Below are 72,089 nucleotides of genomic sequence, written 5' to 3'. Positions count from 1 at the left end.
TTGGGCCCCTCTATATATCTGCCAAGTTTCATGGAAATCGGAAGGGGACACAGGTGTCAAATGCCCACTTAAATTTGTCCTCATCTTGACATTTGAGGGGGTTTTGCCCCCTAAAACCGTTTTTTTAGCTGAAACAAAAAAACACGTATTTCTTCCTTTGGGCCCCTCTATTCACCTGCCAAGTTTCATGGAAATCGGAGGGGGACACTTAAGGTGCGTTGCAAAATGATAAGAACGGTATGGAATTTGAACATATCGTGTGAACGAAAAGGAAACAGGAAACGAAAATGATGCAAACTGACAGAGAGAGGAAAGCATGTTATGAGAAACGTGGTACTGTTAAGGGAGACGTGTATGTGTAAGAGCAGGCAAGGTCGAAGTCAAAAGAGAGTTGCAAAATGATAAGAACGGAGTGCGGTTACCCCAGTAGATGTCGTTGCCAGTGGCTACAGAGAGCTATATTGCAGCTAGCGTGCAGATCACGAGGTATTCATGCCCTGTTGAGGAGTACCACAGCATTGATGAAGGTGCAGAATGGGCCGTCGAGCAGGATTGTTGGAACGTGAAAAGAGGCAGATATTGGCATATAAGGAAGAGGGAGTGTCTTCGAATGAGATTGCACGCCGACTTTGTGTGTGGTGAACAATTTCTTAAAACTTTGAGACAGGTATGGAATGAAGAAAGCGCCGGGAAGGCCGTGGAAATTGACGCCCCGACAATAACGTGACGTCCTGAGGAAGCTGGCTGCTCGTGAAACATCCCTCAGACAGTTGGCTCGTCATCCTCATATTCATATGCATCAATCTATTGAAAACGCTGGTGAACAGCATGTGTGATCGGGTCTTCAAAATGGTGTACTGCCATGGTTCGTGTATTGGCTATTAAAGCAGGTCTGGGATGCCGTTCTTATCATTTTGCAACAGTAAAAATGGTCACTTTTAAGGTTCGTTGCTTTGTACCTTCTCCTTGCCTGCACATGACTTCTGGTCAACACGTTTTCTCTTTCTGTACATTAGGTGAGCATTGTAATGTGCTGTGTGCCTGTACCTGTAACTTAGTAAACGTGTCACACTTACTTTTTTATTCGTTCTTATCAATTTGCAACGCACCTTAGATAACCTCCCTTGTTAGTCTTACACTTTGTAATTATATAACACTGCATATATTATAATGTTTTATTTTAATTTTTAAAACTGTAACTGTAGAACAATTGTATAATTTTTGTATAACATTTCTATCTTGTTAAATGTGTTAAAGGTTTCATCCTGGAATGGAATGTCTCACACTTATGTGTGTTTCCATTTCCAATACATTCGAATGAATACATATTCGTTTAAATGGCATTTACAAAATCACCTCTGACATTTCATGTTAAACAAGTAAGATTATTTTTGTGCACGAGTGTGTTAGCCGATACGTAGCAAATTATTTTAGGAACAACACTTGAAAAAAAATCTTGAAGGACTAACTAATGAAAAATTTCTTTGTAATCGAAGATCATAATACTTTTTAAGGTGTGGTAATATTATAATGGGATTGAGATACGAAACTCTAGGATCCGGATCCAGACCCGAAACTTTTGAACCCAGATCCAGACCCGAAACTTTCGGACCCGGATCCGGAACTTTTGGATACGGATCCGGATCCGCTTGGCCATCCCTAGTATGGAGCATTCCTTAAGCAGCATCCTCCTCTAATATCCCGCTAGGCAATACGATGTGTTCTCGGAATATTTCACCAATGCAAATCTGTAATGGGAAATTTGGGAATTTCTACAAAGGTTGGCTTACATACACTAAATGGTAGTTTTTTACTTCTCATATCTAAGCCTCGGATTGTAGGTTTTAACCGGCTGTTTTCTTCCTTTACAGGTATGTAAGAAACAATAAGTTATGTAAGCGTTTCTTTAAAAAAGGCAACAACTGATGAAGTTTTATAGTGCCTAAAAAAAATGTGCTTGATAGAACCTATTTTAGGTTCATTCGCCTAAATCAAGCATTTTTTTTAGGTTTTTATATATTTTTAAAGGTTTTACAGGATTTTTGTCACACAGACGCATTTGCTTTGATTGGTCACGAAAAAATTCAATGACGAACGTGTTTGAAACGTACTCTCTGTCGATTTCCCTTCCTCCAAGTCCATGGTGATTTTTCAAAGCTCTAAAACAAAGCAAACTGTCTGGTGCCACTGTCACCTGTACAATCCAAAGTGGTCTGATCTGTGTGGTCTTGCTCACTTTCGCGTCACTTCGGTGCTTTGTGGCATTCACGCCTTGCAAACTAACATTTCAGCATTGTTTGCACCACTGACTATGTTTTTGTTGAAATATTATTTTCAGCATAGCATATAAGATGATCCTCACAGACAAAATTGCGGGGTTTGACTGTGGATAACATGAAAAGAGATTGTTGCCTAACTATACGGCGAAGAGTAGATTGTAATAGCAAATTTCCAATGGCAAGTTCTGCCTTTGCCTTAGGTTAGGCAACACACATAACGTTATGGAAGATAGAGCATATTTCAGGATATAGATGTCCCATTTTCATTGCCGGTGACCATACCTAATATGTATTTTTCAGGAATTTTGAACTATTTTAAGTTTTTTGAACCTACTTCAGAATTTTTCGAGCCTTAGATTTTCGGACCTATTTTTATGATTTCTAGGATTTTTGGAGCCTATTTTAGGAACCTAGAAGCACATTTTTTAGAACCCAAAAAATAGAGGTCTACTCATATCATTCAGTGTAGTCTGCCATAAACGGTCTGAAAATCGAAGATTCGGAGAAAATCTCTGCCCGTTGAGCAGCGAATACTCTCTCACACTGAGAAAGTTTGTGGCCGTAAAATTTCGCGAAATCGAGTCGGATAGAAACTAAATAATGCACTCAACGTTAAGTACATTAAATAATATTTTAATAGTGCAAGCATTGCTTGTACTATATCTTTGCTACTGCTATTGTCCTTCTATGCATCTCTTCTGTGCATCAACTTGTTGGTCGAAAGGATTGTAGCTTGTTGTCTACAGCGCTAGCGGTATTATGAATCTGAACTATAGGTATTTTCTACTCTCACGGCGGGGTTCTCTATATGCTGGCAAAAGGAAGTGGGAAGCGGGGAATACGCAGCAGACCAACCAGACAACAGAATGTAGTCACATATTTATAGTCTATTAAATAAACATTACCTACACGTAAGTGGGTGCCATGTCCATCCAATAACTGATAAGCATATTTATGTATGATATGTGTGTACTACACACTATGCCCTCCCAATAAATCCAAATACGCCGAATTACGACGTCGAGGAGAGGAACTACTACGTGTACCTCGTTCTACAGGCTGCTGAGCTTTTCGATCGGGGACCGTATTGATAAATTGAACAGCGTTTATACAAAGCTGGGCTCCGTTGGGATTAAATACACAGACATTTGCATGTGCTATGTCAAAGGACTTGACATGTTAAGCATTGCATTAAGGCCATCTCAGGTGCTTTCTTTCCTCTTTGTATTTCCAATTGACCGTCTTGCCTTTCTTGTAAAGCCCCACGCCAAATATTTTATAAGGCTACGTCAAGCAAGAGAATCACGAATAGGATAAGAACACGGTTTCAGAGAGAGCAGGAAGGGAAGAATTCATGTTTTGACGTTGGCGTTTGGTAGCTAGAGTTAATCATACATTATTGCCTGCTATTTATAGCAGTTGCTCAGTTATTCTCACCTTACGGATTACCAGAATTGAATTTCTTTGTTGTAAACTCATACTCCAAGATGGCGCCTGTAGGTCAAAGTTTAACGTAGTAGTCTGTTAGCCATTGTTGCCAAATGTATGTTTGGTGGTCATGATCTTGTCTGGTTCTGAAATACCTGTTCCCCTATGTGTCAGTTCACTTGACTGCTTTGTAATCAGTGAAAATTGTAAATATTACTTGTTTAATGACAGTCGCGGCAAGAAAAGTATTAGAAATATGTAACAAGTTAAAGAAACTTACTTAGTGTCAATTATACTAAGAATTATATTGATTTGTTCTAGTTTGAAACTAGAAATATCAAAATACATTTTTTTAAAGAACGGCGTTTACAAATAATTTTATATGTTTCTATTGTATGAAAGATTAGCATTATGGCCAATACATGTACAGTCACGGACACTTCTGGGTTGTAATAATTCCATTGACTTTCAATAGAATCACTACAACCCAGAAGTGTCCATGACTGTACATGCTATAATGTATCCATTATGTCAGACAGGCTGTGATTTAGGTACGAGTAAAGTGCACACTTGAAAGAAAGGCAATAACCCCCCCCCCCCAATTTTGCATAGTCATTCGGAAAAATATGTGCTAACATTTTGAACGTAGATACAAGTATATCAAATTATCTCTTCCATATTAGCTTTTAGGATAATCTCCTCTTCTCCCATGTGAAGGAAATAGAATTTCATAATGACATTCTTATAAATCGCAATTTCACATATTTAGCCAATATGACACGTGATAATACTTTGAGAGAGTATAGTGATAACCAGCGATTAAATTGGAAATTGTTAGCTGGGGGATGTTTTGGTCGAGGCTTGGGGCTGCTGGTGTGATGCTCCTCTGGTTTAACATGGTGACAGAGACAGCTGAGGGATGCTTTGCGAAACTTTTGCTACCTGGGGGTATAATACTACCCCCCACCCCTCACTTATAGCACTGGTGGTAACGCTGTCACATTTTAATCAAGTAGTCGTTCCCCGGTGGAGGCTCATTGAACAATGGTTCGGATCCCACTTTAAACTGTATACTCTGTCCCACTTGTCTCTGGAGTAAGACCGCGCATTACAGTAGAAAAGGGAGGGGGGGAATAGAGTGGGCAGAGTGAAGCAGTACATGCTGCTGCGATGGCTAGTAAACTCAAGCATGCACTATAACATCCCCGAAAGACTTGGAGGCAAGTATGTTCATATGCCTGTTTAGGGGCCCTGTTGCCACTGCGTCTTACGGGAGCAGCAAGTGTTGTCACATTGGGTTTCCAGAAAAGAGCAAAATCCCGCCTAAAACGGGGATACTATTTCTCTGAAGCAACAAGAGCTAGAGTGCAAAACCAAAGTTGGATTTAACTACAACTGAGACCGTTTAGTAATAGACGAAAAGATAAATACTTGATGCAATTCGTGATTTGGACAAACCTTGTTCCAAAAAACTAAGTTGGCAACAGTAGTACGTACATCTGGACTTCCTCCCACCACCGCTGGAGGAGGGGAAGTCTGTCGTCTGCTCAATGCAGAAAAGTCAAACTGACCCGAGAAATGTGTGGTTCTTCTTCCCCTTTCCACCTGTTTGCAAAGAAACAGAGATGGTTGACAAGGATCGACTACTATTCACTGGATTTTCGCGGTAACTCTCTCTCATGAGTGGTAGTTCTTTCTAGGAGTGATTGTGGCTAAATAAATCATTGAGCGGATTAAAAAAGAGAGAGAGAGAGAGAACAAAAATCCAGATCAAAGGCATGTTTTTTTTTTGGGGGGGGGGGGTAACACTTTTGAAAAAGTCACGCCACGCCACTGGCAAGAACAAATTGAACACTTGTAATGTGCCACAAAACTTGTTGAGTTCCTCTACAAAACTGTAAAGTTACTTCATTATACATTCAGTAATGCACGTATAGTATCTTCATGAAACCCCTTTGTAGACACCCTGTACATGTAACTATCAAGAAGCTTAACTAACAAGGACATTTGGTTACCACCGCGCATTCTATTACAGTTCAGAAGGATTAACCGGTGTTCGAGAAGTTACCTCTAAAAGTAAACAAGTTGCAGTTACTTATTTTAAAGGTTAACTCAGTTACAGTTACTTGAACTTGAAACTCTAAGTTACTTTCATAGTTAACTATCTGCAAACAATTTACACATCAATGATTGTAAATTGTTATAAAATAAATATATGAACATTTACATATGTTTTATTTATGTTTGTGGTGTATAATATGTCTTCATATATTTACATTATTACAACAAGTAAATAATTGAACAAAAGGAATCTTATTATGCAATTAGAAAAGACGAATTGCAATAAAGCGTGGATGTTCTAAACTTAACATGCAACTAAGCCTACCTTACTTGATTTAGACGATACCACGAAAGTCCCTTCAATTCATTAGCCACACAAGACACATAGTTGGAAACAGAGTTTCCAAATTTAGCTCTGTCCTAGCATTACAAATTTTCAGGTTAACAGTTTAAGCATCGTAAAATAACTGTTGATAACGTTACTTATACTGCAAAAAGTAACTCTGTTATAGTTGAAGACAAATGACCAGTTACTTCCAAACGCTGGTATTACCTCGACTAACATAACAATTTACATACAAGAAGTAAGCTATACAAATCATTATCTGCATACATAATTATAATGAATAAATTTTCCGCACATACGTAGATCCAGTGGTGTTCTGGTCCAGGAAGGGTCGATGTGACTGCCTGCTAAGGTTGGTACTGATACTAAGATAGCCTTGTGAAAAATCGAGATGAGACCTTGAACGACACAGACCTCTGTAAAATAGAGGTGTCTACAGCAGAGGACATCTACCTGTTTATTTATAAATATATATTGTTTATAGCAATTGCAAAGTCATCCATTAATATGATAAATCCCGCTTTTCGGGGCTCGTAGCGTCAAACAAAAACAAATTGTTCTTTCCACCCTATCACAGAAAAAAACTGGTTTGTTTGAAATTACCAAAAAAAAAAATTGGTTGAGCTGTTTGGTTATGCTTTTTGTTTCCGATAACCATATGTTGCTTGCAATTACTAAAGCATTTTGTTTAAGAATACCAAAAAATTTGGTCAGACGAAATATGGTACTCGTAAACAAAATGATACATATGTAACAGTAGCGTATACTGGGTTAAGAACCTGACTATCACACCATATCATAGTGTTCGAATGGACAAAAATTTGCTGGTAGAGGTGTTTGTTTTTTTAACTCATTTGGGGTCGTGGGCTGAAAAAAAATTAATTAAAAATATATACCTCATAAATGAAACATGGAAATGTACACAGTCAGTAAAGAAAGGATTTCAAGAGTTGGTGTTTTAAGTCCACTTTATGCACAGTAAGGCTAATCAAGACTGGACCTACGGTTTAAAGTGGGATCCGAACCACTGTGCCATCTGCCTCCACCGAGTATCGAACCCGGGACCCCTTGATTACAAGGCAAGGATTTCAAGAATTTCATTCTTATTTGCATAAATAAGAGGGCCATATTGTGAAATATTATGTAGGCCTATATACGAGAAAAAAAATAAAATTTCAACATACCTATTTTCACGATTTTAAGTTCGGGTACTCCTTGTTGGCGTAGTGGTAACGTCGTTGCATTGAAACTAAGGGGTCCCAGGTTCGATACATGGTGGTTTAGATACCACTTTAACTGTAGGTCCGATCCCCATTGGCTTATCTGTTCATAAAGTGGACATACAAGAAAAATCCACAACGATTTGGAGCTTATCGTCATTCGTAAGTCGAATAGACAGTTTGTTAATTATGTCCCTCATTTCAGTTCATTACACAACACAGCACATATCATTCACAAAAATACAATCCACTCACTACTGTATTCACACGCTGCCTCTAAATAAATTCCACGCACCAAGACCACTCGATGCGATCTAGACTAGAACTGGTCCTTCATTTCTCTAATTTTTAGATGTACTCATAAACCATTCCCGCTCAGCCAACAATTTTCTACTCCCCACTGTATCTCTAGTTGTTTTAAGGTCAACGACCTCTCTTTCAACTCCTCTGCAAGCATTCAATGATGTTCTTGTCCCTACATGTGACACATTTTCCCCTTGCTGCGATAATTTGGCTTCAAAATTCCCCATTCCTGGGAAAATTACATGCTGGGAAAAATTGGTTTGCAACATTGACCCAGACTGTTGAGTAAGTTCAGAGGGTTTCTCCCCCACCATATGCAACCCTGTTCTTTCTCCTGTAACAGTTTGGCTCCACAATTCCCTGATCCTGGGGAAATTGCATGTTGGGAAAAATTGGTTTGCAACATTGATCGGGGTCCTGTCAAGCTTGACCACGGTGACCGGGCCAGCCGTCTCGCGAATTCAAAGAAAGCGAGCAATGTTTCCAACTCATCTAAGAAATCAGGTTGTTGTTCTTATTGAAATGAACAACTTTATGCACATTTTGTGATAGGTATTTTTTTGTGTATTTTATTCACTGAGTCAATTGTAGATAGATAATTACTCGAAGCGAGTCAACATGTTGTTGTGTAACCTAATACCCCCCCCCCCCAAAAAGGCTCAGGATAAAAGGTACTTACTTTATGCTGATGTTTCCTAAAACTGTCGCTAGATGGTACTGCCAATATGTGTAGAAGAAACATAAGTTTTTGTACATCAAATAATGGTACGTTTGATTGTAATCATAGTGAAAAATTGTGCTTTAACACCCTTGGAAAGATATGTGAACATTAAAGCTACAAATTAAAGAAGAAAAAGTAGTGCAGTGAATAAAAGTGAATCTACCCTGACAAACCTTTATGATTCCAGACTACCATAACTAGGGGCTAAGTGTGGCAAAGAAAAACATCTTTCTCTCTTGGTTGGTCCCCCTTGACACATTCGCTGTGGATTTGGTTTTAGCACTTTTGGAACGGACGGCTGTAGTAAACCAAATCCTATACAGTGTTTTGGTGTGTTCGAGGAGCCTTCGGCAGAACACCATTATTGCTTAATTTGGAGCAACTGTTTGCAAATCACGTTTGCAGCACTTTGTACTCTGCTTATTTAGAAGCAAACTGTGCTACAATTCTCATTTGCAGCACTTCGTACTTTGCATATTTTGGAGCAAACAGTGGTTGCAATACTTGTTTGCAACACCTGAAATAACTCTGTCTCCTAATTGTTTCCATCTTTGAAAATAAGGATTACTAGGTCGCCTCCCTTCACTCACCATGCATAAGGGGCTCCCCCAACAAGTTGGGGGTGCACACTCTCGAGACAGGATAATCCAAAAACAAGACCGAGGCAACTCAAGAAGCACTTCAGCCGATTCAAAGCATCCAGGGATCGCTCTCGATCTCCTCTTCAACAACAAAAGAAACAAAAATATCAAGAACAAGCACACATATCAAAGTTCAATTCCAGAGATACTGCACAAACCGATGGTTGCACTGAAGTAAATTCCACTGTCTACAACTTCCTACTGCAACGCTACAACCCCAAGTGTAGAACTCCTAAGCTGCTTCTTCAACAGTTGCAAAAATACCTCCCCCGAGCACAAGTAGAACAAATTATATTCACCAGAAATGGCATCATTAAAAAATCAAAAGATCCACAATTTCTCTCCACTCTGAGAGACAAAGTTTCATTCTAAATTTTTGGACCACAGGCTTTCCCAATGGACACCCAAAACCGCCAAACAACCACCTCAGTTGTTATCAGAGGCGTAGATCCAGAACTTGCTGATCAAGAAGTATTAGAACTGCATTTGGAAGGGCATGAAGTCATAAAATGAGTTCGAATACAGAATAATAATGGTCCAACTTACCTGATGCGAGTCATAACAGATTGTTCCAACATGATCGATTGCTTACTTCATGAAGGGGCTTATATATATCGTCAACGACACAGGGTTGAACCTTCATATTCAAAAACACCCCTTCCCTTACGATGCGAACACTACCAGAAATACAACTCCCACACTACGGCAAATTTTCTCGAAACACCTACCTGTGGCTATTGCTCTAGCCAACATGCAACTAAAGATTGCACGAATCTAAATGCACCACCCAAGTGTAACATGTGCAAAGAGGCTTATCCCTCATATACCGTGCGTCCATTTCGATCTGCAGCTGAGAGATCGGGAGAAGCGTGGCGGGCGGCGCTGACGGAGATGCCGACATTTGCGGCCTGTAATGCCCGCTTATTTTTATAGACATATGCAGACATTTATATAAATATTGCAAAACGAGCACTAACCAGTGTTATAACACGCAAAAGTTCTTCTGTAATTCATCCAAGTTCTGCTCTTATATACACAAATAAATACACTATAGAAACGATGTTAAGAGCCACAGATAATAAAGCATTTTAATCATAGTTTTGACCAGTAACGTCCTGTTTAAGTTTATATCCTTGAAAGAGTTTTGTGGCCATGGGAATCGTTTGGAGGTTTCGAATGTGCAACACTGTATCAGGATTTCACTGCAGACGAAACCGATAAAAGTGAATGGTTTTCGTGAGCTTCCTTGCAATCCGAAATATCCGAGCTCGAGTTTTTTGTTCCTTCGCGACTAGATGAAGACAGAGTTGTAAATATAGTGGCGAGCAATGTAAACCAAGAGCGTGTTAATTTCGTACTGTGCGCAAGAGTGTTATTCTTGGTTACTTGCAGTTACTTGTTTGTGTTATTGTAGTGTGTATGTGTGACGTGTCAGTGAGACGATTGGAATGCCAGCCGCAAGATTCACGTTAGAACAAAGATTTTTTATGTATGACACGTACGTGAAAACAAACTCGTGTCGAGACGTGTGTAGGTAATTTGTACAGAAATTCCCATGCGTTTCAACTCCACACAGAGATACGGTTAGACATCTTGTCCTTAAATTACGAGAAACTGTATTGTTAAATTTTAAAACACCTAAGCAAAAACGACGGATTCTAACCGAAGCAAAACTCGATGATATTGGTGCAGCGTTAGAACGTTCTCCAAACAAACCTCTACGCTGTGTTTCACAAGAGGTGGGCGTGTCAAAATCATCGGCACATACAGTCACTAAGCTACTAAAATTAAAACCATACTCTTATAACACAGGTTAGTGCTCGTTTTGCAATATTTATATAAATGTCTGCATATGTCCATAAAAATAAGCGGGCATTTCAGGCCGCAAATGTCGGCATCTCCGTCAGCGCCGCCCGCCACGCTTCTCCCGATCTCTCGGCTGCAGATCGAAATGGACGCACGGTAGTTATCACTGTGCTGTCCGTCCAAACCCTGAAGCATCACGTCCCAACCTGACTGTACCATTAAGAACAGTGGACTCCACAACTCCACCACAAAACTTTTTGAAACAACCAGTGATGGTTGAAGTTCGACTTTGATTCCAAACATTAACTCTACAAAATATCCACCCATTCCTGCGCCAACATATATTACAACAGATAGTACTGACAGTTAAAACTCTTTTTCGTGTCCACCTGTTTGCTACTTATTCTGGTACACACGTACATTTTCAAATTGTACCACTTGAAACAGAAGTCTAGGAACTTAATTGTTACAATTTCTGGACCAAAACACCACAGTGGAATTCCATGTACTGCCTAGAACCCCACATCCCATAAGTAACACTACCCACGACGTCGTTATAACATCAACATCTCTTAGCGCCTATTTGAACATATCTGTGCTGGATTCCATTGGCAGTGATCATGACCCAGTAAAAATCACTTTAAATCTTGGTAACCACAATATAAGCAGTAAAATACAACCCTGAAAAATCTGGTGTTACAACAAAGCAAATTGGGAAGCATATAGTGCAAAACTACAGCTAGCATTTTTTGACCCACTTCCACCACCAAACAATTCAGAGGAACTCGATACGGCAGTGGAACATCTTACGGCACAGATTACCGTGCGGCAACCACTCACATACCTACGACCACTCTCAATAGTTAGAAAAACAAAGCTACCTCCGCGATATCTTCATTTCATCATGGCATCACGACGAGCATACAGGGACTACCTACAGATGAGAAATCCTGAATCCCTTAACTTACAATGTCAATGGCTGCATACAGTTCAAAACTAAGTAAAAGCTTATAAACAATGTTGATGGATTGAAACGTGCAACCAATTGATCGATGAAGGCCATCCCAGCAAGTATTGGAAACATGTCAAGGTGCTCACTGGACAATCCAGTAGTACCCCTTATCCAATAACAATTAAGGATACAGCTCTAAACACCGACACTGAAAAAGCTCATGCCTTCGCAAATGTCTTGCAAGACACTTTCACTCCAACAACACAACTAGCTCCAAATCTCTGCCTCCAGGCCAAAATTGACAGAATCACCAATCCCCATAACAGGCAACTGCAACCCAGTAATACGCACGCTATTGATCCTAATAATGCTCTAACTGTTCCTATTACAACAGACGATATTATCAATACTGTGCGTAGGAAGAGAAACACTGCCCCCGGCTTGGACAATATCACATATGTATTGATTAAACAGGCCCCACTTGCATTGGTGTCCTTTCTGGCCATTATCTACAATTTTATCCTCCGCACAGGACACTACCCGACAGACTGGAAGATTTCGAAAGTTCTAATGTTTCCAAAGCCAAACAAAGATAGTGCTAATCCTGCAAACTATCGACCTATTCAGCTCATATCAACCTTTAGCAAAATATTCGAAACGCATCATTGTTCGATGCATACACATGCACTTACAAGCTCATATTTACTTCTGTTGCACCAAGCAGGCTTTAGACCTCAACACAGTGTCCTAGATAATTTGTTAAAACTAACTACTCGCATCACAAATCATTTCAACACTTCCAAACCATCATGTCTAGTGCTATTCGACTTGGAGAAAGCATTTGACAAAGTATGGCATACTGGAATCAATTACAAGCTCCATAAATCCCACCTACCACTTTGCTATATCAGATTAGTCTACAGCTTCCTACGTTTATGTCGCTGTAAATGGAGCGATGTCATACCCCATTTTCCCTTACCACAGGGTGCTGCTTTATCACCATTACTCTACATATTATACGTTGCCAATATGCCAAAACCTCCACAAGTTTCTATCTAGCAATTCGCCGACGACACCGCATTTCTCGCATGTTGTTCAACCATCCAAGCTATCAACGAAGCTCTCCAACCAGCTATAAACTCCTTCCAAAGATTGTGTGACACATGGCGTCTCACAATTAATGCTCTCAAAACACAAGCATTGGTGTTGCTACAAACAGGCTGTCACTCGAAGCTCCAAAGGAACCCAACATTATTAAACATTAAAATATGGGGAACTCCTATTCTGCCTACCACCACTGCAAAATACCTGGGAGTCATATTTGACTCCAAGCTAACCTGGAAACCTCACTTGCTCAGCAATGTCCAGAAAGCTACAAATCAGCTAAGGTTACTCAAACGGCTAATTGGACTTCCTGGGAACTAACTCCCAGGTCGTCCTACATACCTACAAGGCTTTCCTTCGACCAGCAATTACTTACGGCCACACTGCATGGATATCAGCACCAGATTCATTCTATCACAAACTACAAGTTCTGGAAAGACATGCTCTTCGTTTGGCCTTCAGAGTAGTCCTACCAAGTCCTACACGACTACTGTATGAACGAATAACCTTTCCCGAAATCACAAGTCACATCGAAGCCGTCCGTCACAAATATATAACTGGTCGAATGAACTCGCACCATCCACTACTTCTCAGCACAATGTACGAAGATGCTCTACACGACAGCCTTTCTACATACCACTGCACACCATTACAGCATCTCTTAACTATGTATACCTTCCTGATTGATCCACAGCATCATGACTATCAGCTGTATAATATCCATCATCCCCTGGAACTACGACATGTGATATATCCATCACATGCTGCACATATAATCCATAGTAAATTATTACTTTCCTCACCGAAGAAAATTTTCCACTACCGTCACTGAATAAACAAGATCTGAATGAAATACCCTCAGAATAATTAAATATGTACCACTCCTAATACTGAAAGACACCTAGACCATCACCTGGCACAACAAAAATATTATGAAAACAATTCACCTACCAAAGAGAAGGTTATCCTTCTAAATTAAAAAAAAAAAAAATGGCAAAGAAAAACACACGCTTCATAAACGGTTAGTCCATGTGAATTTTCCATTCTGAATGTGTATTTTGAGATCGGTTAGTTTATACAAAATATCCAGCTTAGCTAAAATAGCAAGATTAAGTAATTTTGAATAAATTATTTAACAAATCGTTTGGTAACCTTAACCCTTAAGTGGTCACATGGAATTGTGTAACATAAGTAGGCACGTGGTGAACGTAGTTCACCATTGCGCCAACTTGTAATTCATGGAATTTATATATATTGTTATACTACTGTGGGATATTTATTTATTAGTGTACATCATCAGAGATGTATAGGTAAAGGAATAAAGCCATCTACTATTTTCTTATGCACGTAGAACATGTTTATTACATTTGCAATAAATTTTCCAACTTTTAATCCTGGAAGGTTCATTACAATGTTATGTCTTAGGGTTCTGGCTTTTGATGGAGGATCTTTCAGCCACTTTGTTCTTCCAACTTTTGTAACGTAATAAGGTAGATCCTTTTCATCTTCATTTGATTGAACAGTGTTACCTGATGAGCCAAAGTCAGATATCTCACTACCTGATTTATTGAGAGTATAAGAATTGGCACTGTCATCTTCGCTGTCATCATGTCCTTCAACTTCAGTAGATGTGTCATGTTCACTCACAGACAATTGGTCGCTGACACTGTCATCACTTTGTATGTTTACATCATCACTATCACTTTCATTACTTTCATCTAACAGAGCACCAATTTCAGCATCGGAAACAGCTTTATTCTTTGCAGCCATTATTGAAGCAAATGAAGTTGCAAAGTCTAAATTACAAATCAGCTTGTACCGCAGACACGTCTTTGGTCTTCTCAAAGCAGCACTATGTCTCCAATGCAGCAAAACTGCACTAGATGTCTGACACATACCAAACACCAGCAAACATTTGAAAAAAAAAAAAAATGTAGTATAAAATGAAATTACACAAGTAGGCGCGTGGTGAACGTAGTTCACAAATACACATTTCAAAAAAATGCAGTGTACATATCAAGATGTTAAATAACTATTTTATCATTTATATTTGATTGCAAACATGTTGTTGAAGATCAGAAAAATTAAGACTGTTGAAAATTTTTTTTGCGTCATTATGCTTAGTCAGACGAGCTGTGGTGAACTACGTTAACGTGCCCACTTAAAAGTTAATTAAAAACATTTGGTAATTTTGACTAATTAATTATTTTGTTTTCCTAAACAAATGGGCTACACTTTGTTAGATTTACCAAAATAATGTTTACGTCAACAAATAGATTGGATTGATTGATTTGATGTTTTAAGTCCACTTTATGCACAGTAAGGCTAATTGGGACTGGACCTACAGTTTAAAGTGGGATCCGAACCACTATGTGCCTCCACTGGGTATCGAATCCGGGACCCCTTGGTTACAAGGCAACGACGCTACCACTGCGCCAATGGGAAGGCCGTCAAACAAATAGAACTTGACCAAATCTTTTGGTACTGGTGAACAATTGTTTGGTTGATGCCTATTTAACAAATTGTTCACCACTAACATTTTTTTGGTTAATGCAAACAAACATTTTTCTCTGTGTACGCTGTGGTAATGTGCGATTACATGTTATAATTGCTGTTTGTAATATATACGCGTATTACGAGAGGAGACCCAGACTTGGTCTTCGAATTAATGAATTAATCAAAATTTTTGGGATATGTCGGAACATGTGGCCGTTTTTAACACTTCAAAGTAGTCGAGGACCTTATCTAAAATCCTTACCTGAAAGTTTTAAAATGGATGCAATAAAAACACCCGAGAAAGGATGAATGTGCAAGGTTGAAATGAACTTGCAGAGGACGTGCATTCTACATTAAAACAGCAAGGAAACATTAAAACATTCCTCAGATCCAATGTAAAAAGTCTATGGTTCTCAAAAAGGCAAAATTATTACTTAAAACACTGTCATAGTCTCTCAACACGGGGGCAGTTGCCCACCACCTTTTGTCTATCAAGAACGCAGGTGGGTTACAATACTCTTTAGTAGTCAGCTCTCATTTTGCCATCTTTTCCTGCCTTTGATGTTTTTTTTTTTTAGAATACTTTGCCAAAGTACAGGGGAAGCTGACCCACACAAATCCCCCTTAGTGATGAATCTGGGACTAAGTGCGATCGAACACACTAATTATGAATCGTACTAAACTAGTTTACGCTTTATGCTTGATTGGCACAGTTGCCTCCCGTTGGCGCAGTGGTTGCGTCATCGCTTTGTAAACAAGGGGTCCCGGGTTCGATACCTGGTGGAGGCACTTAGTGGTTCAGATCCCACTTTAAACTGTAGGTCCAGTCTCGATTAGCCTTACTGTACATAAAGTGGACTTAAAACACCAAATCGATTGGCACATATCGGTTAACAGCATCTAATCTGTAGCACTATCACATTTGTCCTTGAACTAGAGCAAGCAGCCTCCGCGGCTGAGTGCTGCGATGCTTGGGTGTTTTTTTATGTTAGTTCTGTCTTTTATTTACGTCACCAATTTGTCATTCGTCCTCATTGAGACATAGAGACCTATTATTTGTCCGTTGTAAGAATGAAGTCAATGTCAACAAATTCACTGTGGCTTGTGAGAAATCCTATTGGTTATTAGAATGGTAGCTGTGAAGTGATCTTACGCGTAGGGATATAGTGCATGCGATAAAGCCAAATCACCCAACGTATATGTTATTTTGAACTTTTGGGATCTTGTATTATAAACCGTACAGCTTCAATGAATGTATTCATGGGTAAAGTAACACCAGAACTAACACACAGGAAAGGAACTATTTTTCTGAGGTTATGTGGTTTTGTTTACATTAATTTCCATCTTACAGTGGATGGAGAATAGTATAGTGACAAAAATAACTCAAGTGCAAAATAGACGAGGTGTGTAAAGGGAGAACTTTGGGAAGGCACTTCACTACCTAGTTGGAGGATCACGAGGCTCTGACGCCTACACTGAGAAAAGAGATTAGTTGCAGGTGCAAAATATATTTTGCTGGAGAAAATTTCTTATGGTTAAACAAAGTTTTGTTACTCCTACAGTGCAACTGTTTACATAAACCATTGATTCCCCTTAAGAAAACTATTTGTTTCACCTTATTTCGTTTCACCGAAAGATGCATTGTGCCCCGTGACTCTCTTGTTACACTGAAACATATTTGTTGCTTATCGGAAACAAACCTGATGTTTGTACTGGCAAGTGTGACAAAAAGAAACTTGGTGGATCCCGAAAGAAAGGGATCAAAGATCTTCACTTTTCTTGTAATTTGTGGGGATTTGAAACCTTGATACCTACATTTGCTGGTAAGTGTAACAGTATTGATGTTAAATGTTGTTAAATATGTTAAGTAGGAAGTGTATAGAAATATATAAATACAGGCGTATGTAAATTTCGAGGTGGTTTTGTCTTGTATCTTAATTTGTGATTCTTATGCAAATATGTAATATCTGATCATGCTGAATATAAAATACATTACATCACAAGTGGTGCAAGCATGTTTTACGTTAACATAGACACGATAGCTCAGTTGATATAGGCTAGCATATTGACTAACATAGGGACAACCTGGGTTCGATCCTCGGGTTAGGTGATCTGGGCCAAGCAGGCATTTCACCAACAGTTAAGATAATTTATATATATATATAAGAGTACAACGTGTACCGTGTGGGTCGGGTACTCTATTCTACACCCTGGAAAGAAGTATTTACGACTGTACAGCCATTTAAAGTTGAGATTTTGTAGTTTGAAATTGTTGGATCCAAATTTCCCACCGATTCCGGTCTCCACCCCTGGGGTAATTGACTTACCGCCCCCTACTGCTACTGCAGCCCCGCCTCCGCACCGCTATGCTATGCTCCGGCTACCCACCTTTATCTATAGAGTCCCTTTACTGTGTTAGTTTCTATCACATACTGCATCTTGTTACATTATGGGGTCCGTTGTTCCATTGTACTCCCTCGAGAATTGCTTTGTTTTTTTTTTTAAAACGACAGAGTTCGATGTTTTACGTAATATAAAATTATTTCCAGCATGCGGAAAACACAAATAACGGAGATATCTAACCCCAAAATATGGTCAGCATAAGTAAGAACTTGCCACAACGAAGTAGTTTCGCCTCTTGTTATTAGTAAAAACCGGTTGTATGCACACTCAAATAGATAAAGAACAAATCGAAAATTGCTATCAGCCCCAAACCTAAACCTCCTAATCTAAAAATGTATAACTGCTGTTGTGATATGTCATATTAGGTGCTACATTCACTTGGCACGAAACTTTCAGGCTGTTCTGCTTCATGTTAAAGTAACAGGTGTACTTTTCTTCACAATAACATATTTCTGCAGGCTATAAGCAAGGGAACAACACAATCTTCATAAAGCATGCAGAATAAACACATTATTATGTTGAAAAGGTCAAACAGCGTGAAATGAAATTTTTATTGCATTTTTATTCTTTCACTCAGCAACATTCCACAAAATAAGTATTTTAATCTTGTGTGCATAAAAATGGTGCATCATGGGTAGCATGTCATAATGTTCCCTGTGCCTACTCTGATATTTCCAAGTTTTTACAATAAAAATGGTTGCCAGGTGCAAAGTAAATACTAAGGTGATTAGAAATGTTCTCCCACCTCAGTATTTCCTTTGGTTTTCCTCAAAAAATATTTATTTCTTCAGGTTCAGTTTTGGTTCATATGTAATACAGTTACTTGTTTTGCATGAACATTCAATTTAGTGCTTGTTTCCTTTGGTTGTTAGGTTCAGTGTCTCTCTTCTGTGCAAAATCCCTATGCTTAGTATGTTAAGAAGTTAGATCGAATGGCTCTTCATAAACACTATTACGGTAATTTTATTTATGCTTAAGCCAAGCGTCAGGTTAACCTTGCAGCAGGTTTTCGCATATGTAGATCCAAACGTGCGCGCAAGAATATAGTTCCACTGAGACGGGTTCTATTCCGACACAACTGCATACTTGCAAGAAAACAGTTATTTAATTTGTAAAATACAGACAAAAGAATACTTCCATTAGCAGGTGTGGACTTGATCGGTTGCAATCACTGTGCAGACGAACTTGGATCCGCAGATTCGCCAACTGGAGTTTGTATTGAGCTGAGGAATCCCTGAAGCCCAAGTGCGAGTCGAGCAAGACTGAGGCCGTGTCCGGATTGGCAAGCGCTCCGTCCCGTTCTCTCCCGTTGCTCTCGCGTGCCGTCGAAGTCACGTCCAAGTCGTCCGAATCTACATGTCCCCTTGTAGTACGGTTGTCACTTTTCCCTCCAGGTGTCAGCCCGAACTTCACCCACCGCGCTCTGTGGCGCAGGCGCATCGCACGGAAGCAGAAGGCAGACGCCAAACAAACATGACAATGATTTCCACCTAGTTACTACTCATATTAAAAATGTAACACGCTATTTCATCATTTACAATTTTTCTACATTCATTATTATTGATAAAATGTTAAAGTATAACTGAGTTTTACATCCTCTAATCAGTAAATGTTGTCTGTACAAAGTGAAAGTTAGAATATGGCTGCCAAGCGCAGCGTCACAGCGAGTTCAAGCGTGCATCAGTCGCGCCTCTCTGCTCTTCCCTCAGACTCCACGTCTGCCGCGAATTCGGACAACGGAGGTTGGCTGAATCCCCGGATGGAACGGTGCTCTAGGTGACATCTGCTGCCGATTCGGACGCCGCCTGAATACGTTGCAGAGCGCGTGGAATTCGTGATACCAGTGTTGCACATCCCACTATGTTTATTGTGATTAATAATCGTGCTATACAGCGGCGAGAATGGCTGAATCAAGCAAGGTCTCCTGTTCAGCGAGTGTTATTGTGGGCTTCATCCGAAGGGAAAAGCTCTTCAAATCAAGCAAGTTGTTTAAAATGCATAATCCTCCTTACGGAAACAAGATCAAAGTAAAACAGGGCGTGAGGTGATTTGCCGTCAATGGGCGCACGAACTGTATCCCGGGTGTTGAATGATTTGCGGTGTGAGTTTAGGAAGAGGAAACGATTGTTTGTTGTTTGACTACAAAAGAATGTCCCCGGTATTAAAATATATCCCCGTGAGAAGAAACATGTTTATTATTTGGAGCACACGTGCTTTAACTCTGGGAGGGGCGTGGGCGTTATATTGAGGGGAAGGGGGAGGGGGAGGCTTATTGTTTCACCCACTGACGGCAATGACGTCTTTGTAGAAGGCGCATATATTTACTGTTCCGTGCAAGGAAAGGGATGGATGATTAGCAAGAAATGGACAGACCAAGATTTGAATCCTGGTTTAGTGAAGTGATTCATAAATTGTAACCAGAATAATAGCAGCAGACAATGCACCTGATTGTATATATCCACAATAACAAATCATACTTTTTTTTCTGGTATAACTTGAAGTGCGTGTGTCTTACAGTAACAAAGGTTTTCATAAACGTATTTTTTTATAAACCAAAAACAATAATTTGTCATTAAATTCAAGAGGGCCTGTCGTTGTTTACTTATATCTTTGTTTATTTTTATTTTTGCGTGCTCGAAATATACACACATGCTCATGGGCGTCCGGAAGGGGGGGCAAGGGGGCCGTTCCCTCCCTGGAAAATGAAAGTCAACCAAAAATTATGTATTTCACACATATAATTTCATTTTAGCGACAATAATATGTGTTAATTATTGCATTAACACAATAAATTCAAATTTAAGCAATGTTATTAGGGAACTACACTCTTTTGGGGGAAATGTGACTTGTTTGCCCCCCTGGGAAAAATACTCTCATGTTTCGAAGATATTTCGCATTTATATTAAGTAATGACACATTTTTTTAAATAATTTATGCGCCCAAAGTACTTCTAAAATGTTATGTTTCAGGAGACAAAAAGAAACACAAATATATTCCGCTTGACATGCATGCAGGTTTTGATGTGTTGTGCAGTTGGCAATACTGTGGATTCTCTCAGTGTCTGCGATGTAAGCAGCTCGGCGGTTGAGGCAAGACTGGCACGGAAGATTCTGTGCTCAGTTCCCGCGCGGATTGATACATAAAACCTGCTGCAAACTTAGCCTGACGCGCGGCTTAGTGCCATTGATTTTACCTACAAAACATTGGCAATGTGTGAAATATAGAAAGTACTTGATGAAATAAAATACTGGTGAAAGTAGTTAGTTTGACACTTTGTTGTGCCCCTTTATTTTGTTGGCCCCCACTCCACCAACATATCACACAAAGGTAAAGTGTTTTAATGGTGGTATCAGAAGTTTTTAGAATACAGAATCATGAAACATATCTTTACGGAGTTATGGTAGTTAGAATGTATTCTGAAATGGTATGTTTCAAGCACAACGGAAATGCCATTTCACAATTGTGCTTGAAATGTGTAAACATATATATAAATCATAATAAAATCATGTAGATATATGTGAATTAAATGTAATTGAAAATATAAACTTTAGGCTAAAAGATTAAAAATCGGCAACTTACGTGTGTGAGTATGAGATTTTTCGTACTACGTTTCGGAGGTTACACTACCTCCTTCTTCAGGTTGAAACGAAGTTATTCAGACACCTGACATGGTGCCTCGTCGTGAAAGTGAAGGTTAAGGATTTAGGTTAAAAAGTTGCTTGAAGGACACTTTCTAAAAAAGAATATAAATTACATTCGCCTACCCTGAGCATTGGTCGGCAGTTCGCCGACTTCAGCTTTTGGATGTTCTTTTGTTTTTATAGTATTGCGCGGTTTTAGATGTGTAATTTATATTCTTTTTTAGAAAGTGTCCTTCAAGCAACTTTTTAACCTAAATCCTTAACCTTCACTTTCACGACGAGGCACCATGTCAGGTGTCTGAATAACTTCGTTTCAACCTGAAGAAGGAGGTAGTGTAACCTCCGAAACGTAGTACGAAAAATCTCATACTCACACACGTAAGTTGCCGATTTTTAATCTTTTAGCCTAAAGTTTATATTTAATTGTGAGTAATTCGCACATTACCAGTATATGTAATTGAAAGAGGGAAGACTAAAGCTAACTGCTTAACCTACTCATGTGTGAATTCCTCTCCCATAATTTTTAGAGAGACATTGGTAGGCCCAGTGTTGATTAGCCTACCTACAAACTTTCATTCAGAGAAATAATGAAGAATGAATATTGGCAGGAATCAATAGAATTTTGAGCATAGCCCTTTTTTTCTTTACTTTTATTCTCATTGAGAAAAATGACAATTTAGAATTTGTTTATGAATTCTCAAATAAGAACATTGTGTTTTTACATTTTCATGTATTTTTTTTCACTCGTAATGTTGTTCTCGTACCTGTGGTTGATATTATACATATTTCACTATTATTTATATTGTTATTAAAGTTTAGAAATTCACTATTATTTATATTGTTATTAAAGTTTAGAAATTCACTATTATTTATATTGTTATTAAAGTTTAGAAATGTATCAGAGTGGAAAGTATAGTTGAATATTTCCTTGTTTTTTTGTTTATCTTAAAGATGACTAGTGGCCAAAAGCAGGGAACCATGAACATTAGAGCATTTTCACAATACCTGCTGGAGCATGAAGCAAGAAGCAAATATCAAAAGTGCCAGAAGTACACATGAATGATTGGCCAGTGCTACAGCACAAACTGAGATATACAATGGTAAGCATTTGTCTAATTTCTTTATGAATAAATAATTATAAAATTTCTAAACTATTAAAAGTGCTTAATACTTTGTACAAATTAAACATTTTTTGAGAATAAAGTTTAACAGTAGGAATTGATAACTCACCAGGTAAAATCATATCGGGATATGAGTAGGTTAACTGTGCATGTGTGGGGTTGTTAAGCTGTTCTGTAGCATTAAATAGTATATTTTCCTCTTTCAAATGCACGGCAAATATTTCCAATCGTTACAAGGCACTTTACATTTTTCATTGTCCTTTATTTGAAGACTCTCCCAAAATCAACAAACCTCGTATCAAGTGGTATATCACAGATCATTGTTAAGGTTATTTTGTAGTTCTAATTTATGCACAAATAGGCTAATTGTAACTGGACCTGCACTTTAAATAGGAAGTCAAACTATTGCCATGTGCCTCAAGGTGAATGCAACATAGTAGGCTCACACATATATCTTTCCCAAGAGCTTCATTTGCATATTTTCTACTGGTGTATGCAGTGTTTTCAATGCTATTTATACGTATTAACTGTATTGGCCAAAGGATATACCGTATTGTGTCTGTACTTTTATATTAGTTTCGTAATGTTATCATATTGGCAAGGGGACGGGTTCAATACCTGGTGGAGGCACATAGTGGTTCGGATCCCACCCTAATCTGTAGGTCCAGTCCCGATTAACCTTACTCTGCATAAAGTGGATTAAAAACACCAAGTCAAGCGAGAAGTTAACCGCACGTTTAGAAGTAAAAAAAGAGACTACTTGAAAAGCAAAATTAACGAAATTGAAACAAACAGCAAAAATAAAAATATCAGAGATTTATATAAAGGTGTAAATGAGTTTAGAAAGGGGTGGCAACCTAAAGTAAACTTGATAAAAGATAAAGACGGTGATTTTCTAGCTGACCCAAGCGATATTCTAAATAGATGGAAGAACTACTTTAATGACCTTTTAAATGTCCATGTAGGAGATAAATCAGAAGTGAATGAAGTCCACACAGCAGAACCTTTAGTCCCAGAACCTAACTTGACTGAAGTTAAAGATGCTATTAAAAGGCTAAAGAATAACAAAGCACCTGGCATTGATTTAATACCAGCTGAGTTAATTAAATATGGTGGAAATTCATTAATATGTCAAATTCATAAATTAATTTGTTTAATATGGAATAAAGAAGAAATCCCTCAACAGTGGAAAGAATCCATAATTGTTCCTGTGTTTAAAAAAGGTGATAAAATGAACTGCAATAATTACCGTGGAATTTCTCTACTCTCAACAACATATAAAATATTATCTAACATTATTTTAACAAGACTAACCCCATATGCTAATGAAATTATAGGTAATTATCAATGTGGATTTAAACGTAACAGATCAACTACAGATCAAATTTTTCACATCAGACAGACACTTGAAAAAAAGTGGGAGTATAATCAAAATGTCCATCAGCTATTCATTGATTTCAAAAAAGCATATGATTCGGTCAAAAGAGATAAATTATATAATATATTAGTAGAGTTTGGAATACCTAAGAAGCTTGTTAGTATGATAAAAATATGCACCAGTGAAACAGAAAGTAAAATTCGTGTGGGTATTAATATGTCTGACAAATTTACAATTCATGATGGGTTAAAAGAAGGAGATGCATTATCTCCATTGCTCTTTAATTTTGCCTTAGAATATGCAGTAAGGAAGGTAAAAGAAACTAAAGAAGGACTAAAATTAAATGGTGTGACTCAGTTGTTAGCATATGCAGATGATGTAGACTTACTGGGGGATGATGTGAATACAATTAAGAATAATGCTAAAATATTTTTCAAAACTGCTAAAGAGATAGGTTTGGAAGTTAACAAAGAGAAAACTAAATATATGCTTACAGGCCGAAACCAAGTGTTAGGTAATAATCAAAATCTAATTATTGATAACAACTCGTTTGAAACAGTTTCCAAATTCAAATACTTAGGAGTAATATTAACAAATGAAAATTATATTAAAGAGAAAATAAAAAGTAGGCTTAATTCAGGAAATGCATGTTACTTCTCTCTTCATAAACTTTTGTCTTCTCGTTTAATATCTAAGAATCTAAAAGTTAAAATATACAAAACCGTAATTTTGCCTGTAGTATTATATGGGTGTGAAACTTGGTCCCTTACATTGAAAGAGGAACATAAATTGAGAGTATTTGAAAATAGGATCCTTAGGAAAATATTTGGACCTAAAAGGGATGAGGAGACAGGTGAGTGGAGAAGGTTACATAATTTAGAACTACATAATTTGTATTCAAGTCCAGACATTATTAGAATAATTAAATCAAGAAGACTTAGGTGGGCAGGCCATGTGGCACAAATGGGAGAGGAAAGAGGAGTTTTCAGGATTCTTGTTGGGAAACCTGATGGTAAGAGACCAGTAGGAAGGCCAAGACGAAGATGGAGGGACAACGTCGAGATGGACCTAAGGGAAATCGGTAGGGTTGGAAAAGAGTATATAGATCTTGCTCAAGATAGGGAAAGATGGAAGGCCTGTGTTGCTGCAGCCATGAACCTTCGGGTTTAAGAAGGCTAGAGAGTTAGTTAGTTAAGTCAATCGATCATATTGGCGAAATATATTATGTCTACAGAACACATTTATTCACTGATACCTCACAAATTGCATGCATCTCTGGTAATTGCTTAAATATACCATGAGAGACAAGGAAGGAATGTGCCCAGAATAGTAACAGTGCCTCTTTCTACCACCTCGCCCTTTTCTGTGTTGCAAGTTGAAGATAAACAACCATATGCTCAGGTTGATTGGTGCATGAGGTCAGATTTTGTGGTGCCCTTAATAGAGCATTTCATAATATGTACAGGCAATATTATAAATATCCTAGTCATTCATCTTGCAAAACATCAGATGCAATAACATATTTACATATACCTGTTGTAAAAAATCCTGCTAATGATGTATTGTTAATATCACAACATGGAATAAAAGCACAGATATAGCTAGCTATATAGAAATAATATATCTACCTTTTTTCTGTCTTTTGGCTGTTAGTTATGTTTATTACTTCTGCTTTCATTTTTATCTTTTATAAATATTAAAGTCTCAAGAAAGCTGGGAAGTTAGAAAAAAAAATGAAAATTTTAAATTTTTGCCACTTGAGGCTAACCTATTTTACTTGCAGTATCAGTTGTGAGTTTAGAAGTTCATAATGTCTTAATTTGGAACAAGATAAATTATTCTACATGGTGTAGTAGTCAAGAGACAGATTTTTGCCGTTGCTTCTTTTACTAATATATTTTTGCCATACGTTCATATGCGTGTGTGCATACCAGGTGACATAATGGTAACATTTGTCTTGTAATTAAGATGTAACAGGTTTGATTCTCAATGGAGACATATTGCACAGTGGCTGACGTTCCATTTTAAAACTTTGAGGCCTTCTGAACATAAAATGAACTTAAAACAAACTTTCACGTGTTTATGCTTCTTATGTATGTACAATATAATTTGATTACAAAGAACACCTATGCTAGGCCAGGATTCCAAACTCTGTAGACCTGGGGTTGTAGCGCACCATGCCAACCACTCCGTGACAGAGTTCAGTGTGCCAAATTTATATGAGGGGCAGTCAAATGAAAACCGAACACCCGCTACAAAGTGACAATGGAGTTTGTTTTATTCAAAAGTAATTGCCACAAGTGTTAACACATTTATCCCACTGGGAGACGAGACAATCAATTCCAGTCTTGTAGAAAGAGGTAGGTCGTTGACGGATCCACAACCTCACCCACTGTTGCACTTCCTCGTCCGAATGAAACCAACATCCATGAATGTCTTTCTTCAGGTCACCAAAAATGTGGAAGTCACAAGGGGAAAGATCGAGGCTGTACGGAGGATGTTCAAGTGTTTCCCAGCCAAATGTCTGAAGCTTATCCCTCACCAGATTGGCAGTATGGGGACGGGCGTTATCATGCAAAAGGATGATTCCGTCCGACAGCATTCCAGAGCGTTTTGACTTAATGGCACTTCGCAGTTTCTGTAACGTGTCTGCATAGCGCTGCACACTGTTTGTGGATCCATGCTCTAGGAAGTCGACAAGCAGAGGGCTCTTGCAGTCAAAGAAGCAGCTCAGCATGACCTTACCGGAACTCGTATGCACAGCCTTGGATTTCTTTGGCAGGGGAGAATCGATGGGTTTCCATTGTTAACTTTGCCGTTTGCTCTCGGGCTCAAAATGGTGGCACCACGTTTTGTCCCCTGTGATGATACGTGACAGAAACGCATACTCTTCCTCGCATGACTCAGACATGCAGTCATTCTGTCAATCTTTTGTCCCTCCGTCAGTTGATGCGGAACCCACTGCACGCAAATTTTTCAGAACTGCAGGTGATCTTTGATAATGGCATGCACAGAGCCATGACTAATGCCAACCTGAACACGAATTTCTTCCTCTGTGATTCGTTGGTCTTCCCGGATCAGACCATCGGTCCTCGCAATCACATCAGACGTAATGGCTCGATGGGCCTGTCCCGGGTGCGGATCGTCTTGCAGTGATGTGCATCCTTCGCGGAATCTCTTCTGCCACTCGTGCACACTTGTCAGGGACATACAGTGTTTGCCTCTCTGCTCTTCTTTGCTTGCCTCCATTTCCAATGCTGGATGAACACACTTTTCACTACGCTCTCACTTCCTGAGCAATGACGAAGCAACTGTGTGGACCTGTGCATTTTCACTATGCATTTCTCCTACCCTACAGATGGCAGTATCAATACCTGACAACAGTGTTGCCAACTTTTTTTATGGTGGGTGTTCTGTTTTCATTTGACTGCCCCTCATAGTTTCATGTGATAAAATTGGAAATGAATGTAAATATCAACTGGAAATTAAATATATCAATTTGGAAATTAAAAACTTTACTACTCTTACTTGTACACCTTTTACATTAGAATGCATATGCATATTCCATTTAATAATGAAGGAAGATTTAATGCAGCACATGATGTTCAAAATTTTAACTTGCTGGGAGCAGGGGTATTTAGTTGGGCCTGGGAGTCAGCCAGGGAATGCTTTGCAAGAATTTCTGCTAGCTGGGGGATACCCCATATCTCCCTCTCACATAAAGACTGTTTTAATGCAACCTGTTGAGACCAAAATTACTTGCAATTGCGAGTATTGTTTTTGGAAAAAGACCAGCATATTGATGAAAGTTATGTAAAGGAATGGTTCTCCCTGATGCAAACAAGACATTTTCCCCAATAATAGTGTTGTTCCCTCAAAAAACATTGCTCATATTGGAATTTATCATATTCATACAATAATTAACACATATTATTGTGGCTGAAATTAAATAATATGTGTGAAATATATAATTTTTGGTTGACTTTCATTTTCCAGGAGGGGACCGGCTCCCCTTGTCCCCCCTTCCTGATGCCCCATTGTATCCAATATTCATCAAATCATTCTCCACAGATGATGCAGTTGGTAACCGAAGCAGATCTTGTTGTTGATGTCAAATCTAAGTTGTTTTTTTAGCTGCTATTTGACATGTTCTTTAGTCAAAAGAACATGATTTAACTAAAAGAGCAAATAATCAGTTCACATGAAAGACTCGAAACCATTCGCGTGATCCCTCTCAGGGTATGGGGTAATATCTCTGTTAGTTTGTCAAATAAAAATCAAAGTTAAGTTTGTACTATGAAAAAGGAAGTCTATTTTACTTCTTTGCAAACTAAATATTTATAAATACGGAGAAACTAGTACTCACTTTTATCCGCGAAGCTGTTTTTTCTTCTTTTTTGATTAATTTCAGTGGCCACTGCCACCATCCTCGTTGGAACTTGCGTGCTTGGCGTGCATCTTTTAAACTGAACAAGCACAAACGGTACTTTCTCTCCTCCCTTGACAACCCAGGTGTATACGATGCAGAGTGTGAATGCAAGGCTCATTACATCGGCAGGTCCATCAGATCTGTCAATGAGAGAATCCAACAGCACCTAGCAGATGCGAAAAAAGCCCAACCCACTACCGGTCTTGATAAACATATCAAATACAATAGCCATAAAATTCAAAAGGTTCGGGTCAAACACACTGCCCACATGCTCATAGACACCAAAATCAAGGAAACGCACGCCATAATGCACTTCCCGCACGAACTAAACATCGATAGCGAGCAAGCGCACCACACTTGGATTCCCCTACTACAGCAGTTATCGCCTGGAAACAGCAGACGACACGCCAAGACGCACAGTGCACCTAGCGGCAGCCAGAGAACTACGAACAAAAGATGCACGCCAAACAACAGTGCAGCAAGTTCCAACGAAGATGGTGGCAGTGGCCACTGAAATTAATCGAAAAAGAAGAAAAAACAGCTTCGCGGATAAAAGTGAGTACTAGTTTCTCCGTATTTATATACTACCGCGTCTCTCTTTTCCCAATTATGAATTAATATTTATATGCCTAACATATAATCCATGTCACTCAAAGAAATTAAACTTCTTATAATTCCACTTGATCACCCTATTCAAAAACCGAGCCCAAACTTCTTTTAGTCAAGATCAAAGACAATCATAATTGCCATGGTAACAGCCCTTACAAGATAAGTACATGCAGATTAGTCACTATCCTGACATTATCAGTGATAGTTAAATTACAGAAATTAAGATTAAAGAACAATAAACATTTGTACAAGAGAAAAGATAATTAATAACAATAAATATTAGTGCAAAACTAATTTCTATCTGTTCTATTAATTTTTGTTGCCATTGCCACCATCCATTATTTTTTTGAGGGGATGGTGGCAGGGGCCACTGAAATTAATAGAACAATGATAAATTTGTTGTGTGGATGAAGTAAGTATTTGATTCCAGTATATTAATTTGCTACTGTTTGTTTGTTCCTTAGTAAATATTTAATGCTCTTCTTATATCTTCATCACACAGGAAAAAAAAGAAACAATAATACACTTTCCTCTGCAATAATTATTGGCAAAACTTTCCAAATATAGTTGCCATAATTTGTTTGGCTTCTATATCAGAAACAATGCTAGAATGGGACATTATTTTTGTAAGAAAAATATAGTTAAATATTTATAAAAGGAACTTTTTGAAAAATTATGTCAATACCAAGTTGCAACTTTCAAAGAGATGCTACGATTATTAGGTTATCAACTGATTTGCTGGAGTTTACGTTATGCTAGTGGAGATGGAGATAGAGACACTGGCAATAAGATGAATTTCAGTGGATGCGTGAAATTTATGATAATTTTACCCCATAAATAGTCTCGAGTGCATAGTTCTGTCATTTTGTTGCTTTCACTTTTGTACCTCTTAGTGCACGGTAGGGGAAAACAATGACCCTTACCAAGGGTTTGAACCTGGGACCTCTGGCTTCTTAGGACACTATGCTACAAACGTTGGAAATGTTTTTAATATAATAGTATTTATATAATCTGTTTCTGGCAATTAGAATTATAAATATGTAGTTTTGTTTTTCTAAGGCACAAAAAAATCAAATAACAGCAATATTGGAAACTAACATATTAACAGTTATGAATGCAAAAAGTGGTTTGCAAAGGTACACATACTCAGAAACTTAATGGAAAATATGTTCACAACAAAAATTTTTGAATCTAACTACAACAATCACACAATCTGCTATTGAGGATAATTATTCTCACTCTTTCAACCTTGTGAATAAGTTCATGTTTTATTCATAAGGAGCTATGCTTGCTTCCATGAAATACATACACTTAAATCTCTAACTTCCACTGCATCATTTTATGTCATTGCCTGTTGGTAATACACCAGTTTTAAATATCAATTCTTTTGCTATTGCAATATTCTTGTCATCACAAAGTGCTGGAAATTTTTTTGCACTGATCATAAAATCTGCATTCTGCCACTTTCTCCTGCACTCTGACTGATGGATGATGAAGCAAATTTGCAATCAGCCAAGAAGTTTCATTACAAATGTAAGCGTACCTGCAGTGCAGAAGAACATGCACGATTTCCATCAGAAGACAACTATTGTCCAAAACTGCCACTGCAACCACTTCATTCATGACAATGTTCGCCAATGCCCGTACTAATGCAGTGATAGCTCCATACTGCAACTCCACGTCGGATACTTTTTGATGCAGCAGTTGCAAAATGTTCATCTCTATCTTCATATTGAAGAATGCAGAGTCATATTGAGCTGAGCAGGATAACAAGAAAATAATCCAGCAGGCCTCGCCTTCCTTTTCCATGAGTGGCAACACATGTTTTGCTATTGCTTCTACATCTGAGCACCTGAAAGTAAAATGAAAATTCTGAGAACTTCTCATCAATTTGACAGAAGAATGGAAACACCTTGCAATTAAAACTCATAATTTTGTAAATGACTAGTCCAAAAAATCATAGAAAAATAGTGGAACATGATTTTATATTCATAGGTTGGGCCAGGGCCTACCAACTGACTGTCATTTCTCACTCAAACCTGCCGAGGTGTGCGATCATCCAACCAGTTATGGGGTGGCATGTGGTCAGCATGACGAACCCACAGTCGTTGTAGGTTCTTCATTACGACAGTCGGTGGCCACCAGTTCCATGCATAGGCTGATATCTCAGAAGAAAAGTTGTTACATTTTAGCCCCCAGGAGACTTGAATTTGCAAAGCATGATGCCTTAGACTGCACGGCTACGGTGTGGGACTTGACTCCAACAAAGGATACTGTTATAAAATTTTCCCACCTTTTAAGTTCTTTAGAAACAAATTGAATTAGCATTAATTCTAGGGCTGAGCTGATACCGCTTTCAACCGATATCGATACCCACAGACATACTTGTATAATTCAAATTTTAAAAAAAAATAAAATAAAAAAAAAATATACTGGGTGTGTGTGTAATTATTATTATTACATTTTATACGTAAACATTTCTGACGAGGGACAATGAATAAATTAACTCCCAAATGATGCTCTTTTGCAACGATGCACCTTAACTTTACAGTCTTTTTTTTAGATAAGTGACAACCGATCAGATGTTTCACATATTAAGAGAAATATTAAGTGAAGCTAAGTGCGAGGCAATCGTGTCGTTGAAAAATGAGATCATGCCTCTTCAACCTCCTCTAAAAACTAAGAGATTACTCTTGCCAAACTAACATTAAATCATCCGTGAATACAAGAATAATTGACGATTTACCAACCCTGGTAGTCTATAGCTAACAGAAAAGCTGTAATGTGAAACCAAGCTAGTCTCTTTTTTGTCCTTTATCAAAGAGATGAAAAATTAGTATACTAATTTATAAATGTTTATAAACGAAATTTGAGTAGAGGTTGAAAACTTACCAGTCGCTTGCTTCTAATCAGGCGATTGACATCACTACAGTGATATTCCGACGTGACTTTGCTTTCGATAATACACTGGTCAAAAAAATTAGGGGAGCAAGCAAGAAATCCCAAAAACAAAGTTGGTAAGTCAAAAGTAGCAATGTATTTTGATTAGGTGAGTGTGTTTTCAACCCGTACAATACATGTCTATTGAGTCATTAGCACAACAGAGTTCTAGGGGTGATTTCTGAAAGGTACTGCACAAAATCAGGAGAACAGCACGGTGATAAGACAACAGAAATGGACAGATACGCAACAGATCCATACCTCTAATAAGGCGTGTGGTCGCCATGAACTGCTATGACAGCTGCACATCTGTTTTGCATGGAACCAATAAGGTTATCAATGACAGCCTGCGGGATATTCACCCATTCCTCCAGAAGGGCCATTTCCAACTGTTGCAGAGTTGTAGGCGGCGCTGGCCGAGCAGCAATGCATCTTTCAAGTGTGTCCCACACATGTTCAATGGGATTCAAGTCTGGGTAGGACGCTGGCCATACCATTCGTTCGATACCCTCATCCCGTAGCATGGCGTCAACCAGACGTGCTCGGTGAGGTCGGGCATTATTGTCCACAAAAATGAAACAATCACCGATATCTGCAGCCATTGGGAGAACATGAGGCCTGAGGATCTCATCCCGGTTGTCAAAGTACCGTTCCGGATAATGTGCAGGGGGGTACGTCGACCAACACTGATCCCTGCCCATACCATTAAGCCACCGCCACCATACTGAGACACTTCGCGCACATGTGCGGGATAATTGTGAGTCCCACGTTCCCTCCAGCTGAGAATGCATCGATTATCTGACTGGAGACTGAAACGCGACTCATCTGAGAAGAGAACTGAACTCCACTCTCCATGTCCCCACTCACAATGTTCCACAGCCCACTGTCTGCGGGCCTTACGGTGTTGGGTTTTCAGAGGGACACACACCATTGGTCTTCTTGTATAAAGACCCCTTTCCTGCAGGCGATTTCGTACAGTTTGGCCCGAGACTCTTCGTCCTGTTGCCAAAACAAGGCCACGTTCCAAGTCAGTTGCAGTTTGCTGCCTATTCCTGCGAGCCGACAATGCTAAGTACCGGTCTTCCCTAACTGTTGTTGACAGTGGGCGACCTTGCCCAGGCCTCCTTCGTACTGTACCTGTCTGTTGAAATTGTGTCCACAACCTGGAAATGACACTGCGTGACACTCCAAGGGCTGCAGCCACCTCACGTTGTGTTTGCCCTGCTTCCATCCTCCCAATGGCTCTCCATGCGATAGATTCCCCTAAATCGTGTTGTTCTGCCATCGTTCCTATTCAACACTACTCAACTGAATCCCACCTGCACTTACGGTCTGCCAGCACCACACAACCGGTGTTCCCAAGTGACCTCGTGATTGCTCCTCATATCACAAATTCTGCCACGTGCCTTATGGTGTCACTAGAGAGCTCTTCATGCTGATGATTCATCACAGATGAATTGTACTGGTTGAGGACACACTCACTTCATCAACATACATTGCTACTTTTGACTTTCCAACTTTGGTTTTGGGATTTCTTGCTTGCTCCCCTAATTGTTTTATCCAGTGTATATGCTATCGGCAAATTATTTCTAAAAAATATAAATCCAAACCCATCATCACTTCACTTTCCAGAAAAAACTACCATTCAAAGAAAAATTATTCCCTTTCCTCATTCCTTGTGCCGAAACACGCCTCCTGAAACAAAGTTATCCAGGTCGGGACAAACAAAAGTCTAAAAGTTGGAAAGGAAAGGGGGGGATTAGCCCAGGTATTTGAATTTCCAGAAATATGCTATGTCTGAGATACGTCCATCAGTTTCACGGGCCCTTTGACTGCGGGAAGCCTCGTAAAGAGAGAGCTGTCCGCAAACACCAAAGAAAGTTGAAGGATTAACCACAGGTGTATCCTTGGCTCTCGGAACCTCATTGGGATTATTGTTACACGAAACTGCATCTGTATGAACAAATCCTGGGAGACTTCAAAGAGACCTAAACAGAAGCAGCGAACTCCTATGAGGATAATTTCATGTTACGCTTGATTTTCAAGATACTTGACTGCAAGCCTTATCTGAGTACAGATCTTTGTGACATGTACTTGCTGTTCATGCAAACTTGAGTACAGGTACATTTAACAAATGCACAACTATTTTTCTCTTTTTTTTCAAAACCAAAGGCAAGTTGGAAAAGGTGAACAAACCTTTGAAAGGGAACACATTTTAGTTTTGGCCGTGCTTCTAGTGAGTCAAAAACAATGGTATCGACTAGTATCTGTGCAAGAATATCAATCAATACTTACCGATACCAATACCCCTGGTATCGGCCGATAACGATACATCAGTATCAGTATCGGCTCAGCCCTAATTAATTCAGAACAGTGGAAAGGAAGAGTCTCTGTTACTTAATGTAAAAGACAAAACATTGTGCCATGTATACTCAATATTTAACAACTACTTGTATTTTAGAAGAAACTAACTTTTCCTAGGGTTTAGCAGATATCACTTTCATGTCATGGTGCTACCTGACATTCAAACCTGATAATTCTTGATGTCATAGCCACTTGACAGAGACTGCTAATGAAACACTTGTATCAGCATCTACTAAACACTTACGATTAAAAATAGGTGAAAATCTAGATACACTACAAGTATATCACACTATATTTAATATTCTCAGACTTTTCCAGGTATTTTCAAATAAATCTTGAGACCATTCGGAAATATTTTAACTTACTTTTTAACTCAGTTTACAGAATTACTTCATTGGAACTATGAAAGGAATGGTTACAGTTTTGAAGAAGCACCATATTTTCTTATTTACGAGGGCTATTATTTTTCAACCTCTGTTAAAGTAAAAATGGATATGAAACACTTATTGCATAGAAAACATAACTATATCTCTTGCCTACTTTTCTACATAATCAACAAACTGATTGATGAACTTATAATACCGTGGCACAAGATTTCCTATGTCCCCCTCGAAAAAGACTGCTGCCTGATGATGTACCCAATTAACTCATCCGACGATGAATTTCGGATGCATTATGCCCTTCAGCTAGAAGAAAGCATATTACGGCTGCAGTTAATACTTGGCACTCACCTTGATCATCTGGACATGTTTACACACTTGCTACTCAACACTGACTGAATGGAATGGCTTACATAGCAGTGTGTGTGTGAATGTGTGGTGAACTGAAGAGCACTGCAGTATTTCCATTTTTTTACAGCACGTGGCTTAACACATTGGGGTCTCACGACGGGCATAGCCCATCCTGCGGTATGCAATCGGTTTGCCGATTGAACGACGGGCTATGCTCGTACTTCGTCTCATGCGCGTGTTCAATCAAGCCGCTCTGTTGAAATTCCGATGCTAGGTGACTCATGTGATATTTTTATCTCTCACCTGTGACTGTTTGTTGTCGGGTTGATGTACTGTGCATTGTTTAGAATGGCGTCGTTAGATCCAGACTGCATAGAGGATTCCGCCTCAGAGTTTGAAGTTAACGACGATTTTGATGATGCAGATGAATTTGAAGATTTGGTAGGTAGGTTATATTCGTAATAATTATTGTAGACAATATAAACAGTGTTGCAAACTCTAGTATTTTATGAATGAAGTGAGAAGAGGTAATTTTTTTGGGTCTATTCATCTTGCCTCTTGCTTTATTCTCCTACATGCACTGATGTTTTTTTAGTTTTTCCATTTATTATTTTGTATAGTGTATGTAAAATGAAAATTTATTTTATTTATTTAGTTTATTTATTTATTTGTTTAATTTTTACAGATGATGCAGAACCAACTGATACATCGTCTGGTCCTGTCATGCAGTCACTTTTTCATACAAAAGATAATTACTTGTAATTTGTAATTATTTTTTGTTATGTGCACATAAGTATTCTTATGCAAGATTCAAAAGATGTATTGATAGTTTATGTAGTTAATTATTGAAATTTCCAGATTACGAACTTAAAATATCTCTATATTAACATTTGTTACAATGTTGTACTTTTTTCTTCTTCACAAAACATTGCTGAAAAAAATATTAAAAAAAGTCTGAAAATGAAAATAAAATTTAACAAATTTTTGTTCATTGAAAAGAGGAAGTTTTGTAGATTTAAGAAATATGTGGTAAATAAAAACAAATTAAAAATATTTTTTCCATGATTTTTTGAATAACAACCAAAAGCCACAGACCAGAGGTAACAATGCTGTATTATGAGGCCAGACCCGAATGTGTTAACAGAGGTGTTGAAAAAAATAGCCCTTGTATTTTTTTTTATTGACAAACACTTGTATCACATTAGAATATACCCACACATATGGGTCATTCTACATGAAATCACCCAATTGAAGGACAAAAAGTTGCTTCATAGTCACGGATTTGCTTCCATTTTAATTTTACCGATAGATACTTGGTCCAATATGAGAAATACGTAATATTAGACCTGTGTAACAAATATGTTAAAAGTTACAAATTTTTGAAAATTTGAAGATTTTAAGAAATTGGGTGGACAGACAAATGTACCAAATGACATAACATGCCATATAACTATGTGAAATACCAGGTGGCCCATAAGTCATATGGGCTACCTTGTATTGTGATGATTTAGGTATTGTTGGACAGAAATTAACTGTGTTACCATTCTTACCTGGTCATAAAGTAGAAAAATCTTGAAAAAAACACTCCACTTCGGTTAATTGTTTGTTAGGGAATCCCAGGTTTTATCACAGTGAAAACTGTTACACAGCATAATCAATACATGTTCAACATAATATTAAAAAATCAGAAAGGTAATATTGTTCATAATAAAAATATCACACGTTTCAGTAGTCAAGGTATGAACCATTGTTTTCACTGACACACAGTTACACGTGGGTTGGAAATTTAATACTGGCAACTATTTATTCTCAAATAATACAAAAGATATAACTCTGTGAAAGTTTTACAGCCCTTGGATGTAGTCACCAGCATTGTGTACAACCATTGCCCGCGATGTGGAAGTCGTAGTATTTCTGTAGCGGCGCTTGTTCTGTTGATGGTTTGAATGGAGTGGTCTATTGCCTGAAGAATCTCTGGAACAGTTCGGAAGCGAATGCCCTTCATCTTAGGGATCAAATCAGTCACAGGGGCTGGTAGAGCATCTGCCAGCCCCATTGAGATAACAAATCAGCCACAGGTTGAATGCAGGTTGCAGCTCATGCTCCAAAAATGAACGACGGTCTATCCTGGAGGTACGGCAAGAATCACAAGCACTTTAATATTAGTGGGGCCCTGACTACACAACTTAAACCACCAACTCCAACAATACTCCATTCCTCTCGTCACTCCGCATGCACTTAGCGTTGGAAGGAAGAGTCCATTTACTGAGAGGTAGCTTAGGTATTAAACTAACATGTGGTATAAGTGAGAAGCACCATTTTCATTTCATGGCGTATATACAGCAGTGTTGCCACTATTAAATTTCCAACCTATGTTTTTTTTTTTTTTTTAAATGGCCCTAAAACAGTCCCAAATTGCCACTAATATGAGTACACATAATATTCTTAGAAATGTTGAATATGTGGGAGAAGCATTACTGTGATGTTTATCCACTTTTAGCTCACAGAAATTATGCCACAGTTTTTGTGCAGAATGCATATGAGTCAGTCTATACTGAATGGTCCAGCACTGGTTGCTTGACCATTTAAAAAAAATTCAATATTTTTGTTGTTCTAACCCCTATGCAAGAGTAGTTCAAATCAGGCATTATTTTTCTAAAACTGGACTTCGTTTAAAAGTGGTGGCCATTTTTTTGTTTCATGACTTCAGGCAGTTTTGGCCCATGCAGACAGTTCCAATAATTATAATTATCAACACGGATTTTCCTTTTTTGATTGTGATGCTTGTTTTATTAGTATGTTGTGTACCTGAATCCCAAAATGCCCCCCATTTTGTTCTATCACATACCAATTTTTAAATATTTACATATGTCTATTAATAATAAGATTACAAAATACACAATATCCCAATGAAATATCAATACAAATATTTATGTGAAAGTCTACAATCATTCAGAGTTATTTTTGTATGTGCAAAGGAAAAGGCTTCAATAGAAAAAAAAAAAAAATGTTTTAGCCGAACTTTAATTCTGCTACAAGGCCTGTACACATGGCTGTCATGTTCCTGCACCGAACCCTCCGAAAAATCTTGAGATACTGCAATCTAACTCAAGTTCTATGTCAGTCGAGTCATCTGAAGATAACAGACACATCTGGGCACACACACAAGGCACACCCCAACCTTTCACACAAAATGAACTCAATGATTTGGTCAGAGAATTAAATATCCCAAAGGCTGTTGCAAAAATTGTGGCTTCAACGCAGAAAAAGGTATCTGCTAACTTCTGTAACATACGTAACAGTTTACAGACATTGCGAGAAAGGACTAGAACAGTATTTTACTCAGGAAAGCTCTTTAGCATTTTGCATAGACATTCCAAACCTTGTAAATAAGTCAGGAAACCAATATAACAGAGGAATGTAGGCTCTTCGTTGATTCAAGCAAGAGAAGTTTAAAAGGTGTGCTGCTACTTAATTCTGTCCATGTGAATGACACATATGGCAATCTTGAGTGGCTACAATAAAAAGTAAAGTACAACGAAAATGGAGAATGGAAAGGCGGTACTAGGGATGCTGGAATGCATGATAGCTGACTACTGTTTTTTTCTTTATGAAACATGATGATCCTGTTCCAGCACACAAGATAACATGCCAAAAAATAAGTTTTTAGCCAAGCGACAATGGTTCTATTGACAGAATATGTACATCACCATTAGTGGCTTTTATGCTTCTTTTCCTTTGGACTTTATATGTTACATTAGGCAATGTGAAATGTGTTTATGAATTTCATGTACTAATGTATACCTGTACTAAGGAAACAATACAATGCAATGAGTATTTCATTATTGTTATGTTGGTTGTATGATTCACATGTATTACAGAATTGCAAGTTCAAGCATCTACATATTATGTCTCATTTTTTTAAGAAACCTGATGTGATAAAGCAAAATGACAGTCTTTTCTGTAATCCATACATCTTGAAGATGTGAAATCAGTTATTGGATGTAAAAAAAAGTATCTTTGTTGACCTGTGTTATGACAACTCAGCTAAGAAAAATGATAGAAAGCTGAGGTAAGAAACATTGTTTCAGTACATTTCAAGCTTTAATTCTTGTTCTGTACTTTTCCCATCATCTCTAATGAAAATTGCTGAAATTTAGGGCCAAAAAACTGATATTCAATTTTCAAGAAAAATCAAAGTTTGGGATTTTCTTTAGTAGGGATATCAGAGCAATATTTTTAGAGGAAACATATACATCCAAAGTTTTGGCAGAAAATATTTGAGCTCTGCTATTGGTTTTCTCTTTTAGTTAAAGCTCTTTGAAAATGCATGTTTTTCATTTTTTCTTTTTCCAAATTTGAGCCCCTATATCTCTGGTGGTGGACCTAATAGAAACTTGATATATACAGCACAAAGAGTACTTACTATGTGAGAGGTGCCTGTTAAAAAAAATTCGAGATTGATATTCTATGGATAATTTGGGCAAAAAAGGTAAATTTATGTTCTTGGTTACAAATATTTACTTTTAATGAACTATTATTCAATTAAAATTATTGCATTTATTAATTACATCATGCAAATGGTATAGTAAGTCTGTTCAAGCTATTATGAATGAAAAGGTGTGTAAGGCAGAGGTTTGTCTGAACAGGTTAAGACATGCAAGCGGAGACCATTAGTGGAAAGCTGCAACTACTCCAGTAGCCAGTCTTGATCCCTTGATTAATCTGAATTGTTCCAAGTGCAGATAATTTCTGAATTAACGTTTTTGACCGAACTAGCAAAACAATGTTAGTGTTTCAGGAAAATCTGAAATCTGACTTTTCACAAGATATCTTTGTGTTGTGTAAACAAACATCTATCCTAAGAAAAAAGAAACTACATTGAATGTCAAGAGAAATAATAACCTCATTACTGTCATTACCTGAACCCCATGCATGCCACTAGACTTATATCATCATTCAAAATGTCGATGTTACATAGCTTGGAAAGTAAGCGACACCTACATCTGTGTGGTATTTGTAGTTGTGATAGCAAGAAAGCTATTCTCTTTTCAATTGTACAAATTGCCTGTTTTAATACTTAATGCAATCTTTTTACAAGAAAATCAGTGTGAAAACAAACATTTTTTTTCTTGTAAATATGAAATTTCTTGTTAATACAAAAAAGATTTATAAGAGAGAAAGGACGCTTGCAGAAGAGGGAGGAAATGGTGCACTTGACAGCTTGAAGCTTCCCAGGAATCTTCCGCTTGTAAACCTGTGCCTTACACATCTTTTCTTTCATAATAGCTACTAATGGACTTACTATACCATTTGCATGATGTAATTAATAAATACAATACTTTTTATTGCATAAGAATTCATTAAAAGTAAATATTTATTTGTGACCAATAACAAAGTAATTCCCAATTTTGCCCAAATTCCCCATTATCCATGGAATATCAATCTCGAAATTTTCTTACAGGTACCTCTCACAGAGTACTCTTTGAGCTGTAAATATCAAATTTCTATTAGGTCCCCACCAGGTATAAGGGCTCAAATTTGGAAAAAAATGAAAAACTAACATTTTCAAAGAGTTTTAACTAAAAGAGGAAACCAGTAGCAGAGCTCAAATATTTTCTGCCAAAACTTTGGATGTGTATATGTTTCCTTTAAAGAAAATTATAGCTCTGATATGACATTACTTCCCTACTAAAAAAAAATCCCAAACTTTGATTTTTCATGAAAATTGAATATCAGTTTTGGCCCTAAATTTTATCCATTTGCATTAGAGATGGTGAAAAAAAAGTACAAAACATAAAATAAGGCTTGAAATGTACTGAAAACAATGTTTTTTTACCACTGCTTTCTAACATTTCCTTAGTTCAGTTGTCATAACTATCCCAACTGCATGCAAAGGACAAAACTGCCTGAAGTCATGAAACAAAAAATGGCCACCATTTTTAAACGAAGTCAAGTTTTAGAAAAAAATTCCTGCATAGGGGTTAGAACAACAAAAATATTGAAAATTTTAAAAATAGTCAGGCAACCAGTGCTGGACCATTCGATATGGATTGACCCATATGCATTCTGGACAAAGGCTCTGGTCTTAGTACAATTTCTGTGAGCTAAAATAAACATCATGTATTGAATGTATTAAATGTATCATATATTCTCCCATGTATTCAAATATTCTCCTATGTATTCAACATTTCTAACAATATTATGTATACTCATATTAGAGATAATTTGTGACTGATTTACGGCAATTTTTTAAAAAATATAACTATGTGCCAGTGAAAAATGAAGGTTCACACATTGAATAGTGAAACCTGTGATATTTTTATTATGAATAATATTACCTTTCTGATCTTTTAATATTATGTTGAACATGTATTGAATATGCTGTGTAACAATTTTTATTGTTATAAAACTTGGGATTCCCTATCAAACAATTACCTGAAGTGGAGTGTTATTTCATCACAACATATGACTTTTTTTTAAAAAAATATTTTTCTACTTTATGAGTAGGTAAGAATAGTAACTGTTATTTTCTGTTAGGACTGTCCTTCTCCTCTTCAACAATACCTAAATCATCACAATATTCCACAAACTTTCGAGATATGGCATGTTTTGTGTCATTTGGGTGTGTTCGTTCTTCCACCCAATTTCTGAAAATCTTCAAATTTTCAAAAAAATGTAACTTTCAACAAATTTGTTGGACAAGTTTAATATTACATATTTGTCATATTGGAACAAGTATCTTATCAGTAAAAAAATTGGAAGCAAATCCATGACTATGAACAACCTGCTCTGGGTGATTTCACGTGGAATGGTCATATGTGAAACATCCGTATTCACTACAGGTACAAGAATCATGTTTAATATTGCTAAACTTTTCCAGGATTTCCAGGTCAGTACTGATTAAGTGCATTACACATAAATATAAAGGCAGGGTATCACTACTGAATTTTAAATTTAAGGTGTGTGTGTAAGGGTGATGATTGAATAGTTCCCATCGAAATCTTTGAATTGTCTGAACAGTACAAGCAGCTGTGTGTGGGCGGGCGTTGTCATGGATCAGAAAAATTCCAGAGCATAGCATTCCTCTCCACCAATTTTGGATAGCACGTCGCAGATTATTCAGTGTTTCACAATACACCTCTGCTGCAATTGTTCATCCTGGTTCCAAGAATTCCACAAAAATCACACCCTTTTGGTCCCAAAACACGGTTGCCATGATTTTGTGAACTGATGGTGTTTGTTTGAATTTCTTCGCTTTAGGAGAACCAGAGTGCTGCCATTGCATTGACTGCTGCTTCGACTCCCCAGTGGTGTACGATATCCAAGTTTCATCCCCCATCACTATGTGCGAAAAGAGGTCATCCCCATCCTCCCCCCCCCCCCCAGCAGGCCAAAAAATCACGTGCAGCTGTCCTTCTTTGCTCTTTGTGAGTGTCTGTCAGCATTTTTGGTACCCATCTCGCACACAGTTTATGATACCTCAGGTTGTCAGTCACAATTCGATGCACTGTTTTCGCAGACACTTCTGGAGTTTGGCGCGATATTGTGAACCGGCGATGGAACTCACTTTCTCGTTAACGTGTTCCACCAGATCGTCCTTCTGAACACTAGGCCTTCTGCTACGCTTTTCGTCATGGTCATTTGAACGCCCTTCCCGAAACTCGCTGCACCATTGCCTGACCTTCCCTTCACTCGTCACTGTCGGTCCATAAATGGCACACAATTCCCGATGGATGTCAGCTGCATTCTGTCCTTTGGCGTTCAGAAATCGTATGACAGATCTCACTTCACATTTGGCAGGATATTGTATTACGGCAGCCATTTCACCTTACTGCTACTCGCACATATGCAACCCCACTCTGACGATTCAATCTCTGTTGCAAGCACAGAATACTAGGGCATGCTCCTGCACATGCTCAACTTCATCAGTGTTGCAAAGCCCGCATAAAAAATTATCTGCCTTTTTTTTGACAAGCGCCTCGTACATTTCTAAAAAAAGTTCCCATATTTATCATAATTTTTACCACAGAAAAAGAAATATATGAATGGATACTCACTGTAAATTAGCCAATCCAATCCTAACGTAATGAAGAAGTGCATATACAGCAGAATGGACTACCTCTGTGCACTGAGAAAGCAGAAGATGCAGCAACTTTGGAAGCACTTCCTGAGAATGTAAAACCTTCCAGGACTCAATATTACTTCCTGCCAAATTTCCAAGTGCCCATGCACACATTACCTGAGGAAATGAGTTTAGATTACTACTCAAAACAAAATTTATCTTCATTCATAACTAAATTTAAATGTACATGTTAACATTTTACAACTTTTTCGGACAAAATTATTGTTTATTGTAATAGAAATATACGCATATCTTTTCACAAATCCCTAACAACGGCAATTGAAGAGAGATGAAAAAAAAACAGCAGGTTAGTCCATTTTCTGTCGTAAGTGAAGTAGTGGTGTCCTTTCCTACCATGTGAATGTTGTACTGGACTTCACAACATGCTCTCCTTCATTTCACATATTTGACACTTCCATTCATCAAAGCATGTTTTTTGTACCTTTTCATTTACATGTCCAGTAACGTTTTTCAATTAAGAATTAATTTTTCTGGAATTTGACAAGCATTGACTTATCTTCAATTTTCTCCAGACTATTTCACATGGATTATACTTCTATATATGCAAAAATAATGAAGAGGCAAATCTGTGAACTCAATTATAAGCAATTTATAGAAATATAAAATCATGTAATTATCAGCAAACCTGATACTGCGATATGTCTACATACACAGTACCAAATACCTAACCTATCCTATCTGCACTTTCTAATATTGATACAATTGATTTTGGCTAAAGCCCTAGCTAGCAGCAGTAAGCTCGGAAAATATTTTGCCAAAGTATTACACAAAATTCTTATGAAGCAAAGTTAAAAAATATGGTGGCTATCATCCTATGATCCAGATAGGAAAATAGTCCCAAAAAGTGCATTTGGAATTAAATATGCTCATTTTTCATGTGAAGAAAATTCATGCTGAATGTACACACAATTCCTGCTGGTGAAAATTTAGAGGTTGTGAACCAATGTATGACACAATTATTGCACATGAAGACGCAGGCAAAAAGGAAGTGTTAGTAGGTGGCTAATATTCAATTATAAGAAAAAAAATTGAACACTTACAGTGCATTCACTGTTTATACTTTCCAGTCCTGATATGAGGTAAGGTGAAGATGATTTTGTAATCTGCACTGTGGATACATCAACCACTGCAAGGTTGCAGATACAACTGGCAGCTTCAAGCTGAAGAACAGCATTCTGGCCTGAAATATAAGTTATATATTAATCAATCTCTCTAATGATATAACACTTTAAATCAATTATCTTAAGTTTTCATACTCATACCGATATAGCTGAATGCTGTAACAATTAAAAAAATATATGTAATTAAGTACCTCTTTACAATCATGCAATATTAATTTATATTACAAGGTTTTGTTTTATGTATTTTTTTTTTTTTTTTTTACATAACTTTTCTGTCACTTTTAGCTAATCGTGGCAATGAGGATGAGTGCTGATTAGATTACATTGATGAAGGAACATTCATGTCCAGACCGGCACTCAAACTCTAAAATTTCAGTGGCGAGATCAAAAGTGAACCACTTGACAAGTTTGGCCAATGAGTTGGCAGGTTTTTGTATTAAAAGATAGCTTTAACCTTTAGTGGATGGTTGGTTTCAAATGACACCAGCACTACAAGGCAGCAATCAAAACACTGAAAACTACAGATGATGATCAAGTTCTGTCTGTTTTGTTCATTTCGTGTATATGAAGGTAACACATACTGAATGACAAAAAAAACATATTTATTGTTACTATTTTAAACAAATGCATTTTGAAAATATCAGCTTTTTCCCTCAAAAAATATGTTATGTAACTGATGACTGGGCATATGTTTTACTTTTACATGTAATAATGAAAAAAAACTGTATGGCAATTAAGGGTCCTGAGGGATATATGTCCAATTTTCAAAATTACATGGAAATTAATGGTTTTCTAAAATTTTGTATATTTACTTTTTCTTCTTTTCTTTCGAAATTTTGGGGACGAGGATTACATGTTCTCAGAGAATGGTCTTTTGTTGCTCATGGCTGAATCCAACCATGAGCACCTCCCACCCACTCCTACCCAAAGCAAAAAAGTTTAATTTGTGAGTGCCCTTTTATTACTTAATTCAGTCATCCCATTAGTAAAACGTGTGTAGAAAAGTTATGGGAACTACAAAAAATATGTCATACAATAAATTATCAAACATTATGTACGTCATTTGCATATACAACGAACAACATTGTCAATTAAATATAAACAAGGTACTGTACCTGACAAAATTCTAATTACACTTTGTAAGGAGCCATCAACATGCAAAAAAGTCTTTATATTTTCTGGATCCTGATACAGGGCAACTTTCAATTTTGTCAGAAGCTTTAAATTTACTTGTCCCTTGGATTTCAAATGCTTTGCCAAAGTCTTGACTTCAGCTGGAGTCACAGCCTTTAAACTCTCTCCAACTTCACCGCAGTCACCTCTTCGCTGCACTAGCCGTGCTTCTCTGTCTCTTTCACGGTCCTTCTGAATAGAGTCATGGAGCTTATATCGTATTAGCTGAGACAAAGTCTCAGATTCACCTTCACATTTACTCATTGTTTTTAACTGGCAGTAATTACACTCAATAATCTCTTCGTCAGGATCAGACTAACCATGTTTTGCACTGTGCTTCATCTGATACACTTTATCAGTAAGATAAATTGCTACTATTTCTTCATCAATTTTTGATATTATATCTACAGCTGTTAAGGAAAACATACATATGTACAGAGTGGTCACAAAGTGAGCATACTCCCCTTTATTTTCGACACTACGAAGGTTATGGTTGAATCCTTGATATGGACACATACCTGATGGTTTAAGAGTTTATAACATTGGTATGGAGACAGTCATTTTCTTAGCACAGTCAAATTCTGTGCCACATTCTGGCACACTTCACAATGCAAGTGTGTCATTACCTGAATTAGACCTTTCCCAGGATTGGAAGAGTTTCTGAAGATTACCCAGACCCCTTAGCCTGGCCTACAAGAAATCCCGATCTCACCTCTGGGGGTTCATCAATGCCAAAGTCAGAAATAACCAGTATCGCACAATGCAAGTGCTAGGAGCAGCTGTGGAAAATGCCTTCACACACGTGACTAAGGATTAACTCTGCAAAACATCTGCCAGAACATGGTACAGAATTTGGCTGTGCTATGAAAATGACGGCCTTCATGCCGATATTCTGGACTCGTATATCATCAACTATGAGTCCATATTCAGCATTCAACTATAAGCATCGAAGTGTCGAAAATAAAGGGGGATACACCCACTTTGTGACAAGTCTGTATAAGATTATACATGAATCACGGTATGATTCAAGATGATGCCAAATGATAAAATCATCTGGTAACGGTAATATTTAGGTGCAATTTTGCACATTTAGGTGCAATTTTGATTCAAATGTGTAGTGTATGCCAAATTTGACAACCCAAATTGTCAGACGTCACTCAAATGTAACACCAGGTAATACTCTAAAGCAGCAAGTAAATCTTAACCAGTGGTCCACGGAACTCCCAGGGGCCACTGTGTTCTTCCACAGGGTTCACAAAGGCTCAAAGAAATGCTACAATTTTTTACACTTGTGAGCAGGGCTTGAAGTGGAGAACAGGAAGGATAATATCCAACCAGGTTAAGGAAATTATTGTGAAGCATCCTCCAGCTAGATAATTTGCATAAGTATTCCCTACTTGCTTCAGTGTATCCATGTTGATCCATACAAGCATCTCCCAGGTAGGAATTTCCACTTTGAACACTGCTCATAAGGAAATGACAAATTTCAAGACATTTTCAGTTTCTCCAGGCATTTTGAAATAAATTTCAAGACCACTCTGGAATGTTTTCAACAACTCCATTTACAGTATATTTTTAGACTGTAATCACTCACTGAATTTAAAATACAACACGTACACGTGTTGTAGGTAATTAAGGTTGTAAAGTACCAAGTTTCTGAACAGCTGCAGTGGTCTAGTCAGTAGGGGGAGACCCAGGTTCGATTCGCAGGGTGGGTGATCTAAGGTCGGAATTTTTCGAGCCTTGTCCCCAGGCTTGCACAGCCTCAAACCATAAAGGAGGGCAGATGTTGAATTCCCAGACTTTTCTAGGTTCTCGAGTCAATATATCTGAAACACAGTCAGCAATAATGATAGTACACAGAACAACTACATCAATTTGTGATCAGAAAGGATACATAAATTATCTATCAAAACAAATCTTTCGCTGCTGAACTCAGAAATCTTCCCCAGCACACAAACAGCAGTGGCCAATGCCAATCCTTCACTCAGCCTTATGTCATGAGCTGCTGCACGTTTGTCTAGCTCCTGGAGATGCCTTGCACTTTCATTCTGAAAAAAAAAAGAGGTTAAGGAAGCTAGTACAGTAATAATAATAATAATAAATAACAATGAAATTCTCTCAATTACCAAAGCATGGTTTACAGACTTGAGGCTGTGGCATCTGGTCTCCCAGCCAGTATAATCCTTTAGAGACTTGTTCTGTGGCATTCCTATATGTTTGTGATTGTCTCTTCATCCATCTCATCTCATCAGCATTCATCATCTTCTTCACGATTATCCAAAAATGGCAGAAAAGCAAAGGAAAATAAACTTAATCAATCAATTATCAAAATATGAAGCATAAATATTAACCTTTAGGACACTAGTGGTAGCTATGTTTACCACTTCCAGCAATTAATGCATCATTTCCTCAAAACTACACATGATATTTCGGTTCTTTTGTTTTTTGGTTCTTATGCATAGATTGGAGTATTGCAATGAGCATTTTTCGCTTGAGCGGTAAATAGTTCGCACAGTCAGTGCTAGATGACATACAGAATTGATAGATTTTTCCCCTCGAACGAGCGAAATACACTCAAACTCTCGAACCCTATTAGAGTTGACAAGCTGTATCTTTGCGGGTGGCCTTGGCTACTCCGCGCAGAGTGTGTGAAAGATAAGTTTATGTAGCTGCCACCTACTCGCCCTTTGGGTGATCGACAGCAAGCACAGAATGCAAGGATAATGACGCGCAGCCGGTAGCTCCTCCCCCTTGCTACTGCGCAGCCGGGCTTGGGCAGGGTTCACCCACAAAGATACAGCTCGTCAACTCTAGTGCACGTATTTCCATCATTTGTCTACGGTAGTGGGCCCTCAGATGTGGATTGTAAAGTAAAAGACCAAGTGAAATTGAAAAGTTAGTGAACATCATCTCCATGCAGTTTTGCATATCTTACCGAGATATGTGAAAGTGCAATAGATGATTATGGGCTGAAACTGCTTAGGCTTACATTTTATGTTTCTACGATTATTGTCACATTAAATTGATGTTCGACTGAATGTTATAACTTCATTTTATATCACAGAATATGATTATCCTTTTTGGTAAGTGAACAATGAAATGTACTTGTTGCACTGTGATACGATATTTGTAATTGCTTCGGCAGGTCTGTCAGCATGTGTATCTATTATACATTTCAGTCTGTAGATATTGCATACTTTCATATGTATTGCATTTGAGACTTACATAATAATATAGGAAATTGTGATTTAGAATTGTAATTGCATAGAGTGGTTTCCTTCCATGTATGGCTTTTAGCTTGACAGTCCTACTTATTAGGGTCTGAAATACAGGACGTTGTCAATCACTCAACTACGAGTGTGACGTAGCACACTTGAGCATGGGAGACTCAAATTTGTTTGAGCTAGTGAAAGTGGTCCCATGCAGCACACTATAGAGCGTCTCAACCTTAAAAGTCAGTATGGGTTAAATGGAACACGGCGTTGCCAGATCAACATACAGAGAAGCATTGAGTCGCTGTTAATCGCTAATGATTGTGACAAATTTACTTCCTTAATATTGTATAGGAAATCTTCAAAATCTATGTATTTGATGCATTTTGAAAACAAACAAACTATTAACTATTTACTATTTTATATTTGCATTATATGTGTAACACACGCAACTATTGTTACTTCTTTCATTGAATGTTGTATCCTTTACATAAACAGAATTAAATAAATACTAAAACAAACATTAAGATATATTCTTTCCGGAAAATAAAGCACACTGCACTTCCTACGAACCGGGGTACATGCCTGCAACTGAATTGTAACCTTGGTGGTGCGCAATGAATTTGATACGCGAGACAGCCCACATAAACAAACTACGATTGCGGAATAAATAACGGTGCTGTGGAGTAACAATGCATTCTAAAAATAACTTCAAACAATTATCAACACTTTTCTCGCTTTGTCTGCACGTGTATTGCGACAAACCGAAAAGTTTCTCGCAAACCAACTTTTTCGTGTTACGGTCTGATGATTTATACAAAATATCCAATATAACTCTTGTCGTAAGCAAATTATTTCACTCTGGCGAAGAATATCATATCTACAAACACCATAGATCCAATAGGGGAAAAAAAAACTGGCAAAGTTGTTCAAGCGGTTTCATATTTATGGCTTTTGAAGTATTTACTAGAAAAAAATTAAAGAGTTTTGCATAATTATGGAAATTTCAGATCCATGAATTTATGACAGGTTATATAATGCTGTCATTAAATAGCGCATAAAAAACTCTACAGGATAATGATTTCACTGTTTGAAATTTATGACTTTTACATTTTGTAAATTTTGTAACATCTGGCGATGCAGCTGTGGTAGAGAAGGACAGAGCTATTAGCAAAACTCATGTATTAGAGAGAGAGGGAAGTACTCCATTTACTTCCATACTGACTTTTAAGGTTGAGACACTCTATAGTATACATAGTCGAATCACAAAGCAATATGTTTACTCTTACTATTATTAGCAAATGCAGTTTGAAAATGTTGATTTTTCCCCCTCTGATGATATATTTTACGATTACATGTAATAACGAAAAATAAAAGAACTTGTTCACAATGTGTGACAATTAAAGCCAAAAATTAGTTTTCTAAAATTTTCCATACTTTAATTATTATTATTTTTATATCTAAATTGGGGATTGGGCATTACATGTTCTCAAATCGTAGTATTTTGTTGTGCTTTCCTTCAAATTTGGTCCATCCAGCATCCAGAAGAAATTTTCCAAAATTTTTCCATAAACTTGCATGGATGAAGTCATTTTATCACAACATTTTGTATCTCATTTGGATCACAATACTCGTAAGGAATTTGAATTATCACAAGAGCATGATTACTTTCCTACCTTGTCAGAATTATTTGCATTTGTAGAGTGCAGGTGTCAAGCTTTAGAAAACATGAAACCGACACATAGTGACACCACCAATGCTAAGCAGTTTCAATCACATGATAAACAAGGTAAATTCATGAAACAAAGCAACACATATTTAGCAACATCCACTAACATTCAGTGCATGTACTGTTCCACAAATCATACTTTGTACCAATGTGAGACTTTCTTACAGGCAAGTTATAAAAAGAAGCAAGAATTTGTGAAGAAGAAAGGTCTTTGTTTTAATTGTTTATCTTCAAAACATTCAGTGAAATTTTGTAAATCTGGAAATTGCAAAATTTGTAATTTGAAACATAATACTCTCATGCACAGGGATACACCTGAAAGACCAAGATCGGCGAGTGTCAGTAACAATACAAGCAATAGACAATTGAATTCCAGGGTGTCTCCTCACGAAAGCAACAATGTGGCAAAAGATGAAGCACCTCAATCTTCATACTGTACAGTCAAAGAAAGACACACTTCACAAGTTTTATTGTCAACTGCCTTAGTGAAGGTAAAAGGCGACAATGGACAATTTCATTATTGCAGAGTTCTCTTGGACAGTGGGAGTCAGTCAAATTTTATAAGTACATCATTAGTGCAAAAACTACGACTGAAGAAAGAAAACTATGTTGTTCCAGTCCAGGGAATAAACAATTCGTGTCTTGAAACTAAACATTGTGTAGATGTTGTAATCCAGTCTATTGTGTTACCAAAAATCACAGGCAACTTGCCTACACAGGCAATCGATTGCAATATTTGGAATCTTCCAAAGGATATTCAGCTTGCTGATCCTTCATTTCATCAGCCAGGCAGCATAGATTTGTTGATTGGATCTGAACTATTTTCTTGCTACTACGTTCAGATAGAAGAACAACAATAGGAAATTATCCTGTACTTCAAGATACAGCGTTAGGATACATTTTAGCAGGAGCTATGCCTCAACAATGTGAAGAACCTACAACAGTTACTTCATGTTTTGTTCGTACTGAAGATAGCCTTCAATTACAATTACAGAGGTTTTTTGAGTTAGAAGAAGTATTCATAAAGACCAAGAGCAAAGAAGAAATGGATTGTGAAAGGCATTTTCAAGAAACAACCATCAGGCAGAAGGATGGTAGATTTATGGTTAGGCTACCATTAAAATCAAATCATACTGAATTAGGGAATTCATTTCAACAAGCAGACAAAAGATTTCATTAATTGGAAAGAAGATTAACAGCACAGCCAACACTCAGGCAGAACTATTGTGAATTCATGGACAATTATGAATCATTAGGCCACATGAAGCAAATTAAAACTACTGATCAAGAAAACAAGGAGTCATATTACCTACCGCATCATGCTATTCTTAGAGAAAGTACTACAACACCTGTGAGAGTTGTATTTGATGGATCATTGAAAACAGACAGTGGACTATCCATTAACGACGTTCTAATGACAGGGCCTACAGTCCAAGAACATCTATACTCTATTGTACTGAGGTTCAGAATGCACAAGATAGTTTTTATAGCAGATATAGCCCAGATGTTTCGCAACATTAGAGTCCATCCTGATGACACTAAATATCAAAGAAATTTGTGGAGAAAATCACCAAGCAAAGAAATACAAACATATGAATTATTAACTGTAACTTATGGCTTAACCTCATCGCCATACCAAGCTGTTGCAGCATTACAAATGCTAGCAAGACAGGAAAACGAAAACTTTCCCAATGCATCCAGCATATTATTAAGGGATTTTTATTGCGACAATGTAGCATCAGGAGGTGATAACATTGAAACTATGCTTAAATTACAGTCTGAACTGAATGAACTCTTGAAACGAGGTGGATTCATTTTATGCAAGTGGTGCTCCAATTGTGAGGAATTTGTGCAAGCAGTACCAGAAGAACAGAGAAGTTCATTTGCCATTTCAGTTCAATAATGAAGCAGAAATAAACACATTAGGTCTTATCTGGCAACCATCTATAGACAATTTTTTGATTTCGTGCAGTAGCAAAAGATTGAGACTTTTGTTCACCATTAATGAACATAACCAAACAACAAGTTGTGTCAATTGTTAGCTCCATATTTGATCCACTGGGACTTATCAGCCCAACTGTCATTTTATACAACATGTTTTTGCAGAAACTCTGGAGTTGTAAATTGGAGTGGGATGAACAATTAGATTCAGATTTAACAAACCAATGGACAAATTTGTATCAACAACTACCAGATATAATTCACATCCAAATAGAGAGATTTGTACTGACAACAGAAAGTACAAATGACATACAGATACATGAGTTCTGCGACACAGCAAAAGGAGCTTATGGTTGTTGCATTTATATCAGATCAAGAGATGAGTCAGGAAGAATCAATGTTAAATTACTGTGCGCAAAGTGCACAGTATTACTGTGCACAGATCCAGGAACATTCTGTGATTAACCAATGGCATCATGTAACATCTAAGTGCAATCCAGCAGATTTGATAACAAGGGGAGTAGAACCAAGAGCCCTCAAGGATTCGGAAATTTGGTGGAATGGACCTACATGGTTAAAAGAAGATACTTGGCCATTACATGTTATGGAAAATAGCAAACTAGAAGAATTCATAACAGAACAAAGGAAGATTGCTACATCAATGTTTAGCAAGATACATGGAACAGAAGCAGATTTCATGCTGAGATTTTCCACATTACAGAGATTGCTTCGTGTAGTAGCAACATGCTACAGATTCATTTACAATGTTAAGAATCCTGCTTTGAAGAGAACAGGAAACATTTCTTATGTTGAATTACGTGCAGTACTAATTGAATGTATCTTAATTGTGCAACGCATATCATTTCCACAAGAAATTCATGACTTAGAAGAAGGAAAACAAGTATCAAAAAATTGTCCTATCAAGGATCTTCATCCATTTATTGATGACAGACAGCTGTTACGAGTTGGTGAAGACTCGAAAATTCAGAATTGCCATATGAGAGCAAATATCAATTAATTTTGCCTACCAAACATCATCTGACGCAACTCATAATTGAATTGGAACATCGTCGTTTATTACATGCAGGGCCTCAATTGTTGATAAGCTCGTTAAGACAGGAATACTGGATTCCACATATCAGACAAACAGTAAGATCTGTCTTGCATAAGTGCTTGATATGTTTTAAGCTGCAAGCTTCACATCAACTTATGGGACAATTGCCAGCCAAAGAGTCGCACCATCACGTCCATTTTTAAATACAGCAGTAGAATATGCTGGTCCTTGCATCCTAAAAACAAACAGAAGAAGCAGAATCACTACCAAGGGATATGTAGCTATATTTGTGTGCATGACTACTAAGGCAGTGCATATTGAAGCAGTTATTTCCTTAACATCAGAAGCATTTATCACTGCTCTACGCAGATTTGTTTCCAGGAGAGGAAAATGTCAAAACATATACAGTGACAACGGAACTAATTTTGTTGGAGCTAATAGAGAACTGAGAGAACTCAGTCAACTCTTCAAAGCAAAACAGCTAAAAGGTGGACTTGAAGATTTTGCAATAAAAGATGGAAACTGGCACTTCATTCCAGCTAACGCACCCCACTTTGCAGAATTGTGTGAAGCCGCTGTAAAGTCTATGAAATATCACTTTAAGAGGATAGTGGGAAATGCTACTTTGACATACAAAGAGCTTGCAACATTGTTAACGGAAATTGAAGCATGCCTCAATTCCCGACCCCTGAACTCAATATCTGATAATCCCAGTGACACAATTTACTTAACACCTGGTCACTTTCTTATAGGGTTACCTCTCATGTCCATATCTGAGTCTGATTTAACTAACTTGCCCCAAAACAGTATTTCTAGATGGCACCACATTCAGCAATTACAACAACATTTTTGGAAGAGATGGTCGAAGGATTATCTCCACGAACTACAACAGCACCGTAAATGGACGGCTTGAACAGAAAATCTTCAACCAGGCATGGTGGTTCTCGTTAAAGAAGACAACGCACCTCCACTTACATGGAAGATATCAGTAGTGGAAGAGATGTTTCCTGGTAAAGACGGTGCAGTGCGTGTGGCAAAAATTAGATCAAAAACTGGTTTTACTAAAAGACCAGTGAACAAATTGATTTCCTTACCTAATGACAATTGAATTAGCAAATCTGCTGATTGGAATTTATCCAATCAAGAGGGGGGAATATGTATAGGAATGTGTTTCATTTATTCTTGTTTTCATTATTTGGTTTAGATATGCGAGTTAAATTATTTTTGTTGTCAACAGATGGCATGGCGTATGTATCAGCTGTTTGCGTGGACGCCAAGGAGAGAGAAGGTTAGCGAGTGAGAAGCAATATGGCGCGAATCGCGGTGACATGCAGCTGGACATTACCAAGAACATTCGTCGTCTGATGTGATCAGTATTGCTTTTCAGTTATTCTCCAATGTAGTGCTTTACAGGCAGAATATAGATATCTTAAAAGAACCAGCGTGTGATTTTGTGATTGTGTTTTCTTCCAAGAATCAATGCAACTCCCTACACATCCTATCATTTCACAGTCGCCACACTAATAAACAGGCCACACAATGCAAAACAAGAACCCTTATCACTTCACAGTCTACTTTCAGAATCTCCATAAAAAATATTTATAGCCCCCCCTCCCCCACCTTGCCAGCTTACCTTAGTGTCTTAATAAAGATGTATCGAAACAGTGTGGCAACTAGTTTGAACACCTCCTTTTATAAATCTAGTAAGTAAATCGGTTTTTAAAATAATTACGGAACCTGTTGTGCTCTTGATTCATTGACACTCTAAGATGCTGACAAACGGCCCATCGCGAGTACCTTGCTTGCATATAGCGCAAACACCTATATGGAGGTCTACACTTCAATGGATCACATTGTACTATGTAATGATGCGATCATTACTTGATCCTTTATATTTTATATGTTTATTAATTAATTGAATTGGGTCGGTCGGTTTTTAGGTTCATGTGATTTGGTAATGTTAGTGTGCAACTCTTGTGTAGGTCTATGTATTTCTGTACGTTTGAATTCTTGGCCGTTGGGGTACGTAGGTGTGTTGCTGGACAGCCGACCAGCGGAAAGTTTTCAGTAATGGCTTAGGTCATTAGCAGGGCCTATAAATAAGAAGGGAAGGGAGCAGTGGCTCTCAGATGTTTGGCAGAGTACAGCAATGTAAGAGGTATCATTTTCTCTAAGGGGAGCGGCTGGGAGAGCTTTCTTTCCTTACTATGTGAATCGACGGGGATGTTAACTTTCTTTCTTCTAATACACACACTTGCTCTTTTCACATTATTTCAATAGTACATTTCATGTGGGAAACCGGGTACACATACCTTCAGCCACTTTTTTTTGGTACTGAAGGGTTATTTTTTTTTACTCGTGAAGTCAGTGGCTACACGAGTCTACACACACTCTTCGGGAAGGGGGGTCAGGGCACACTGTAATGTGAATTTTGCGAATAACGGCCAAGGTTAAACTTATATAAATAAGATATGAATAAACCTGTATATATCAAAAGGGAAATGGGCGTTAAGTTATAATTTGAAGAAATACCTGTCTATTGCCAATAGTTATATCCACAGAACTTCAGATACTGCATGCGCTGAACCTAGGGACAAGGTTTTAAAATGTATGGGTGTGTATGTTGAAGGTGCGAGCTGTGAATTGCTTAAAAAACACAATCCATACTTATCAACTACTGGTTGTATATACGTACCATATAACCATAAGATGTACGAGTGCCTTGGGACAGGTGATCTAGTGGTTTCAGAGCAGGTATGGAATTCTGACCATTGTAAATCATACAAGGTATGCATCCAGTTCCATCATCAACTGTAACAGATATAAATTAAATTAATTGCTTACAAGCTTTTAGTTTACGATGTAAGTATAAATTGTCAGATTTTTCACAGTAACTATAACTTATTCATACTATGGGAATGAGAGATGCAGTAATCAATAATTCAGGTACTCATGTTTTCCGCGAAGCTGTTAATTTTCTTTTAATTCTGGTAGCCACTGCCACCATCCTCATTGGAATTTGTTGCGGATGGTGGCAGTGGCTACCGAAATTAGAGAAAATTAATTAAAACAGCTTCGCGGAAAACATGAGTACCTGAATTAACTATAGCTTAGAAAAGGCAAGTAATTGAAGATCTCATGTGTCACCCACATTGTATGAAAGGGAGATAAATTATTGGCTTCAATGTTAATTTCTTGTGAAGAAAATTGTACACAGTTCACCTGGTCATTAATTCAAGAGAATTTCTACATCAGTGGTTCTCAAAGTGTGCGCCGTGGTGTCCTGGGGCTACCTAAATACATTAGTGTTGCAAGTGTTAGATAGGTTTACATTCTGACTTGAGTGCCACGGAAAAATCTTGAAACACTAAGGGTGGCATGAAACGAAAAAGTTTGGCAAACATTGTTCTACACGATTCATTCGGCAAACATTGTTCTACACGATTCATTGCCAGGTAAGCTTCAATAGATACTTTAAGATTTCTGTTATTTATTTTCATATCCTGTTTGATAGATGCTTGCCTTATGTTATTTCTGCTTTTTCTTTGCTTTCAGAAGTAACAGAATGAAATTGTTTTCAAATTTCTGCAATCTTTCATGTGCAAATTTGTTCCAGTGTATAAATTAATTCATGTGGTAATTACAATAATATATTTTTTCAATACCAGCAACAGATAGTTACTCTTTTTTATTTTTTTTCGGGTAGGGTATACCAGCATTACGTGTGTGACATATTACACCTAAAATGTATTGTTCTAGACATGAGATTGGATTAAAATATTCATTATGAACTGATTTCATAGAATTATGAAGTATTTTGTGCTCTGCTAACAAATTAAAAAAAACTTGAGTATGAAGACAGCCCGAAAGCATTAAAGAAAATGTGTGATGTTTTTAAAAATGTAGCAAAGTTTGGCTTCATTTGTCTGTGAATTCACAAACATTTAAACATTAATGCAATTAAAAACAATAATTATTTTCAGATTCATTCATTTTGTTATTTACATGGAGCATGACCATTCTTTGTGGAATGCCTCAGGTAAACAACAAGAACAGTCAGTTATAAATTTGGTATGCATAGTTTACAAATCAAATGAAAAATACTTGTCGCTAATTATGCAACCCTGCACATCAGGTATATCTAACTAAACACGTTGGTTCAGTGGACAATACTTTTGATCTCATAACCAAAGTTCCCAGGTCTGGCATTAGTATACTTTTGTAGAGTCCCATCATTAATTAATTTCATCTAATCATCACTTATCATTCCAATTAGCTGCAAGTGGCAGAAAAGCAACATAAAACATATACAGTGTTGCTATATACAGACTTTTACTAGGTCTGATTGCCTTAGTATTTCCACAGTTTCCTTCATCTCCTGCATCGGTATTCAATGATTTCTCATGTGAAAAGAGTGCTTTAGACAGTGACAACTTGTGATTATGGCCATTGGTAAAACCTACTTTTCATGGGCATCAAACCAGTAAGTCAACCCCAGCCTTGTCCCTGCATAAAGCAGCTCTGGAGTTCACCCAGCCTCAAATAAATGGGTACCTGGAGGCAACCCTGGGAGAGGGGTAGTAAAGGCCACGGAATGGGGCTGATCACAGCACCTCCAAAACAGGCCAAGATCGAGAATGTATTGGGTCCTACTGTGTTTTCATGACCCAGTTCAATATTCACGGGGAACTTTAACCTTTTTACCTTTACCTACTCAGCTCATTTCATGGGCTATTTTGCTGTTTCCAAACACAAATATCTATTTGATGCAGCAGAAATCTTCAGCACTAACAATACATTTCACACATCTAAATTTTAGAACTTTCTTACCTTCATATATAACAGCTGAAGTATGTTTCTTTTTACACGCAACTATACCAGTAATCATAACATGTGTCACAACAGAACCATAAAAATTAATCGTCTTTTTACAATCGTCACTAAATGGAGATTGGAGGCAATCATTTATCCAAATCCTCTGGTAACACTTCTGCTCAATAACAGCAGGCAGCTTTTCAAGTTTTAACTGCAAGAAAAAACACACTCATTAATAACAATGTCGTCATCTGTACAACATAACAAATAACTTGGAACAACTTTCCTGGCTTCCTTGTAATGCGTAATAGTAATACTGTCATCTTGCAATCAAGGGATTTTGGGTTCAACTGAATTGAATTGACTTTATTGCTGGGTGAGGTTCAGCTGTTGCTGGTCTACCACCTAACCCCAAAAAATACAGATTAAAATTAAAATAAAATAAAATTCAAGATTACAAAGAAAATGAACAAGAAAGTACAAGAAAATACAAATCTAATAATATGTCATACAATAGAACAGATAAAATAAAAATTAAAATGAAATTCAGATTACAAAGAAATTGATCAAGAAAGTTACAATAAAATACAATAGGAATAATATCATATACATTGGAACAATATTAGCAGTGAATTAGATAATAAAGTAACTGAAGTGAAGAAAGTTGATAGTAAGAAAAAAAAATTCTGGCAACTCACAGTATTTATCATTATTCATGTTGATTTACCCTGCTTCTGATCGTTGATCAGTGATTCACGAAGCATATTGTGAAAACGTCTGAAATTTTGATTTTTGGTTAGATTTGGTAATGCATTCCAGGCTTTGGGTTCTGTGTAACTGAAAGAGGCCTGATAAGCTGAAGTTCTGCAACGAGATAAGCTGAAACTGGTACGGTAGTGTTTCTGGTTGAATGCGAATGAATTTTGCTTCTGAAGTTTAATTTCGAAAAGAGGTAGTTTGGGCTTTTGCTATTAATTATGTTGTGCAGTGTACAAAACAAGCGCAGTTTTCTCCGTCGTGCCATGGAGAGGATTCCATGCTCATTAAGTGCAGGGAGAATATGTTCACACTTTTTTGTTCTATATACATATCTAATGCATGCATTTTGAACTTTCTGTATTTTTATTGCAAGCATTTTTGTTATACTTAGACCGTAAACGACATCACAATAGTCAAACAGGGGGAAGATAAGAGACTGCACTACGTTTAATTTTATCTTAGGGGAGAGGAAGTCTACCAGAAGATTGAGGCTTTTTAATATTGAAAACGCCTTGCCACATTGTTGTATCACGTGCTCAGACCAATCGAGCCACTGGTTCATGATCAGTCCTAGGTTTTTTACTGTTTGAGAAAATTGAATACACTGTGTGTGAAGAATTATTTCACATTCATTGATGTCAATATGTTTCAAGAGACTGCCTGTTCCAATAATTGTAAATATTGATTTGTTTGAATTTATTACTAACCTGTTTGAAGTGCACCAATTGCTTATGTTCTTCAAATCTTGGTTTAAAAGTGTGACCGCATCCTGCAATTTTCATATACGTGTGGATATATACAATTGAGTGTCGTCAGCATAACAGTGAACGTTGCATATTTTCACAGACTTGAGTAAACCAGCGGCCGAGAGCGTGAATAGCAGCGGACCAAGGATCGAGCCCTGAGGTACTCCAGCTCGTGCGTGAAGTGGAAAAGATAGCTCCCCTGTCTTAACCCGCTGTTTTCTTCCGCTAAGATAAGTTTCGAACCACTTAAGTGCCGTCGGCGAGAATTTATAATAATGAAGATTGGCCAGAAGGAGCTTATGCAGTAGAGTGTCAAAGGCCTTGCTAATGTCGAGCAACACCAGTAGTGTTACGTTAGATTCATCCATCGAGTTAAAAATGTTGTCGGTTACTTTTAAGAGTGCAGTTTGTGTGCTATGGTAAGGGCGAAAACCAGATTGCTGCCGGGGAAGAATATGAAATTTGTCAATATGCTTTCGAATTTGATCATTTGCAATTTTTTTCCATGATTTTTGAAAGCACCGGCAGAATGCTGATGAGCCGCAAGTCATTCACAGAAAACTGGGTTCTGTTTTTTTAGGGATGGAAATTACCGTTGCCTCCTTCCAAGAATCAGGGAAACTGCCCGTGGAGAGTGACTAGTTGATTATGTGTGTTAGCAGTGGGAGGATATGATGAAGAGAGAGCTTTAACATTTTTATTGATATGTCATCGGATCCAGATGCATTTGATTGGATTTTGTATATATAGCTTTCCTGATGCAAGAACCATCCACCTCGCAGAAACTGAACGTCTCTGCACTGTGGTCGAAACTGCTGGCGTAACATTTCTCACATTGCTGCAAGACTAGCTCTTGATTAATTTCCATTTTGGAGGATACGTTTACGAAATGGTTGTTCAGTGCATTTGTGTCATTTAGTGCGGGTGGAAGCTTCTCCATTTTGTTTTTCCTGCCATATCCCAAGCTTCGCAGGTGTTGCCAAATGTGTTTCGAATCGTTGGATGAATTAATGATGTATTCAAAATACGCCTTTTTATCTTGTCTTACGACTGAAGTAGCGAAGTTACGCAATCTCTTATATTCATTCCAATGGTCAGGATTATTTGTTCGTTTAAATTTTAACAGCATGTTGTCGCGTAACCTCATTATTAATTTAACATTATCTGTAATCCAGGGTACTTTTCGTTTTGTTGCATGAACTGTTTTCAGGGGGGCATGTTTACCAACACCAAAATCAATTTCTTCATAAAGAAACGCAACTTGTCGTCAATGTTTTCGTAGTACAATACACATTCATTCAGACCCTACTTTAAACTGTAGTTTTGACTAACCTCTTTGATTATAAAAATGATTTAAACAAAGCAAACAAATAACTTTCTCTTCATCTCATCCTGTATTCCTTTGTACTATTAGAATATTTACTTGTGTTAGTAATGGCTTTAAAATTAAGTGTGTGAGTTGCACCTTAACTGTGATCAGCTGTTAGCATAAAAGCAATTTTGAAGAAACTTGGATACCACAATGATTTATCTCCAGAATTTTTGGGATATGGAAATGTGTATAAACTAAGTTCCATATGCAGGGTGTCCGGGCTAGAGGTATGCAAAAATATATGCTTATAAAGAAAGAACTATACATTTTATGTTGTTGGGTAAATGCTCAATCGATAGAAAATCTCCCAGAGATTTGATTGTCACCATTTCAAGGTCAGCACTGAATGCAGGCACACAAATGTTCAATGTGACGTGCTCTGACAAGTCAAGCAGCGTGCGCCTGACAGTCAACATGTGGACAGGACAACGAAAGGCGCAGTGTGTGCTATGGTTAGCAGAGTAACACGTGTTACTGATTTGAACTCTATATAAGCATATATTCGTCTGACTACCATGCAAGAGACCCAGGTTCGATGCCCGGCGGGGGAGAACTGGGATTTTTCCACCTGTTCAAGCGTCTCCGGCACCCACCCAGCATCGTATAAAGTGGGTACCTGGAGGAAACACTGGGGGTAAAGGTGGCCAGGGCCGTGGTGCTGATCACATCATCCCCACCTTCGGCAGTGATCAAGAAAGTGTGGGGCCCTAACTTCACATACCCTATACGCCTTCATGGCATGGTGCAAAGCACAGGGGAGCACTTTACTTTTTACCTTTTTTTATAAGCTTATATTTTTGTATACCTCTAGCCCGGACACCCTGTAGTCTAAAATGTTTCATGAGGTCTACCTCCTGTAATAGGAAATGCTAAAGTAATAGTGGGTACCCTTGACCCTCTGTGAACAAATGAAAAATGTTGCATAATTTATAAAGATTATGTTGTTCATACATGTTTACTGTTGTTTTTAGCTTCCAGAGATGAGTTATGGTGAGCAAGTACTGCTGTTAGCCTGAGGCAGCACAGCCCTAAGGCGTTGTGCAATTGAATATGCCACCAAAAATAACAATCCAAAACAACATCAGGCAGGACTTTGTCAACCCAACATATTAATGACAAAAGTCAATAAATTTACAGTAAATATTAAATATTTTACATTAAAATGTATTATAAAATAAAATCAATCAAACATGGAGAACTGAAAACTTACAAAACCAAAATAGAAACTAAATTACTGTTAGGTGTGCTAATGTATGACACTGATAACAATTTTCGAAATTGTTGGCAGGTTAGGAGTACCAAGTCAGATGACATCATTTTTCACATGTTTGAGTGTACATACAAGCAATTTTTACAAATAAAAATGGCGAAAGTACTCCGAGATGGGAGTTTTTCCCCAAACGTGTATCGTGCTTTGAAATCAAATACCTCAGTTATTTCTTGTTTCTATGCCCTGAAACACATTTTCATATAACATAAAACATCGAAATCTATAAATTAGAAAACAATTACACGGGTCATTCCACGTCAAATCATCCAGGCCATGTCACCCACCATCCCCGATTTTGATGAAATTCGGTATGCTTATAGAACTTTTGATGCTGATTACAAAAATGACAACTTTTTTATAATTGGTCAAGGGAATCAGAAGTTACGTGCTTTTTAAGATCTCCGTGTACGCCACATGCGGCTCCACTTTGAATGACACACATGAGGTTATAAACGATCGTATCTTCCCTCGGGTTTGCCGTACAAACTTCAAGTTTGTTTTCTTTTGTTCAGAATAGTATAAGCTTTCATTTAAATAACGTTTCAGATGAATGCATCAATAAACATGTATTTTTATATATAGGTTTATGTATTTTTTTTAGAAAAATAAATGACTAACTTCAAGAGCAAATTTCATGCAATGCCCCCCCTTCAATTTCCCATCAATTTTATATGTAGGTAGCTCAGAGTGTGTACTAATGCCTGATGGAAAAATTGGGATGGGCGGTTTAGAGACAGGGTGATAAAAAAATAATTTGCATAAATGACATTAAAAGTAAATCTTATTAAAAATGCTTATGTATTTAGCACAAAGCCTGAAGTACAATATGTTTCAAGCTACAATATTCAAAATTTATGTTCACTATGTGTGAACGTAAGCATAGGCGTAACCTGGCGGGTGCAAAGGGAAGCACTTGCCCTCTCCCAAATTTAGAGATTTATTTTAAATTTGCAAGTAATAATTATAGTGGAACCCCGATTTAAGTTCCTCGATTTTACATTTTCCTTCATTTTGCATTCAATCTTGGTGGCCCCAACATAGCAAATTGTTTAGAAATTCTCCAAGATCTTACATTTTCCCGCGTATTTAGTTTTTTCAGCTTGATCTCCTGGATAACGTAATCGAGGTTCCACTGTATCTAAGTTAGATTCAACTGTCTTCAATTTTTTTAAATTATATATATTATATAATTATATATATATAATCATTATTAACATTCCCAAGTTTAGCAAATTTAACTTCGAGAACATTCTTTTTGTGCATTTTATCTCAATATGGAAGTTCTTTTTTGGCTACTCTTCATAGGGATACATAATATGAAGTAAGAATTAATACTACACATTTGTGCTGATTGAAGTTTTTTCAAATGGAGTTTTTTCGCCACATACCACAGAAAATATCCTTGTGACGGGATGGTTGGAACAGTAAAAATACTTGTCTAAGCTTCTATAGTATAAGGCAACAAGTACAGCAATTATGTATCAATTCCGTAGAAATAGTATTCATGGCATAAATTTCTTAGTAATTATCTAGGGTGAAATGACAACAACCCACAGTACAATGTGTCAGCGATTTAAAAGTACTACAACAGTACCAGGAAGTATGCACTATTTTGAACTTACAGGTTCCGTAAGTTACTTTTTACAAGTAACTGAGTTACAGTCACTCACTTAAAAAGTTACTCAGTTATTGTTACTGGTACTTTGAAAGTAACTGAGTTTCTTTTACAGTTACTGTAACAGTAACATACTGTTAATGATCATTGATTTGTGTAAAAGTTACACACAATCAATGATCCTGAAGACTTCCGTGTTTTACTTATGTTTCTAGTACATAATATGTATTCATATATTTACATTATTACTGCTAATAAATGATGGAAAACACAGTCAGCTTTGCTTGAACGATTATAATTTTAAAAAAATCATTTGTATGCTGATCACGGTTTTTTGAATATGGTGTCATTGATTGATTCCCCTTCCACCTATTTCTTTCTCCTCCATTCCAAGTTCAACAAGATCCAAAGATCCACTCCCTCGACAGTGACTTTTTCCTAGCTGGATAACCACATTCCATACGAACGCAACAATCTACCAAAAACAATGGAGTTTTCACATACAATTCGAAATGAATTACAGTAAACCGTGGATGTTCTAAATTAGCATGCAACAAAGCATAGCTTCCTTGCCAACAATTCCAAGAAAATCCTTTCACGTAGCATCCGGAGAAGGTACATATTTTATTTTTATAGTCTGGAACAGAATTGTCCAATTTAGCTATTTCCCTACTGCAAAAAGTAACTCTGTTACCATTGTTAACGTTACAGATACTTACTTTTAAAAGTAGCTAGTTACAGTTAGAATTTCTAAATAAAAAGTAACTGTTATTTGTAACTAGTTACTTCGAAACACTAGTTGTTTAACAGTCAGAGCAAAAATAGTAATTGCTGATGTAATATGTTTTGTATGACTGTATGGTCTGACTTTTGTGAAAAAGTGGCATTCCGAATTCCAACTGTAAACAGTTATGTAGTAGCATGTGTGTGCATGACTCAAACTTGTTTGTAGGATTGCTTCAAAAGTCGACGTGAAAATGGAGATGCAGCTATTAAATTCTTGCATCCACTTGGTCAATCAACTTCATAGTACTGGCGAAAAAGTATGCTGTGTCAAGTGGACATCAACAACACAAATGGAAGGACATATGTACTTAGTGATAAGTCAAATACTTTAGTGTGTTTGAAATGGTCAAAATATCCATCTAAAATGTGAACGACACAATGTTTAGTACATGAAATTTTGGCAATGCATAGAGTACAATTTTTAGGTACTATCTTAATGGGTTTCACTTGGAAACTATCTTTGGGTTAAGATAATCACAAAGTTTTCCATCGCATAAAAATAGTGTCCAGGATTATTTGATAAATACATTTGAAAAATCACAATTATTACTCTTTATTCGTTTCTTCCTCAAGTGCCAGGAGGATCACAAAATATATTGAACTTGCAAATTTAAAATAAATCTCTAAATTTGGGAGAGGGCAAGTGCTTCCCTTTGCACCCGCCAGGTTACGCCTATGCTTACGTTCACACATAGTGAACATAAATTTTGAATATTGTAGCTTGAAGCATATTGTACTTCAGGCTTTGTGCTAAATACATAAGCATTTTTAATAAGATTTACTTTTAATGTCATTTATGCAAATTATTTTTTTATCACCCTGTCTCTAAACCGCCCATCCCAATTTTTCCATCAGGCATTAGTACACACTCTGAGCTACCTTCATATAAAATTGATGGGAAATTAAAGGGGGGGGCATTGCATGAAATTTGCTCTTGAAGTTAGTCATTTATTTTTCTAAAAAAATACATAAAACTATATATAAAAATACATGTTTATTGATGCATCCATCTGAAATATTATTTAAATGAAAGCTTATACTATTCTGAACAAAAGAAAACAAACTTGAAGTTTCTACGGCAAACCTGAGGGAAGATACGATTGTTTATAACCTCATGCGTGTCATTCAAAGTGGAGCCACATGTGGCGTACACGGAGATCTTAAAAAGCGCGTAACTTCTGATTAGAGGGCTGCATAGTCTGCCTTTTACCTACCCACTGCCCGCTTGCTCGCGAGGACAGGTATACCTGCTCGCCTGCCCACGGCAACGAGTCGACTTGCGTCTTTACCCAGGTTCTTGGTCTTCAAGGCGCTCTGCGCTTACAAGGTAACTGGGTATTCAACAAGACCCAGGCGCCTGCAAAACCTGCTGGAAGGAAACAGCCCTCCGGCAGCGTGTCGCTCCAGGTGTTTCATCACCACGTGGATGGCTGCAGCCAGTGTTGCCTACTTACGTAGCTCCTAAATCCTACGAAGTCCTAGGAGGAGCTCTCTGCTTTAAGGAGAATTTACAGTATATACTTAGTGATTTCAGTTCATTGTAAACAGTTTTTATCTTATTGCCAGGAAATGCACGCAGTATTACAGCTCCATTTATCTAAATGAATGATCGAGCAAACAAAAATCTCCTCACTGAAAACTAATTGTTAACCAGGCACGCAAAGGCGCAACCAGAGGGGGGGGGCAGGGGGCATTGCTCACAACCTTGGACGGAAATTAAGTCTAGCGGAGGGGTCAGGGTGGGGGTCAAACATTAAAGCACAAGGAAAAACAGGCTAGCAGAATTAAGAGTAGCAGGGCTAAAGGGTACTCAAGATGGAATTAAATTTCATATTTTTCTTGCATTTTCCTTCCAGACGGCCAAGGGCACCTGCAGAGGGGGAATGGAGGGGTAATTGCAACCCCTTGATTTCAAATTTTATGAAAGTAGAAATATATTATAAAATATTATACAGTCTCATCAAGTTCAATGCCGTAGCAAAGGGGTAGCGGGAGACGGTCCTGAGCGCCAAACGATCTAAGTGAGAAAAGTTTTAAAACAGAGAATGCTATGGCGGCCCGTGATATTATTTGCTATTAATGTTGGTTTGTTACGAGTTGGATGAATTGATTATGTAATACGTCGCTCCATGTGAAAAGAAAATATTGTAGATGGAAATTTTACATGCCATATGTATGTACATTCGGAATGCATTTATCATGCACTTTCTTTCTTTCAAAAACGGTTTGTGTGCTTGTTTTCCATTATTAACTAATGTGAAATTGATGTGTTGAAAAAAAATATTTCCAATCCTGTTTCAACACAAATGCGTGAGAACCGACTTCTACCCCCTTTTTGCATGATTTATGAGGATAATAATGCCTTTCATGCTACTTTATTACTATTATTGTGATTGTTGTTGTTGGCACGTTTATCCAAATACTTGCCCCCCCACCCCAAACGAGGGTAACGGCAATGCCCCTGGCTGGCTACGGCCCTGGTGTTCGCAGTAGAACAGTGTGTTGTTCGACTCGCGACCTCAGCGTCGAACGTGACATGTTTCAGTCCTGCCCTATATCACTATATATACGTATATTGGTTGTTTACGACATATACTTATGGATCCTGTGCCACGGAAAACCTATTTCAATGTGTGTGTGTGTGGGGGGGGGGGTAGCAACAGTCGTAAATCTCATTTCATTGGTGATGTGTCTTACGAAGCTTTGAGTTCCCTTTTTTAAGTAGTGAAAATCTAGTGCAGTTGGCAACACTGCAGAACGGTGTTGGTCCGGTGCCGTTTCTACTCGAAGCAACTACGTCATGCAGAGGGAGGGGTCTGCAGTTGATGGAAAGAACGAACTGAGACCTACTAGGTATCTTAAGACTGCGGGTACCCGGCGGGTCTACAATGCCTGCCAGGAACGATCTGGGCAGGTGGTCAGACAAGCTGCTCAAGCGAGGGTGTTGCGCAGGTTGCATGGTATTTTAGGAGCGATGTCTCGCGAACGGGTCTGCTCCAGGTCTTGTGCAGGCCTCTGCTTCTGATCCCCTTGACCAATTTTTAAAAAGTTGTCATTTTTGTAATCAGCATCAAAAGTTCTATAAGCATACCGAATTTCATCAAAATCGGGGATGGTGGGTGACATTTTTTAAAAAATCTGGATGATTTGACATGGAATGAGTCACACATAATTCTGGAGGGGGTACAATCGGTTAAGGGCCCCGTAATGGTACAATATATATTTTTGGAGAGCAACCAAGCAGTTTACTTTTCCTGATCGGTACAATATATATTTTTGGAGAGCAACCAAGCAGTTTACTTTTCCTGATCAACATAGCACATAACGTAATGCAGTTGCGTGCACAGAAGTGAAAGAAATATGCATGCACATGAATATAAAGCAAGCACTGCTTGAAATACAGGATGTTTACAATGCCGTAAAAACAAAATTTCCTAACTTTCCAGAGCAAGAACCAAAATTTCCCAGACCAGATCAGTAGGGCAACTTCGACGTCAGCAGAATAGGGCAGTATGGAAAACCTGGCCGAAAGAAAACAAGGTCCAGCAAGTAACAGCAAACATGTAACAAAACCATCACTACATGCATGAAAATAAGACACTGTGTTTCACATTTTCGGTGACCTTAATGAAATAGGGATTTAAATATAAAGTTTCCTTTTGGTCCATTGTGTTTGTGCATGTATGGTATGTATTGTGTGGCAATGGTGTCTGTGGGTATTTATGGAATTGGCAAAATAACAATCATTTTTATGCATCCTATGCATTACAGACGATTTATGGTATTTATGGCATGTTCATAAAGTGTGTTGGGTAAGAGTCTAGTTTACGTCATTTTCGTAAGGAATACGTGTCATATATCGTTGGAAAGGTTATTGTATAAGGAATTCAACAAACTAAATCCCAAGCCGAGGAAAAATTTCCTGGATGAAAAATCGAGAAAAACCGATGTTGTTCGGATATGCGTGATTGAACGTACAGAGGACATTTTTCGATGATGAAGCACATATTTAGGGGTGAAATGAGTGCTAATGGAACCTAACCTCGTAGGCATACCTCGTTCCTGTGAATGGATAGTGACAGAAAGTGTAAAAAGAAAAACTTACTTACCCTAAAAGATGTCGGAGCGCTGGCTGTATGCCACTATAAGAGATAACGGAGTGCCGGCTGTCTGCTAGCACGGTTTTGAACGATGCACTGAATTATCACTGGGGATAATCTAGAAGTTTTTGGGGTATTTTTGGAACCTGTTCTTCTTTAACATGCATTCACAACACGGACACAAAGACGAGCACGCAGTGTTGTTAACTCCCATCGGTTACCACCAAAAGGCAAGAAGGACGTAAACTAGACTCTAGCCGTGTGTTTTTTTTTCCTAAATTACGAAGTGAACTGGCAACATTGGTCGTGTCAGAGCCCAACATGTGGCTAAGTTATGCTATCATGTCCAGATGAAACAAAACATTTGAAATTTATCGTAGAAAAACTAACCTACCTATATATATTTGCTCCATGCTCCACAGAGACCATCGACACACATCGAAAATTTTTGCAAGTGTCTCCATATCTGTCTTTCATCCATATTTTTCTTTGCTTCATACAAACACACTTTTACACCTTAAACACACGGCCATGAAAATAGCTGGGCAGAATTGCACTGGTGCCATATATGGGAAAAGCAAAGCGAGAGTGGGACAAAAGTCACTGGTTCCATGCACTGTGTGGCAATGTCAACCAGGCTGCGTTGCCTATAGTTCGAGCATCTGGCCGACCTCTCTCCGGGACATGTTTGTGTCATCCCTGACCTTTCGAGCAAATACTGCCAGTTTCTATTACATGGATCACAAAGACCAACTCCACAACAAGATCTTTCATTTTCTTAAACCTTTGAACACACAGGGTTGTGCTCAGACTTCTTCCACCGACCTAATTTCATAGCCGTGCATTTAGTGACTTCTTCTCCCATGCTGAATGTTCTTGCAGAGAATAATTTTCTTTTTTAATGTTTGAAAAATATCCACATAGTGAAATTCAAAATCCCAATGCAAGGTTCATGTCTGTATCCCCCTTCTGAACAATGCTATCAGAGAGACCCCATTCCCACAAGAAACAAAGAGGCTAACAAGTCCAGGAACCACTTGAGGCGACCGGACCCCTTTCCGATTTTCTTCATATTTGGCATACTCACTAATTGAGGCCTCCTAATCACGAATCTGAAGTTAAAATTTGTCGGAAACGTCTAGAAATTGCAAAATAAGCTAAAATAAGGCGTTAGTTTTCGGAATGGAAACTGTCGATTTTCGCGAAATTTTTTGTTTCACAACCAAATATATATATTCCTGATACTACCACGACACCAAATTTTAACTATGTTTGCCTAACCTAACCACGTGCCAATGGTTCGTGGGGCTAGCGTCAATGGTTCGCAATTTCTAGACATGACCGGCGATTTTTAACTTCAGATTCATGATTAGGAGGCCTCAATTAATGAGTATGTCAAATATGAAGAAAATCGGAGAGGGGTCTGGTCATCTCAAGTCATACCCTAGTCCGAATCTCTTTTGGATGTTACGTACCTTTATAACAACGTTGCTCCCAGGGAGATACAATTAATTCTTTGCACCATATTGCTTAGGGAAAATCATGGTAACAGTTTCATAGATCGGAGACACATTAAAACTGCATATTTTGTGTTTCACATGATTCGTATTTACCAATTGTGTGTTGTGGAACATAGTTCGAGGTGCCATTTTACACGAAAACAAACGCAATTTTTCACATTCCAAGTGCTTTCTTTTATTCCTTTCTTCGCTTCCGGAACACACAGTATGGCGGGCACATCTTGACTCACATTGTGGTTAGGCAGTGTTTCAACCTTCTTCACCGAAAAACACCTACTATCGTATTCGTCACCGGTGGAAATTATACATTATGCACAGTTAGCTGACGGATAGCCCCACACACCATTTCCGATAAGGTTAGGTTAGGTTTGGTTGGGTTAGGTAAGCATAGTAAAAAAAAAGGGGGGTTGAAACACTGACAGGGGCTGACGTCTTCAAGCGTACGCAGCATCCGGTTGTCGTAGGGCAAGCAAATGAAAGGAACGTCAATTGTGCGTAGCTGTGATATTTCTCTTGAAAAATACATGACTTCCCGGTCAAATATATTCCAGATGAAAGAAAATACCTAGATGAACGTTGTAAACGTTTGAAAAACTCATTTCCGTAAGTAGTTTCTTGTGTAAAATTGAAGAAATGTGTCTCCGATGTATGAAACTGTTACCAAAATCATGACTGACTCTTGGGACATCCCTTGCACTTACTAATGGTGCTAAAATTACAAACACGCACGTCCAGTAAATGTGTGTAACTTAGTCTTTATAAGTTTTTGTTTAATTGAGAAACCAAAACATACCTCTGATTCACTATTCAATGAATGAACTTCATTGTCCAAATGGGTTTCTGTTGAGGGCACTCCATCATTTTCCGAAGCATCTTCTTGAGAATTATTATTACTCACTTCCAAACTTTCAAGTTTGAGCGAGTTCATTATTTTATTGTATCCATGAGTTTGTCGTACCGTTTCACAGATGACCAACACAATTTCCTTTACATCGAATTTGGAATTATACAATGCAAGAAACACTTTCAAATTCGAAATAATGATGACAGCCAGAACTGGGTCACCCTTATCGCACAACGAAACAACAACCTTAAGTTCTGACGTCAGTCGTAGATAGCGTAAGTTTTTAGATTAGGTCTGCTAAGTTTCATTCTCTTAGTATAAATACACTGAAAATATATTATTTATGCTAAGAGAACTAAACCTAACAAGCTTAACGTAACAACTTAGGCATTTAGCCCAACAATCCAGGCATTTTCTGTGACGTCAGAACGCAACGTTGGTGTCTCCTTGTGTGATAAGGGATATCCAGAAACTCAGTCATATGTCTTGCTTATCAGTGGTGCAGATCCTCTCTAATGAATTTTTCTTATGGGACAAATACCCCCTCTTATAAGTGTCTCTTCAAAAGCTAATAAAATTGTTATGAATTTTCCTAGAGAATATTAAGTTTATGGATAATGATGCTTGACTGGAATGCACAAGTATTGCTAGGCAAATTGTCCATGACCCAGTGGCGCAACCACAGGGGGGCAGGGGGCATTGCCCCCCAACCTTGGTCGTAAATGACTTCTAGGGGGGCAACATTTACGGCTTAGTGTACCTGCAGGGGGCAATTACCGCCCAGAATTTCAAATTTTATGCAAATAAAAATACTTTTCGTAAAATTTTCTTGCTCGCTCGCAATGTCTGCTTTTCTTAGTTTTATGAAGTTCAGGACCGTAGCTGGGGGACGGTGGGAGACGGCCCTGGG

The 72,089-nt window shown here is 37.7% G+C and overlaps 2 protein-coding genes across 2 annotated transcripts; both read right to left on the bottom strand.

Moving 5' to 3' along the window:
• Positions 1-29,726: 29,726 nt before the first annotated feature.
• LOC145992703 (uncharacterized) lies at positions 29,727-45,677 on the bottom strand. Its single transcript, XM_083129087.1, has 4 exons — positions 45,356-45,677; positions 44,160-44,299; positions 43,034-43,215; positions 29,727-30,790 (listed from the first exon to the last, which is right to left on the bottom strand). The coding sequence occupies exons 1-4, from the start codon at positions 45,675-45,677 to the stop codon at positions 30,349-30,351; spliced, it is 1,086 nt and encodes a 361-aa protein (XP_082985213.1). The 3' UTR covers positions 29,727-30,348.
• On the bottom strand, positions 45,678-71,396 carry LOC145992704 (uncharacterized). Its single transcript, XM_083129089.1, has 5 exons — positions 71,129-71,396; positions 58,183-58,378; positions 56,048-56,163; positions 47,311-47,464; positions 45,678-45,817 (listed from the first exon to the last, which is right to left on the bottom strand). The coding sequence occupies exons 1-5, from the start codon at positions 71,261-71,263 to the stop codon at positions 45,729-45,731; spliced, it is 690 nt and encodes a 229-aa protein (XP_082985215.1). The 5' UTR covers positions 71,264-71,396; the 3' UTR covers positions 45,678-45,728.
• Between the last annotated feature and the right edge of the window lie 693 nt (positions 71,397-72,089).

This window comes from Lepisma saccharinum, chromosome 9 (assembly GCF_977018435.1).
Source record: "Lepisma saccharinum chromosome 9, izLepSacc3.1, whole genome shotgun sequence".
Classification (NCBI taxonomy): Eukaryota; Metazoa; Arthropoda; class Insecta; order Zygentoma; family Lepismatidae; genus Lepisma; species Lepisma saccharinum.
Note: the sequence above shows the minus strand (reverse complement) of the source record. Positions and strands in the feature narration are given on the sequence as shown.

What these genes read in the sequence shown, in the direction of transcription:
- LOC145992704 (XM_083129089.1), bottom strand. Translation starts at nt 71,263, where the DNA reads ATGAACTCGCTCAAACTTGAAAGTTTGGAAGTGAGTAATAATAATTCT. An exon ending in TTCAGCTGTTATATATGAAG is followed by an intron (nt 56,164 to 58,182) that starts GTAAGAAAGTTC and finishes TATCTGTTACAG; the next exon opens with TTGATGATGGAACTGGATGC. An exon ending in GTACATCTTATGGTTATATG is followed by an intron (nt 47,465 to 56,047) that starts GTACGTATATAC and finishes TTTTTTTTTCAG; the next exon opens with AATGAAAGTGCAAGGCATCT.
- LOC145992703 (XM_083129087.1), bottom strand. Translation starts at nt 45,677, where the DNA reads ATGAGTAAATGTGAAGGTGAATCTGAGACTTTGTCTCAGCTAATACGA. An exon ending in TGTAATTAGAATTTTGTCAG is followed by an intron (nt 44,300 to 45,355) that starts GTACAGTACCTT and finishes CTTATATTTCAG; the next exon opens with GCCAGAATGCTGTTCTTCAG. An exon ending in ATTGGATTGGCTAATTTACA is followed by an intron (nt 30,791 to 43,033) that starts GTGAGTATCCAT and finishes TTTTACTTTCAG; the next exon opens with GTGCTCAGATGTAGAAGCAA.